Here is a 72,089-nt window from a genome sequence, read left to right as displayed (position 1 = left end):
TCTTTTCAAAAGTTATTGAACTGGATGCTCTGCCACTGGAGAACCCCGTAGAATAGAGTGATGATGGAAATTGAACATCTAGAGTAAATAATAGCACATTAAAGACTTGTAGTATGTTCTTTAGGGTCAAATAAATATTTAGCAACTTGTTTTGTAGTGGTGTGTGCCTCTTTTCAAAAGTTATTGAACTGGATGCTCTGCCACTGGAGAACGCATAGAATAGAGTGATGATGGAAATTGAACATCTAGAGTAAATAATAGCACATTAAAGACTTGTAGTATGTTCTTTAGGGTCAAAAAAAATATTTAGCAACTTGTTTTGGAGTGGTGTGTGCCTCTTTTCAAAAGTTATTGAACTGGATGCTCTGCCAATGGAGAACCCCATAGAATAGAGTGATGATGGAAATTGAACATCTAGAGTAAATAATAGCACCTCCACTCTCTAGAGTAATAATAGCACATTAAAGACTTGTAGTATGTTCTTTAGGGTCAAATAAATATTTAGCAACTTGTTTTGGAGTGGTGTGTGCCTCTTTTCAAAAGTTATTGAACTGGATGCTCTGCCAATGGAGAACCCCATAGAATAGAGTGATGATGGAAAGTGAACATCTAGAGTAAATAATAGCACATTAAAGACTTGTAGTATGTTCTTTAGGGTCAAATAAATATTTAGCAACTTGTTCTGGAGTGGTGTGTGCCTCTTTTCAAAAGTTATTGAACTGGATGCTCTGCCAATGGAGAACCCCATAGAATAGAGTGATGATGGAAATTGAACATCTAGAGTAAATAATAGCACATTAAAGACTTGTAGTATGTTCTTTTATGTTCTTTAGGGTCAAATAAATATTTAGCAACTTGTTTTGGAGTGGTGTGTGCCTCTTTTCAAAAGTTATTGAACTGGATGCTCTGCCAATGGAGAACCCCATAGAATAGAGTGATGATGGAAATTGAACATCTAGAGTAAATAATAGCACATTAAAGACTTGTAGTATGTTCTTTAGGGTCAAATAAATATTTAGCAACTTGTTTTGGAGTGGTGTGTGCCTCTTTTCAAAAGTTATTGAACTGGATGCTCTGCCAATGGAGAACCCCATAGAATAGAGTGATGATGGAAATTGAACATCTAGAGTAAATAATAGCACATTAAAGACTTGTAGTATGTTCTTTAGGGTCAAATAAATATTTAGCAACTTGTTTTGGAGTGGTGTGTGCCTCTTTTCAAAAGTTATTGAACTGGATGCTCTGCCAATGGAGAACCCCATAGAATAGAGTGATGATGGAAATTGAACATCTAGAGTAAATAATAGCACATTAAAGACTTGTAGTATGTTCTTTAGGGTCAAATAAATATTTAGCAACTTGTTTTGGAGTGGTGTGTGCCTCTTTTCAAAAGTTATTGAACTGGATGCTCTGCCACTGGAGAACCCCATAGAATAGAGTGATGATGGAAATTGAACATCTAGAGTAAATAATAGCACATTAAAGACTTGTAGTATGTTCTTTAGGGTCAAATAAATATTTAGCAACTTGTTTTGTAGTGGTGTGTGCCTCTTTTCAAAAGTTATTGAACTGGATGCTCTGCCACTGGAGAACGCCATAGAATAGAGTGATGATGGAAATTGAACATCTAGAGTAAATAATAGCACATTAAAGACTTGTAGTATGTTCTTTAGGGTCAAATAAATATTTAGCAACTTGTTTTGGAGTGGTGTGTGCCTCTTTTCAAAAGTTATTGAACTGGATGCTCTGCCAATGGAGAACCCCATAGAATAGAGTGATGATGGAAAGTGAACATCTAGAGTAAATAATAGCACATTAAAGACTTGTAGTATGTTCTTTAGGGTCAAATAAATATTTAGCAACTTGTTTTGGAGTGGTGTGTGCCTCTTTTCAAAAGTTATTGAACTGGATGCTCTGCCAATGGAGAACCCCATAGAATAGAGTGATGATGGAAATTGAACATCTAGAGTAAATAATAGCACATTAAAGACTTGTAGTATGTTCTTTAGGGTCAAATAAATATTTAGCAACTTGTTTTGGAGTGGTGTGTGCCTCTTTTCAAAAGTTATTGAACTGGATGCTCTGCCAATGGAGAACCCCATAGAATAGAGTGATGATGGAAATTGAACATCTAGAGTAAATAATAGCACATTAAAGACTTGTAGTATGTTCTTTAGGGTCAAATAAATATTTAGCAACTTGTTTTGGAGTGGTGTGTGCCTCTTTTCAAAAGTTATTGAACTGGATGCTCTGCCAATGGAGAACCCCATAGAATAGAGTGATGATGGAAATTGAACATCTAGAGTAAATAATAGCACATTAAAGACTTGTAGTATGTTCTTTAGGGTCAAATAAATATTTAGCAACTTGTTTTGGAGTGGTGTGTGCCTCTTTTCAAAAGTTATTGAACTGGATGCTCTGCCAATGGAGAACCCCATAGAATAGAGTGATGATGGAAATTGAACATCTAGAGTAAATAATAGCACATTAAAGACTTGTAGTATGTTCTTTAGGGTCAAATAAATATTTAGCAACTTGTTTTGGAGTGGTGTGTGCCTCTTTTCAAAAGTTATTGAACTGGATGCTCTGCCAATGGAGAACCCCATAGAATAGAGTGATGATGGAAATTGAACATCTAGAGTAAATAATAGCACATTAAAGACTTGTAGTATGTTCTTTAGGGTCAAATAAATATTTAGCAACTTGTTTTGGAGTGGTGTGTGCCTCTTTTCAAAAGTTATTGAACTGGATGCTCTGCCAATGGAGAACCCCATAGAATAGAGTGATGATGGAAATTGAACATCTAGAGTAAATAATAGCACATTAAAGACTTGTAGTATGTTCTTTAGGGTCAAATAAATATTTAGCAACTTGTTTTGGAGTGGTGTGTGCCTCTTTTCAAAAGTTATTGAACTGGATGCTCTGCCAATGGAGAACCCCATAGAATAGAGTGATGATGGAAATTGAACATCTAGAGTAAATAATAGCACATTAAAGACTTGTAGTATGTTCTTTAGGGTCAAATAAATATTTAGCAACTTGTTTTGGAGTGGTGTGTGCCTCTTTTCAAAAGTTATTGAACTGGATGCTCTGCCAATGGAGAACCCCATAGAATAGAGTGATGATGGAAATTGAACATCTAGAGTAAATAATAGCACATTAAAGACTTGTAGTATGTTCTTTAGGGTCAAATAAATATTTAGCAACTTGTTTTGGAGTGGTGTGTGCCTCTTTTCAAAAGTTATTGAACTGGATGCTCTGCCAATGGAGAACCCCATAGAATAGAGTGATGATGGAAATTGAACATCTAGAGTAAATAATAGCACATTAAAGACTTGTAGTATGTTCTTTAGGGTCAAATAAATATTTAGCAACTTGTTTTGGAGTGGTGTGTGCCTCTTTTCAAAAGTTATTGAACTGGATGCTCTGCCAATGGAGAACCCCATAGAATAGAGTGATGATGGAAATTGAACATCTAGAGTAAATAATAGCACATTAAAGACTTGTAGTATGTTCTTTAGGGTCAAATAAATATTTAGCAACTTGTTTTGGAGTGGTGTGTGCCTCTTTTCAAAAGTTATTGAACTGGATGCTCTGCCAATGGAGAACCCCATAGAATAGAGTGATGATGGAAATTGAACATCTAGAGTAAATAATAGCACATTAAAGACTTGTAGTATGTTCTTTAGGGTCAAATAAATATTTAGCAACTTGTTTTGGAGTGGTGTGTGCCTCTTTTCAAAAGTTATTGAACTGGATGCTCTGCCAATGGAGAACCCCATAGAATAGAGTGATGATGGAAATTGAACATCTAGAGTAAATAATAGCACATTAAAGACTTGTAGTATGTTCTTTAGGGTCAAATAAATATTTAGCAACTTGTTTTGGAGTGGTGTGTGCCTCTTTTCAAAAGTTATTGAACTGGATGCTCTGCCAATGGAGAACCCCATAGAATAGAGTGATGATGGAAATTGAACATCTAGAGTAAATAATAGCACATTAAAGACTTGTAGTATGTTCTTTAGGGTCAAATAAATATTTAGCAACTTGTTTATGAGTGGTGTGTGCCTCTTTTCAAAAGTTATTGAACTGGATGCTCTGCCAATGGAGAACCCCATAGAATAGAGTGATGATGGAAATTGAACATCTAGAGTAAATAATAGCACATTAAAGACTTGTAGTATGTTCTTTAGGGTCAAATAAATATTTAGCAACTTGTTTTGGAGTGGTGTGTGCCTCTTTTCAAAAGTTATTGAACTGGATGCTCTGCCAATGGAGAACCCCATAGAATAGAGTGATGATGGAAATTGAACATCTAGAGTAAATAATAGCACATTAAAGACTTTTGTATGTTCTTTAGGTCAATAAATATTTAGCAAACTTGTTTGGAGTGGTGTGTGCCTCTTTTCAAAAGTTATCCCCCATAGAATAGAGTGATGATGTGAAAGTGAACATCTAGAGTAAATAATAGTAGCACAGTAAAGACTTGGTAGTAATGTTCTTTAGGGTCAAATAAATATTGAGCAACTTGTTTTGGAGTGGGGTGTGACTCTTATCAAAAGTTATTGAACTGGATAGCTCTGCCAATGGAGGAACCCCATAGAATAGAGTGATGATGGAAAGGTGAACATCTAGAGTAAATAAATAGGCAACATTAAAGACTTGTAGTATGTTCTTTAGGGTCAAATAAAGGTATTTAGGCAACTTGTTCTGGACGATGGTGTTGCCTCGTTTCAAAAAAGTTTATTGAACTGGATTGGTTCTTGCCAATGGAGAACCCCAGTAGAACCTAGAGGATGATGGAAATTGAACATCTAGAGGTAAATATAGCACATTAAAGACTTGTAGTATGTTCTTTAGGGGTCAAATAAATATTTAGCAACTTGTTTGGAGTGGTGTGTGCCTCTTTTCAAAAGTTATTGAACTGGATGCTCTGCCAATGGAGAACCCCATAGAATAGAGTGAAGATGGAAATTGAACATCTAGAGTAAATTATAGCACATTAAAGACTTGTAGTATGTTCTTTAGGGTCAAATAAATATTTAGCAACTTGTTTTGGAGTGGTGTGTGCCTCTTTTCAAAAGTTATTGAACTGGATGCTCTGCCACTGGAGAACCCCATAGAATAGAGTGATGATGGAAAGTGAACATCTACAGTAAATAATAGCACATTAAAGACTTGTAGTATGTTCTTTAGGGTCAAATAAATATTTAGCAACTTGTTTTGGAGTGGTTTGTGCCTCTTTTCAAAAGTTATTGAACTGGATGCTCTGCCACTGGAGAACCCCATAGAATAGAGTGATGATGGAAATTGAACATCTAGAGTAAATTATAGCACATTAAAGACTTGTAGTATGTTCTTTAGGGTCAAATAAATATTTAGCAACTTGTTTTGGAGTGGTGTGTGCCTCATTTCAAAAGTTATTGAACTGGATGCTCTGCCAATGGAGAACCCCATAGAATAGAGTGATGATGGAAATTGAACATCTAGAGTAAATAATAGCACATTAAAGACTTGTAGTATGTTCTTTAGGGTCAAATAAATATTTAGCAACTTGTTTTGGAGTGGTGTGTGCCTCTTTTCAAAAGTTATTGAACTGGATGCTCTGCCAATGGAGAACCCCATAGAATAGAGTGATTATGGAAAGTGAACATCTAGAGTAAATAATAGCACATTAAAGACTTGTAGTATGTTCTTTAGGGTCAAATAAATATTTAGCAACTTGTTTTGGAGTGGTGTGTGCCTCTTTTCAAAAGTTATTGAACTGGATGCTCTGCCAATGGAGAACCCCATAGAATAGAGTGATGATGGAAATTGAACATCTAGAGTAAATAATAGCACATTAAAGACTTGTAGTATGTTCTTTAGGGTCAAATAAATATTTAGCAACTTGTTTTGGAGTGGTGTGTGCCTCTTTTTAAAAGTTATTGAACTGGATGCTCTGCCAATGGAGAACCCCATAGAATAGAGTGATGATGGAAATTGAACATCTAGAGTAAATAATAGCACATTAAAGACTTGTAGTATGTTCTTTAGGGTCAAATAAATATTTAGCAACTTGTTTTGGAGTGGTGTGTGCCTCTTTTCAAAAGTTATTGAACTGGATGCTCTGCCAATGGAGAACCCCATAGAATAGAGTGATTATGGAAAGTGAACATCTAGAGTAAATAATAGCACATTAAAGACTTGTAGTATGTTCTTTAGGGTCAAATAAATATTTAGCAACTTGTTTTGGAGTGGTGTGTGCCTCTTTTCAAAAGTTATTGAACTGGATGCTCTGCCAATGGAGAACCCCATAGAATAGAGTGATGATGGAAATTGAACATCTAGAGTAAATTATAGCACATTAAAGACTTGTAGTATGTTCTTTAGGGTCAAATAAATATTTAGCAACTTGTTTGGAGTGGTGTGTGCCTCTTTTCAAAAGTTATTGAACTGGATGCTCTGCCAATGGAGAACCCCATAGAATAGAGTGATGATGGAAATTGAAAATCTAGAGTAAATAATAGCACATTAAAGACTTGTAGTATGTTCTTTAGGGTCAAATAAATATTTAGCAACTTGTTTTGGAGTGGTGTGTGCCTCTTTTCAAAAGTTATTGAACTGGATGCTCTGCCAATGGAGAACCCCATAGAATAGAGTGATGATGGAAATTGAACATCTAGAGTAAATAATAGCACATTAAAGACTTGTAGTATGTTCTTTAGGGTCAAATAAATATTTAGCAACTTGTTTTGGAGTGGTTTGTGCCTCTTTTCAAAAGTTATTGAACTGGATGCTCTGCCAATGGAGAACCCCATAGAATAGAGTGATGATGGAAATTGAACATCTACAGTAAATAATAGCACATTAAAGACTTGTAGTATGTTCTTTAGGGTCAAATAAATATTTAGCAACTTGTTTTGGAGTGGTGTGTGCCTCTTTTCAAAAGTTATTGAACTGGATGCTCTGCCACTGGAGAACCCCATAGAATAGAGTGATGATGGAAATTGAACATCTAGAGTAAATTATAGCACATTAAAGACTTGTAGTATGTTCTTTAGGGTCAAATAAATATTTAGCAACTTGTTTTGGAGTGGTGTGTGCCTCTTTTCAAAAGTTATTGAACTGGATGCTCTGCCAATGGAGAACCCCATAGAATAGAGTGATGATGGAAATTGAACATCTAGAGTAAATAATAGCACATTAAAGACTTGTAGTATGTTCTTTAGGGTCAAATAAATATTTAGCAACTTGTTTTGGAGTGGTGTGTGCCTCTTTTCAAAAGTTATTGAACTGGATGCTCTGCCAATGGAGAACCCCATAGAATAGAGTGATGATGGAAAGTGAACATCTAGAGTAAATAATAGCACATTAAAGACTTGTAGTATGTTCTTTAGGGTCAAATAAATATTTAGCAACTTGTTTTGGAGTGGTGTGTGCCTCTTTTCAAAAGTTATTGAACTGGATGCTCTGCCAATGGAGAACCCCATAGAATAGAGTGATGATGGAAATTGAACATCTAGAGTAAATAATAGCACATTAAAGACTTGTAGTATGTTCTTTAGGGTCAAATAAATATTTAGCAACTTGTTTTGGAGTGGTGTGTGCCTCTTTTCAAAAGTTATTGAACTGGATGCTCTGCCAATGGAGAACCCCATAGAATAGAGTGATGATGGAAAGTGAACATCTAGAGTAAATAATAGCACATTAAAGACTTGTAGTATGTTCTTTAGGGTCAAATAAATATTTAGCAACTTGTTTTGGAGTGGTGTGTGCCTCTTTTCAAAAGTTATTGAACTGGATGCTCTGCCAATGGAGAACCCCATAGAATAGAGTGATGATGGAAATTGAACATCTAGAGTAAATTATAGCACATTAAAGACTTGTAGTATGTTCTTTAGGGTCAAATAAATATTTAGCAACTTGTTTTGGGAGTGGTGTGTGCCTCTTTTCAAAAGTTATTGAACTGGATGCTCTGCCAATGGAGAACCCCATAGAATAGAGTGATGATGGAAATTGAACATCTAGAGTAAATAATAGCACATTAAAGACTTGTAGTATGTTCTTTAGGGTCAAATAAATATTTAGCAACTTGTTTTGGAGTGGTGTGTGCCTCTTTTCAAAAGTTATTGAACTGGATGCTCTGCCAATGGAGAACCCCATAGAATAGAGTGATGATGGAAATTGAACATCTAGAGTAAATAATAGCACATTAAAGACTTGTAGTATGTTCTTTAGGGTCAAATAAATATTTAGCAACTTGTTTTGGAGTGGTGTGTGCCTCTTTTCAAAAGTTATTGAACTGGATGCTCTGCCAATGGAGAACCCCATAGAATAGAGTGATGATGGAAAGTGAACATCTAGAGTAAATAATAGCACATTAAAGACTTGTAGTATGTTCTTTAGGGTCAAATAAATATTTAGCAACTTGTTCTGGAGTGGTGTGTGACTCTTTTCAAAAGTTATTGAACTGGATGCTCTGCCAATGGAGAACCCCATAGAATAGAGTGATGATGGAAATTGAACATCTAGAGTAAATAATAGCACATTAAAGACTTGTAGTATGTTCTTTAGGGTCAAATAAATATTTAGCAACTTGTTTTGGAGTGGTGTGTGCCTCTTTTCAAAAGTTATTGAACTGGATGCTCTGCCACTGGAGAACCCCATAGAATAGAGTGATGATGGAAATTGAACATCTAGAGTAAATTATAGCACATTAAAGACTTGTAGTATGTTCTTTAGGGTCAAATAAATATTTAGCAACTTGTTTTGGAGTGGTGTGTGCCTCTTTTCAAAAGTTATTGAACTGGATGCTCTGCCAATGGAGAACCCCATAGAATAGAGTGATGATGGAAAGTGAACATCTACAGTAAATAATAGCACATTAAAGACTTGTAGTATGTTCTTTAGGGTCAAATAAATATTCTTTTCAAAAGTTATTGAACTGGATGCTCTGCCAATGGAGAACCCCATAGAATAGAGTGATGATGGAAATTGAACATCTAGAGTAAATTAAAGCACATTAAAGACTTGTAGTATGTTCTTTAGGGTCAAATAAATATTTAGCAACTTGTTTTGGAGTGGTGTGTGCCTCTTTTCAAAAGTTATTGAACTGGATGCTCTGCCAATGGAGAACCCCATAGAATAGAGTGATGATGGAAAGTGAACATCTACAGTAAATAATAGCACATTAAAGACTTGTAGTATGTTCTTTAGGGTCAAATAAATATTTAGCAACTTGTTCTGGAGTGGTGTGTGACTCTTTTCAAAAGTTATTGAACTGGATGCTCTGCCAATGGAGAACCCCATAGAATAGAGTGATGATGGAAATTGAACATCTAGAGTAAATAATAGCACATTAAAGACTTGTAGTATGTTCTTTAGGGTCAAATAAATATTTAGCAACTTGTTTTGGAGTGGTGTGTGCCTCTTTTCAAAAGTTATTGAACTGGATGCTCTGCCAATGGAGAACCCCATAGAATAGAGTGATGATGGAAATTGAACATCTAGAGTAAATAATAGCACATTAAAGACTTGTAGTATGTTCTTTAGGGTCAAATAAATATTTAGCAACTTGTTTTGGAGTGGTGTGTGCCTCTTTTCAAAAGTTATTGAACTGGATGCTCTGCCAATGGAGAACCCCATAGAATAGAGTGATGATGGAAAGTGAACATCTACAGTAAATAATAGCACATTAAAGACTTGTAGTATGTTCTTTAGGGTCAAATAAATATTTAGCAACTTGTTCTGGAGTGGTGTGTGACTCTTATCAAAAGTTATTGAACTGGATGCTCTGCCAATGGAGAACCCCATAGAATAGAGTGATGATGGAAAGTGAACATCTACAGTAAATAATAGCACATTAAAGACTTGTAGTATGTTCTTTAGGGTCAAATAAATATTTAGCAACTTGTTCTGGAGTGGTGTGTGCCTCTTTTCAAAAGTTATTGAACTGGATTCTCTGCCAATGGAGAACCCCATAGAATAGAGTGATGATGGAAATTGAACATCTAGAGTAAATAATAGCACATTAAAGACTTGTAGTATGTTCTTTAGGGTCAAATAAATATTTAGCAACTTGTTTTGGAGTGGTGTGTGCCTCTTTTCAAAAGTTATTGAACTGGATGCTCTGCCAATGGAGAACCCCATAGAATAGAGTGATGATGGAAATTGAACATCTAGAGTAAATTATAGCACATTAAAGACTTGTAGTATGTTCTTTAGGGTCAAATAAATATTTAGCAACTTGTTTTGGAGTGGTGTGTGCCTCTTTTCAAAAGTTATTGAACTGGATGCTCTGCCAATGGAGAACCCCATAGAATAGAGTGATGATGGAAATTGAACATCTAGAGTAAATAATAGCACATTAAAGACTTGTAGTATGTTCTTTAGGGTCAAATAAATATTTAGCAACTTGTTTTGGAGTGGTGTGTGCCTCTTTTCAAAAGTTATTGAACTGGATGCTCTGCCAATGGAGAACCCCATAGAATAGAGTGATTATGGAAAGTGAACATCTAGAGTAAATAATAGCACATTAAAGACTTGTAGTATGTTCTTTAGGGTCAAATAAATATTTAGCAACTTGTTTTGGAGTGGTGTGTGCCTCTTTTCAAAAGTTATTGAACTGGATGCTCTGCCAATGGAGAACCCCATAGAATAGAGTGATGATGGAAATTGAACATCTAGAGTAAATAATAGCACATTAAAGACTTGTAGTATGTTCTTTAGGGTCAAATAAATATTTAGCAACTTGTTCTGGAGTGGTGTGTGACTCTTTTCAAAAGTTATTGAACTGGATGCTCTGCCAATGGAGAACCCCATAGAATAGAGTGATGATGGAAATTGAACATCTAGAGTAAATAATAGCACATTAAAGACTTGTAGTATGTTCTTTAGGGTCAAATAAATATTTAGCAACTTGTTTTGGAGTGGTGTGTGCCTCTTTTCAAAAGTTATTGAACTGGATGCTCTGCCAATGGAGAACCCCATAGAATAGAGTGATGATGGAAATTGAACATCTAGAGTAAATTATAGCACATTAAAGACTTGTAGTATGTTCTTTAGGGTCAGATAAATATTTAGCAACTTGTTTTGGAGTGGTGTGTGCCTCTTTTCAAAAGTTATTGAACTGGATGCTCTGCCAATGGAGAACCCCATAGAATAGAGTGAAGATGGAAATTGAACATCTAGAGTAAATAATAGCACATTAAAGACTTGTAGTATGTTCTTTAGGGTCAAATAAATATTTAGCAACTTGTTCTGGAGTGGTGTGTGCCTCTTTTCAAAAGTTATTGAACTGGATGCTCTGCCAATGGAGAACCCCATAGAATAGAGTGATGATGGAAAGTGAACATCTAGAGTAAATAATAGCACATTAAAGACTTGTAGTATGTTCTTTAGGGTCAAATAAATATTTAGCAACTTGTTTTGGAGTGGTGTGTGCCTCTTTTCAAAAGTTATTGAACTGGATGCTCTGCCAATGGAGAACCCCATAGAATAGAGTGATGATGGAAATTGAACATCTAGAGTAAATAATAGCACATTAAAGACTTGTAGTATGTTCTTTAGGGTCAAATAAATATTTAGCAACTTGTTTTGGAGTGGTGTGTGCCTCTTTTCAAAAGTTATTGAACTGGATGCTCTGCCAATGGAGAACCCCATAGAATAGAGTGATGATGGAAATTGAACATCTAGAGTAAATAATAGCACATTAAAGACTTGTAGTATGTTCTTTAGGGTCAAATAAATATTTAGCAACTTGTTTTGGAGTGGTGTGTGCCTCTTTTCAAAAGTTATTGAACTGGATGCTCTGCCACTGGAGAACCCCATAGAATAGAGTGATGATGGAAAGTGAACATCTACAGTAAATAATAGCACATTAAAGACTTGTAGTATGTTCTTTAGGGTCAAATAAATATTTAGCAACTTGTTTTGGAGTGGTGTGTGCCTCTTTTCAAAAGTTATTGAACTGGATGCTCTGCCAATGGAGAACCCCATAGAATAGAGTGATGATGGAAATTGAACATCTAGAGTAAATAATAGCACATTAAAGACTTGTAGTATGTTCTTTAGGGTCAAATAAATATTTAGCAACTTGTTCTGGAGTGGTGTGTGCCTCTTATCAAAAGTTATTGAACTGGATGCTCTGCCAATGGAGAACCCCATAGAATAGAGTGATGATGGAAATTGAACATCTAGAGTAAATAATAGCACATTAAAGACTTGTAGTATGTTCTTTAGGGTCAAATAAATATTTAGCAACTTGTTTTGGAGTGGTGTGTGCCTCTTTTCAAAAGTTATTGAACTGGATGCTCTGCCAATGGAGAACCCCATAGAATAGAGTGATGATGGAAATTGAACATCTAGAGTAAATAATAGCACATTAAAGACTTGTAGTATGTTCTTTAGGGTCAAATAAATATTTAGCAACTTGTTTTGGAGTGGTGTGTGCCTCTTTTCAAAAGTTATTGAACTGGATGCTCTGCCAATGGAGAACCCCATAGAATAGAGTGATGATGGAAAGTGAACATCTACAGTAAATAATAGCACATTAAAGACTTGTAGTATGTTCTTTAGGGTCAAATAAATATTTAGCAACTTGTTTTGTAGTGGTGTGTGCCTCTTTTCAAAAGTTATTGAACTGGATGCTCTGCCACTGGAGAACGCCATAGAATAGAGTGATGATGGAAATTGAACATCTAGAGTAAATAATAGCACATTAAAGACTTGTAGTATGTTCTTTAGGGTCAAATAAATATTTAGCAACTTGTTTTGGAGTGGTTTGTGCCTCTTTTCAAAAGTTATTGAACTGGATGCTCTGCCAATGGAGAACCCCATAGAATAGAGTGATGATGGAAATTGAACATCTAGAGTAAATAATAGCACATTAAAGACTTGTAGTATGTTCTTTAGGGTCAAATAAATATTTAGCAACTTGTTCTGGAGTGGTGTGTGACTCTTATCAAAAGTTATTGAACTGGATGCTCTGCCAATGGAGAACCCCATAGAATAGAGTGATGATGGAAATTGAACATCTAGAGTAAATAATAGCACATTAAAGACTTGTAGTATTTTCTTTAGGGTCAAATAAATATTTAGCAACTTGTTCTGGAGTGGTGTGTGACTCTTATCAAAAGTTATTGAACTGGATGCTCTGCCAATGGAGAACCCCATAGAATAGAGTGATGATGGAAATTGAACATCTAGAGTAAATAATAGCACATTAAAGACTTGTAGTATGTTCTTTATGGTCAAATAAATATTTAGCAACTTGTTTTGGAGTGGTGTGTGCCTCTTTTCAAAAGTTATTGAACTGGATGCTCTGCCAATGGAGAACCCCATAGAATAGAGTGATGATGGAAATTGAACATCTAGAGTAAATTATAGCACATTAAAGACTTGTAGTATGTTCTTTAGGGTCAAATAAATATTTAGCAACTTGTTTTGGAGTGGTGTGTGCCTCTTTTCAAAAGTTATTGAACTGGATGCTCTGCCATTGGAGAACCCCATAGAATAGAGTGATGATGGAAATTGAACATCTAGAGTAAATAATAGCACATTAAAGACTTGTAGTATGTTCTTTAGGGTCAAATAAATATTTAGCAACTTGTTTTGGAGTGGTGTGTGCCTCTTTTCAAAAGTTATTGAACTGAATGCTCTGCCACTGGAGAACGCCATAGAATAGAGTGATGATGGAAAGTGAACATCTAGAGTAAATAATAGCACATTACAGACTTGTAGTATGTTCTTTATGGTCAAATAAATATTTAGCAACTTGTTTTGGAGTGGTGTGTGCCTCTTTTCAAAAGTTATTGAACTGGATGCTCTGCCAATGGAGAACCCCATAGAATAGAGTAATGATGGAAATTGAACATCTAGAGTAAATAATAGCACATTAAAGACTTGTAGTATGTTCTTTAGGGTCAAATAAATATTTAGCAACTTGTTCTGGAGTGGTGTGTGACTCTTTTCAAAAGTTATTGAACTGGATGCTCTGCCAATGGAGAACCCCATAGAATAGAGTAATGATGGAAATTGAACATCTAGAGTAAATAATAGCACATTAAAGACTTGTAGTATGTTCTTTAGGGTCAAATAAATATTTAGCAACTTGTTCTGGAGTGGTGTGTGACTCTTATCAAAAGTTATTGAACTGGATGCTCTGCCAATGGAGAACCCCATAGAATAGAGTAATGATGGAAATTGAACATGTAGAGTAAATAATAGCACATTAAAGACTTGTAGTATGTTCTTTAGGGTCAAATAAATATTTAGCAACTTGTTTTGGAGTGGTGTGTGCCTCTTTTCAAAAGTTATTGAACTGGATGCTCTGCCAATGGAGAACCCCATAGAATAGAGTGATGATGGAAATTGAACATCTAGAGTAAATAATAGCACATTAAAGACTTGTAGTATGTTCTTTAGGGTCAAATAAATATTTAGCAACTTGTTTTGGAGTGGTGTGTGCCTCTTTTCAAAAGTTATTGAACTGGATGCTCTGCCACTGGAGAACCCCATAGAATAGAGTGATGATGGAAATTTTAATTACTCTTTAATGTGCTATTATTTACTGTAGTTGTTCGATTTCCATCATCACTCTATTCTATGGGGTTCTCCAGTGGCAGAGCATCCAGTTCAATAACTTTTGAAAAGAGGCACACACCACTCCAAAACAAGTTGCTAAATATTTATTTGACGCTAAATAACATACTACAAGTCTTTAATGTGCTATTATTTACTCTAGATGTTATGTGCTATTATTCACTCTAGATGTTCAATTTCCATCATCACTCTATTCTATGGGGTTCTCCAGTGGCAGAGCATCCAGTTCAATAACTTTTGAAAAGAAGCACACACCACTCCAAAACAAGTTGCTAAATATTTATTTGACCCTAAAGAACATACTACAAGTCTTTAATGTGCTATTATTTACTCTAGATGTTATGTGCTATTATTTACTGTAGATGTTCAATTTCCATCATCACTCTATTCTATGGGGTTCTCCAGTGGCAGAGCATCCAGTTCAATAACTTTTGAAAAGAGGCACACACCACTCCAAAACAAGTTGCTAAATATTTATTTGACCCTAAAGAACATACTACAAGTCTTTAATGTGCTATTATTTACTCTAGATGTTCAATTTCCATCATCACTCTATTCTATGGGGTTCTCCAGTGGCAGAGCATCCAGTTCAATAACTTTTGAAAAGAGGCACAAACCACTCCAAAACAAGTTGCTAAATATTTATTTGACCCTAAAGAACATACTACAAGTCTTTAATGTGCTATTATTTACTCTAGATGTTCAATTTCCATCATCACTCTATTCTATGGGGTTCTCCAGTGGCAGAGCATCCAGTTCAATAACTTTTGAAAAGAGGCACAAACCACTCCAGAACAAGTTGCTAAATATTTATTTGACCCTAAAGAACATACTACAAGTCTTTAATGTGCTATTATTTACTCTAGATGTTATGTGCTATTATTTACTCTAGATGTTCAATTTCCATCATCACTCTATTCTATGGGGTTCTCCAGTGGCAGAGCATCCAGTTCAATAACTTTTGAAAAGAGGCACACACCACTCCAAAACAAGTTGCTAAATATTTATTTGACCCTAAAGAAAATACTACAAGTCTTTAATGTGCTATTATTTACTCTAGATGTTCAATTTCCATCATCACTCTATTCTATGGGGTTCTCCATTGGCAGAGCATCCAGTTCAATAACGTTTGAAAAGAGGACCACTCCAAAACAAGTTGCTAAATATTTATTTGACCCTAAAGAACATACTACAAGTCTTTAATGTGCTATTATTTACTCTAGATGTTCAATTTCCATCATCACTCTATTCTATGGGGTTCTCCAGTGGCAGAGCATCCAGTTCAATAACTTTTGAAAACAGGCACAAACCACTCCAAAACACGTTGCTAAATATTTATTTGGTCCTAAAGAACATTCTACAAGTCTTTAATGTGCTATTATTTACTCTAGATGTTATGTGCTATTATTTACTCTAGATGTTCAATTTCCATGATCACTCTATTCTATGGGGCTCTCCAGTGTCCACGGTGAAAAAAAGGTTGGGGACCGGAGATGTAGAATATAAAACATTAAATCCTATTGGACTTATGTGGACACCGTGCCGACAACGGCACACCACCGCTAGGTGGCGAGGCTGCATCAAATTCGTTGTAACTTTTAAGCATTAAATCCTCTAAATACACGGTTATATTACATATTGTTTGAAAGCTTAGACTCTCATGATTTTATTAAGCCCACACACAGAGCATAATATGATTTATAGCAGTCATAGTGATTTAACCATTTGATAGCCACCTGAACTAGGCGGCGCTAGTTCGTTTTGTTTACTTACCTTTAAACGCTTCCCTTTCTTCACATTGTCACTAATGTTAATGTATTTTCCAAAACAAATGCTTGTAAAAAATCCCCAAGAGTCCAAGGAACTGGAATGTGTAAGCCTTTTAATCCAAAACGCCTTAATCCAAAACGCTCGCCTCACAAATATAACGTTTAACGATTCAAATGTAACCCTCGTACTACTTTTATTAGGAATATGTGCATATAAAAGCTTATTTTTTAATAACTTCCCTATTCAGATATTTGTGGCTGAAAAGGTTTGTTTATAATAAGGTTTAAGTACACTATTCATTAAACTGATGTGTTTAAAGAGATTTACATTTTTTTTATGTGATCTGAAAATGAGTGTGTATCCCTTTAATTCGTCAGTGGCGGCGAAAGAGTTGAGAAACTGTGTGTATACACTAAAGTTTGGCTTAAGTGCACTTGGAAGACATGTGCTGGTTACTATCTAGTTTGTTATTTTTTCTGTGATTGGATGTTTATTATTTTATACCCACCCATGCATATGAGAGTGCAATGTGTTTGGTTGGTAATGTGTCAATCAAAAAAAGAGAGAGATTGAGACGAGTCGCGTTCGAGAGAGTGGCGGAAGCAGACACGCTCGTGCAAAACGCTCGTGCTAAATGCGTGTTATATGGATTTGTTTTCTTTATAAACAGTGTTTTAGTTTGTTTATGCTTTAATGTTAACCAGGAGATGTGTTAACGGACCGTGATTTCGTCTTATTGACTGTCGGTGAGACCCTTTTTTTTTTTGAGAAGAAACTGCCCGGTTGTGTGGAATTGGAGTGCCTCTACATAACGTTACTGGAACGATATACTGCATTCAGCGTATCACTGTGGTATTGCGCTATTTAATACTTTGAGTTGGACACTTCGGGAGATCAGTTTGAGTTACAGTAGCGAAAAGCACTCGGTGGCAAAGACGTGCGTTCATCAAAACTGTTTGTTTTGCCTTGGTTCGCGAGAAACGTACCACTATTCGCCGAGGATCGTGTGTGATGTCTCCGCTTAGAGTGTGAGTGGTCACTGGGAGCACAGGTACCTGTTATTTGTGTTGGTTTTGGCTCATTTGAGTGAAGAGGCCCGTTGTAATTGTTTCAAAGGCCACAACGCACGCAAGCAACGACACAGGCCTGCATGGGGGGGGGGGGGGTGGTGAGTGAGTGTTTGCTTGTGTGAGTGAGTGTGTGTGTGTGTGTGTGGGGGGGGGGGGGGGGGTGGGTTGGGTGAGTGAGTGTTTGCTTGTGTGAGTGGGCCCACTAAAATTTATGTTGAATTTACACTGTGGTACTATTGGTGTTGGTTTAGAGTGTACAGTTGCTCCGTTACTAAACTAGTTAACAGTAAGAGTGCTTAAGTATTTTCTTGAGTGCATATTCATTGCTGGGTTTTTTTTGTGTATTCAAAGTGAAGTATTTGAACTGTTTACATTGTTTATTCAGTAAGTGGACAATAATTCATTTTGTTAAAACCTATTGACTATTGTTATTCATACCTATATATTGTTATAACTATTTCACTTACACTTACTTACTTAAACATATAAATATAGATATTCTATAATTCATATCACAATATATTTTATATAGAAAAATAAATACAAAAACTGTTTCATGAATGTTTTTCTTTATTGTGTATTTAAGAGTCCAGGTATCAGAGTACTTTTAATTTCTTTAGTCGAGAGACCCCAAGTTATTGAACCCGTCGCCCCACCCTAAAGAGCTTAGACTTGACCCGACTAAGTAGGGCAGGGGGTGCTACACAAACAAGCCCTCTCATGAGCCAATCGGTGCCTGTGGTGCAGAGATAGGCAGCTAAGAAGCCAATGATGTCTCTCCATCCTATGTGGGACACCCTCCCTTTGATTGACAATTGCTCCCTCCAGTAGCGATTTCATGATCCGGGACCAGTGGGGAATGCGCATATTCTTTTTTCTTTTTTTTTTTCAAATTTATTGCGCAATTCTCGGACTTTTCACACTCTCACGCCTCAGGGTGTCAGGTTACAGGCCTTTTTTCACAGCAGGCTTCTAGGCAGAGGGGTTCTCTTTGTTATAGGACTTTTTAACTAAGCATGCAGTCTTTTTATACAAAGTTATACAGTAAACAAGAAAAACATGAACGGACGGACATATCCGTAGAAAAATATTTATATAAATTCCATTTTTGAGTCATTCATTCATTTTCTACCGCTTTATCCCGAACTTCTCGGGTCACGGGGAGCCTGTGCCTATCTCAGGCGTCATCGGGCATCAAGGCAGGATAGACCCTGGACGGAGTGCCAACCCATCGCAGGGCACACACACACACACACACTCTCATTCACTCACACACACAATTTTCCAGAGATGCCAATTAACCTACCATGCATGTCTTTGGACTGGGGGAGGAAACCGGAGTACCCGGAGGAAACCCCCGAGGCACGGGGAGAACATGCAAACTCCGCACACACAAGGCGGAGGCGGGAATCGAACCCCGACCCTGGAGGTGTGAGGCGAACGTGCTACCCACTAAGCCACCGTGCCCCCCTCCCATTTTTGAGTCTTTTGACTTAATTTTTTTTTGAAAGCCAACATGTGGCTATGACCCTCAGTTGTTGTTTACCTCCCATCATTAAATACAGCAATGTGTTTAATCAGTTTATCAGGTAAACAACTCAGATGGAAATCAAAACCTTACTGTGTTAGTAAGGCCTAGAATCACCCTGACAGTTGTATCAGAAACTAGAGACTCTCTTCTTTCCAATGAGAGCAGGCTCACCTCTGTGTGTCAAAGTATCTGGGAGCTGTACCACCTTTTAACGTGGGTAGGTCATGTAGGCGAAAATCATGAAAATAGGGGGCGATCACATAAGTGGTTTTAGAGGCTTAACACAAACACATAAGTTCAAGGAACCATTATGTAAAAAATGTATTCAGATTTTATAATTTTTATTTTTAGACATTTTTAGGCACAAATCTTAGGCCGTTATAGCCACAGAATAGTTCAATACAGAGGATGTGTAAACTAAAAGCAAATCATATCTTAATGTGTTGTATATCTTACCCCACTAGATGGCAGCAGATTCCCTCAAATTGAATGAAAACACGACACAGTCACAGGACAGAGTGGAAGATTGTGAGAAATGTTTTCACTATTAGGTCACCAGATTCGTCACAGAGCCACCAAACTGGTTCTGCTGGTGTGTTTCCTCTAAACAATGCAGCCTGTATCAAAGCTTTAAAATATACACCAAATAACAAGAAGCAAGGATACGATTTCCTCCAAAACACTTTGGCAAACGAAAAACTAAACTGAACAGCAGCATTGACTATGATGTGTATTTTTTCCATTTTTTGAGTCCCTTACAGCAGGAAACTGGTCAAAACTTATTTGTTTAAACACACCAATAAAGCTTTCTGATCCGAATGAAGAAAAAGGACAAGAGTATGTTTTTTGTTTTGTTTTTATTTAAAAATGAACAAAAAATTAAATTTAAAAAATGTTAAAAATGTAAAATATTAAACAGATAGAAAGGAGAGACAACTGCTTCAGCAACCAACAGCTCCTCTCCCCCCGAGTTCATGGGGATTGTTACTTGTGGGATTCCCCCAGTGCCTTCCTGCTTAAACCTAGTCTAATTCTATGTTAAGCCCAAGCTCAAAGTTAATTATTTGATTATTTTAGGTTGTCAAATTAAAAAGTAGTTTTCTGTCACATCCCTACATTTCTACCTCTATAGTAACATTGTGATATCCACAAATAGACAACATACCAGACAGACAGACAGACAGACAGACAGACAGCTTATTACAATCTGATATGAAACAGAATCCCACTAGAACTGAAGTGTCGACCTGGTGAACACACGACACAGAGCAGGACAACAAGATTCATCATCATTACTTTCATGACCACAAAGAACAACTTTAACACGGTTTATGGGTGAATGTATTGTCATTTCTCCATTGATATTACATTCCTTTATATTTTCTGCCTGTATTTTACCAAAGTGAGATTGTTAATCTGCCAAAATTAAACACACACACACACACACACACGCACGCACACACACAAGTCTGGAGATCACTTCATTTCTTTGCTCTACTAATAACCTATAAAACATTGGGGGCGGGGCCTCCAGAAGGGACGAGCCTGCAGTGGGTCCTTGAGTCTTACTTTGGTGTGAGCAGAACAAATTCTAATTCAGTGTAGCATTTATCATACTACATCATCACTCTATTCTATGGGGTTCTCCAGTGGCAGAGCATCCAGTTCAATAACTTTTGAAAAGAGGCACACACCACTCCAAAACAAGTTGCTAAATATTTATTTGACCCTAAAGAACACACTACAAGTCTTTAATGTGCTATTATTTACTCTAGATGTTCAATTTCCATCATCACTCTATTCTATGGGGTTCTCCAGTGGCAGAGCATCCAGTTCAATAACTTTTGAAAAGAGGCACAAACCACTCCAAAACAAGTTGCTAAATATTTATTTGACCCTAAAGAACATACTACAAGTCTTTAATGTGCTATAATTTACTCTAGATGTTATGTGCTATTATTTACTCTAGATGTTCAATTTCCATCATCACTCTATTCTATGGGGTGCTTGTTGTGGTCAACATGTAACATTAACACAACCCCATGCCACAATCTAAAGAATCGGTTATGGTTAGGTTAAGGGCTGTTATAGAGGTTCTAGAAAGTCGAGATCGGTTATGGTTAGGTTACGGTTGTGGTCAACCTGTAACATCCACCTACCATTATGCAACAATCAAGAAAAGTCGGTTATGGTTAGGTTAAAGGCTGTTGTACACACTACTGCACCCTGGTTCACTCCTTTTCTCAGGCAATTAAAAGCAAAAGTACGACAGCTTGAGAGACTTTTCAGAAGAACTGGCCTTACTGTCCACAAGGAAATGTACTCAGAACATATGTCTCACTATAACGACACTATTGCTAAAGCTAAATCTACATACTATTCTGGCTTAATCGGTTCTAATGAAGGGAATTCAAGGCTTCTTTTCTCCTTATTGAAAAATTTTACAGCAGCCCCCGACTCACTTCCCTCTCATTTGTACTCATCTGATTTCTGCAATACTTTAGCATCATTCTTTACCTCAAAAATTGAAGGCATTCATCGTCAACTTATGGCCACTCCTGTTTCTACTCCATGTGTCTCAGTTCTACCTGTTCCTACACAACTGTTCTCTGAGTTTATTCTGCCCTCAATTGATGATATTTTAAAACTTATTCATCAATCTAAATCTTCAACCTGTGTTCTTGATCCTTTACCAACTGTCCTTGTTAAGGCTACTGCTTCCTCTCTGTCCCAGTTTATTATGGATATTATTTATTCTTCCCTTACCACTGGGGCTGTTCCTTCTCTTTTCAAAACAGCTGCTGTAACTCCAATTCTAAAGAAACCAGGTTTGGACACCAACAACCTTAATCATTTTCGTCCTATTTCTAATCTTCCTTTTATTTCAAAAATTTTGGAAAAAGTTGTTGCTGCTCAACTTCATATCCACTTGTCTGGCAATAATCTATATGAACAATTCCAATCTGGTTTTCGCCCATTTCATAGCACTGAAACAGCTCTATTAAAAGTCACAAATGATTTGCTTATAGCAGCTGATTCTGGTTTACTATCCATCCTCCTTCTCCTTGATCTGAGTGCAGCTTTTGATACAATTTCCCACGATATTCTTTTAGACAGGCTTTCCACTATTGGCATCACCAACACGCCTCTGAAATGGTTTCATTCATATCTCTCTGATCGCACACAGTTTGTTCAACTAAAATCATTCACCTCTTCTGTAGTTTCCGTTACCTCTGGTGTTCCCCAGGGCTCTGTTCTTGGCCCTTTGTTATTTATTACTTACCTTTTACCCCTTGGACATATTTTTCATAAACATCAGGTTAAGTTTCATTGCTATGCGGATGACACCCAGCTCTACCTTTCCACAAAACCACATTCCAAACTCCCTCCATCTGCTCTTTCTGATTGTCTCATTGACATAAAATCATGGTTTTCAGCGAATTTTCTTAAACTAAATAGTAATAAAACAGAATTTCTCATTATAGGCACAAAAACTGTGCTTAACAAATTTTCGAATTTTCTTATTTCCATTGATGAATCTCTCACAGCTCCCTCATCTCAGGTTAAGAGTCTTGGTGTCATCTTTGATAGTACCCTTTCTTTTACCTCACATGTAAATAATGTTACTCGGGCTGCATACTTTCACCTTCGAAATATCAATAGGCTTCGTTCCTTTCTCACCACTCAATCTACCACCACTCTTATTCACAGTCTAGTAACCTCCCGGCTTGACTACTGTAATTCTCTTCTTATTGGGCTTCCTCACAAAACCCTTCATAAGCTGCAACTCGTTCAAAACTCTTCTGCCCGTATTATCACTCGTACTCCCTCTATCCATCATATTACACCTGTTCTGGAACAGCTACACTGGCTTCCCATTCATTTTCGTATCAAGTATAAAATTCTTCTTCTAACATTTAAAGCTATCCACAATCTTGCACCTTCATATCTCCTTGATCTTCTTCATACTCCAAAACCTACTCGCACTCTTAGGTCTTCTTCTTCCACTCATTTCATTGTTCCCTCTGTCCGTCTTGTAACGATGGGGAACAGAGCTTTCAGTTCCTCTGCACCTCAGCTCTGGAACTCACTTCCATCTGAGCTCCGTAATATTGATTCTCTTTCATCATTTAAATCTCAGCTTAAAACTCATCTGTTTAGTTTAGCATATTCTAGATCATGATTTGGTATGTTGGTCCAATTTTTATTTCTATGTAAGTATTTTATAACTTTATTTTCTGTTGTTTTTCTTCTTTTGTACGGTGACCTTGAGTGTTAGAAAGGCGCCTTTAAATAAAATGTATTATTATTATTATTATTATTATTATTATTATTATTATTAGATGTTCAATTTCCATCATCACTCTATTCTATGGGGTTCTCCAGTGGCAGAGCATCCAGTTCAATAACTTTTGAAAAGAGGCACACACCACTCCAAAACAAGTTGCTAAATATTTATTTGACCCTAAAGAACATACTACAAGTCTTTAATGTGCTATTATTTACTCTAGATGTTCAATTTCCATCATCACTCTATTCTATGGGGTTCTCCAGTGGCAGAGCATCCAGTTCAATAACTTTTGAAAAGAGGCACACACCACTCCAAAACAAGTTGCTAAATATTTATTTGACCCTTAAAAAGAATTGCAATAGTTAGGTGAATTGATTTTTTCCCTCAGCCCTACTGGTCAGCTTCTTTCTCCACTATCATCACTAATGTCAGCTTTGAAGCCTAAACACTTTTTACCACAGAGCACAAACTCCCTCAGCCATCGTCACATAATATCTCTGGTAGTGATGCTCTTGGTCACTGTGTCTGTTTAATCCACATGGTTTAAACAGACACAGTGACCAAGGTTTATTTATCTACTGTAATATACTTCATTGTGATTTATATTATCTCGTCCATGGTGGATTCTTGTCACATGTCCAGTATTCCTGGGATAGACTCCAGATCCACAGGAACCCTGTGGTTGAACATGAAATGAGGTACACAGATGTACAGAGTTAAGAGCCAGTCTAGGGTTAGATTTCACAGAGTAATCAGTTCAGGATTCAAGTATAGTTCATCACTTGGTATATTTAATAGGACCAGAAATGACAGACACACAGAAAGGTTCCAACAAAAGAGTGTTGGTATATTGTTAAACACTGCTATGAGGATTGAGCTGAGCCTTTAATCTTTATTGTACTGGTTATCAGGAATATAGAATAGTATCATCAGTGTATAAAGATTTCTTTATTATAAAAATGACACAACCCACACTACAGAAAACACTCGCATGCAGAAGAATAGTAAATATATAATTTATAAGACTTTTAACACTGTAAACATTGCTGGACATTTTAACAGGTTATTTTGGGATGTTTACTTGTTTTAGACTTTTTGTCATGTGATACACACTGGATCTCAATCTTGACAACACACACTACTTATTTTATACAAAAGTCCTATGAAATCAATTACAGACTGTTATTATTTAATATAAAATTATGTCTAAGCGACTGCTTGGGAATCTCAGGTGCTGCGAGCTTTTCACAAAGACATTCATTTACTTTACTGTTTGAATTCTGTAACATCATCATTTTATTATTCAGTGGCAGCAGTCAGGACAGTGAAGTGAAGCTCTCCTCCATTTCACTTTGTTTTTTCTTTTTAAAACTACCTGACAGCAGATTAAAGCAGTCTAGAGGCTCGTGTAGAGGAAACTAGAGGAAAATATCATGAGTGTTTTTATATAATTATTATGTGCTTTTACAGTAAATTCTGTGAGAAAGAACAAGAGGTCCTTATACTAACTGTTATGTTTGTACAGGCTAGAAAGATGGGAACTTTAGGGGTGTGTGTGTGTGTGTGTGTGTGTGTGTGTGTGTGTGTGTGTGTGTGTGTGTGTGTGTGCGCGCGCGCGCAGGTGCTCGATAAGAACTTGAAAATGGAATGTGGCCTTGGTGAGGTGATAACTCAGAGGCATCTTCAGTAACCAGGGAGGATGCATGAACACACACACACACACACACACACACACCTGGGGTACAAATAAGAGCGCTGAAACACTAGAATTTGCCTCTACACAGTGAAGTTTTAGCTCTCCTTTTTGTCAGTTTAGTAAATGTACATGACCCAACAGATAAAAAAGAAAAGAAAGAATTATTTAATCCTTTAAAAATAATTTTAAAGAAGCATAAAGAAATAATAATGATGGGACTTGCAGTGGCTGTTTACCGTAAACTCCATGTGGCAGATGGGATGGTTATTAAATCAGATACAGAGAGAAAAGAACTAAAGGATCTAATGAGTGAAAACATTAGAAATGAATGGAAAATTAAATGAATGAGGAAGATAATGTTAGATTTTTAATTAAATATTGTAGAAAGAAAGAAAGAAAGAAAGAAAGAAAGAAAGAAAGAAAGAAAGAAAGAAAAGAGAAATAACAAGTAAAAGTACATTTTAAAAAAAATTTAAAGTGTGAAGTTGTAGCTGAGAGGATAAAAGGATGTGATCAGTCACAGTTATTGTTATGGATCTTCTACATCTGAATATGAATGATTCAGCTCCCAAACTGCTGGAAATGTGGGACGTGTTCTAACGCTTCACCACCATAACTGCTTTATCCTGGAAAAAAGGTCTGAGGAGAGACTCCTGTCATACACCAGACCTGGTGAGTGTCTTATTAATGCTGAAAAACACAACAGGACAGAATTACAGACATATTTAAACACATTACTTATGAACAACAGAAACATAAATACACACATTAGATGTGACATTTTACAGCACACAGTGAATATTACACAATATCATACAGTAAAGAGACAGTAAGTCAGTAACTCACTGTAGTGTCTCCAGTTTACAGTGTGGATCCTTCAGTAGATCAGAGAGCAGCTTCACTCCTGATTCTCCTGGATTATTATAGTTCAGATCCAGTTCTCTCAGGTGTGATGAGGAGTTTGACCTCAGAGCTGAAGCCAGAGCAGCACAACCTTCATCTGTAATACTGCAGAGCTCCATCCTGCAAGAAAGAAAACCTTCTCACACTTAACACACTCAGGTTTAGTATTGAAAACATGAAGTACACAAAATCTTTATATACAGTACATTTACTCTCCATCTCACACACACAACAATGACAATATATCAGATCACTACAGTTACAGTTACCACAGAGGAGACCTGGATGTTGTAGTGTTTATTAATACTGTGTGTGTGTGTGTGTGTGTGTGTGTGTGTGTGTGTGTGTGTGTGTGTGTGTGTGTGTGTGTGTGTGTGTGTGTGTGTGTGTGTGTGTGTGTGTGTGTGTGTGTGTGTGTGTGTGTGTGTGTGTGTGTACCTCAGTATCTCCAGTGTACAGTGTGGATCCTTCAGCCCATCAGAGAGCAGCTTCACTCCTGAATCCTGCAGTTTATTGTGACTCAGGTCCAGATTTCTCAGTCTGGAGGAGTTTGAGCTGAGAACTGAGGACAGAACTCTACAGCTTTCCTCTGTCAGATTACAGTCACACAGCCTGGAATAGAAATGATGAAATATCAGAACACTGATCTCAAACACACAAACACAGCCATAATCCAGCTAAAGTTGAAGCTGTAACAGAAATGTCAGTGTGTTTGTGTCACACACACAAATCAGAGGACAGGACACCACAGAACTAACTATTACAACCCACCAATACTGAGACCATCATCAACTGAAACATCTGTAGAACTTATTCATTCTGTAACGTTACTGATGATCTGAATCCCTTGTGACTTTGTCATAATAAATCAGATATCACAATAAAACAGCCTTGTGTTGTGTTCCATAAATATTAATGTAATAATTCTCATTAACAACAAGAAGGTTGTTCACACTGGACATCACATCGTGACAGAAAATGTATATACGTTTTAATCAGTTACATCAGTTTAATGTTTTAATAAAACAATCGTTTGATCAATTAAGGTTTGTGGATGATGGATGGATGGATGGATGGATGATTGATTGATTGGATGGACTAATGCATAGATTGATGGTTGGATGAGTTTACTTTTTAGAATATAAAGAGAGAGCGATGGAAGCACAAGTGTTAAAGTTTTTATAGGAGATTTTCCAGGACATTGATTGCCTCATTAACACCATTAATTCAGGCTGTTGAGAGTTCCACATAGATTACATCTATATAGGACAGAGTCCATGCTCTAATACACAGAGAGAGAGAGAGAGAGAGAGAGAGAGAGAGAGAGAGAGAGAGAGAGAATTAAAATGCTGGTGATCAGGGTTGTAAGATGAATGTTGGAGCAAACAGTAACTGAATCCAGATTAGTGTTAATTTCGTCACTTATTTTTAATTTAGTCTTAGTCTTGGGCCAAATGTCCTTGTTAGTTTTAGTCATATTTAATCATTCACATCTTTTTTTGTTAGTCAAGTTTTAGTCGACTAAAAGTCTCGTCATTTTAGTCTAGTTTTAGTCAAAAAATTTGTCTTTTTTTAAAATAACACATTAATGCTGAATAATGAAAAGCCTAAGATCAAAACTGTAGGTGTACAGTGTTATTTATGTATATTATATTTATATATAAAGTAAATTATCAACTTAATACAAGTTATACATGGTATTGCACACAACATTATAGATGATATTTGGAGCATTATTACATGTAATTATTAAACTTGATTACTTACATATACATTTACTTTTAAGCCTAATTATTAATGTTGATTATGATGTGATTGTGACAGGGGAAGAGGTTTCAGGTTGGGGGGAAAGAGTTTTTTCTGTCACAAGTTTGGAATAAGAAACAATATCAAGGCTATAAAACTTGTCAAAACTCCGAATCACAAAAGTATCGAAGTTGAGAACACGTTTAAACAGTACACACACTCGGACTTTAAACAGTACACACACTCGGACTTTAAACAGTACACACACTCGGACTTTAAACAGTACACACACTCGGACTTGATGCACATCACATGTTTTACTTTACTGATACTGCTTTTAATCGTAATGTAAAGACCGGTCATCGGGACATCAGCTGTCATGTACAATAAAAGCGCAGCGACAGGAAATAGCATTTAAAACAAAAAGCCGCCTAGAAGCACTATTTTCTTTAGCGGAAGCAATACAATTGTTCAGCAGTGTCGTGTTGCAGCCACAGCCGTATGAGACCTGTAAGGGGCAACAGCGCGAAGCCGCAAACTCGTTCTGAATATTTTAAAGGCGTAACAGCTGATGAACAAACAGAGACAATTGTAGACGAAAATGAAGAGAGATTTTATCTTAGTTTTTATTTTATACAAAACATTTTCCTCTCGTCTTTTTTCATCAACAATAATCCATGTTAATTTAGTCTTAGTCAGCGTTTTAGACAGTGGTGCAGTCTCGTCATCGTCTCGTCTTAGTCATGAAAAAAAAAGGTTGTTGAACATATTTGGTCTCGTCTGACGAAATTAACACTAATCCAGATCATGCTCTAAATCTGGATCATCTCACCACCATAAACAAATTAATAAAAATGTAAAAAATACACGTGTAGATTTCCGTAAGGAGTTCCACATGATGTCTAATCTTATTTCCTCAAGGTTTTGTAGTTTAACAGATTTATCTTTACAGATTAACAGCAACTTTGTGGAGGACTGAATGTTATTATAGCGGGCATCACCAAATGGCGGACTGCGGTCCGGATCCGGACCGAGTGACGGGTCTGTCCGGACCCATTAAAATTCTAATATCATATTAAGCATCTCCTTATTATAATCTAATATTATAAGATTATATAAGATCTTTGATATTAATAAAAAGATAAATATTTCGTTCATGTGCAGTTAATCTAGTTATTACGACAGGAGCGTCATCAAAAGCCAAGCCAATCAAATCGATTGTTTCTGTTCCATACTCCAGAGCAGAAGGTGGCAGTAATGCACCTAATTACGCTGGTTGCCAGCTGCTATTAAAAACCAAGAAGAAGAGATGGATTGTTTACCTTTCAGCAACAGAGAATAACGAGTGTAAGAGAGAGAGAGGAGATGAGAGAAAATGGCTTGTTCAAACATGAGAAAAGTCGATGGTGAAAACCAGACTTTTAAAGATGACCGGACATGTAAAGATGAATGGACATGTAAAGATGAATGGACATTTAAAGATGAATGGACATGTAAAGATGAATGGACATTTAAAGATGAATGGACATGTAAAGATGAATGGACATGTAAAGATGAATGGACATTTAAAGATGAATGGACATGTAAAGATGAATGGACATTTAAAGATGAATGGACATGTAAAGATGAATGGACAGACCAGTACATGTTTATTCTGCCTGCAACCAGTTCTAAACCTTTGTGTCTCATGCTGTGAAAAGGCGGGTGTTGAATTCTTTGTAGTAGGTGGGAGGAGCTTTGTCTCCATCAGCTGTGTTAAAGTGTTAATTAGTGGCTCTTTGTTCAGTGTGACATCCAACAGCTCATGGGGAGATTCACAGTTGATTAGGGTGACCAGACGTCCTCCTTTGCCTGGACATGTCCTTTTTTGAAACCTAAAAATGTGTCCAGGTGGAATTTCTAAATCGTCTGGGATTTTGTTATTCTAGCCTCAAACGTGTTTATCTCTCTTACATTCACATACTAGTCACACACACACACACACACACCCCCCACACACACACACACACATTTCGCTTTGTATTGAGTTGAAGTGTGGGGTGTAGAGCTACCGTCATTGGTCGATAGTATTCTCTGTACACATTTAATTGGTCAGTCACCTCAAGTGTGAACTTCCTTGTTCACCCCTGGCAAAGCGCATGGCTACCCGGCATCTTCAGCCATGTCGAAACGCAAGTGTAAGTTCACTGACGAATTAAAACAAAAATTTCCATGTTTTTGTGTCGGTCGAGATCAATATGAAGCTGAGTGCAAAGCAGGCACTTACGTGTCGGTGAACGACCCAGAGGCACACATATGTTCAGCAAAGCTTCGAAAGGCAGCGAGGGGCGAGAGCTTATCAGCTAAAGTGACAGAGTTTTTCTTAAGTAAAAAGGAAAGTGCAGCTGTCACTGCTGCTGAGGCTGCCGATGCTCTCCACACGTTAAGCACCACGAAAGCTACAGGTCATTGGACTACACATCTGGCTTGTTAAAAAAGGTTTTCACAGATTCTAAAACAGCTCAAAAATTCTCAAGCGCTGGAACAAAGACAGAGGCAATTGTAAATACTGTGATAGCCCCACATTCTGTTGAAGATATCCCCTACTGTGGCGTGTGTACTGATGGCAGCAATCATGGAGCAGTAAAGATATTCCCTCTGCTCATTCAGTATTGTGATTGGAAAAACGGCGGCGTGCAAAGTAAATTACTTGAAATTAAAAACACCCCAAATGAATCAGCTATTTCACAGTACATAAAGGACACACTGGAAAAGAAAGGGATATTTTCTAAATGCATTGCATTTACTGGTGACAACTGCAACACAGATTTTGGAGGAATCCAGCGTAATGAGATTGGGAAGAATGTTTTTGCAAATTTAAAGAAGTCCCTGCAGAACACAGCTCTTATTGGTGTCGGCTGCCAGCACATATTCTGAACAATTGTGTTCACCACGGAGCAGACACACTGGATGTTGACATTCAGCATGGAAAGTGTTCTTTTTGTCACAGGAAAAACCACCAATGCACATCAGGAAGTTTTTTGAAGATGAGTTGAATGAGATTTACCTCTGGTAAATGCATTCACTCATGTGTGTATTTCAGTCGAAAATTCAAGAGATGGAGAGAGAGAACAACTCAGTTGTGGAAGTAAAGAGGAGTCTATTCAGTGTCCATAGCATGCTTCATGAACGCAAGATGAACAACTTCATGCCTCTTAAAGTCAAAAGTATGCTGGCACAAAATCAGAAGGATGGGTTAGGGTCAAAGGTGTGAGCATTTCAGTGCTCAAGTACAGGGCCTGTACAGTACATGTTAGGACTATCTAGAGAGATGGATGGCACCCATGGAGGAGTTTTCCACTTTTATGTGGATGGATCTGAGTGAGATTCCTGACTGGAATGACGTAGAGGTCTGTATCAGGCACCTAGCTGACTTCAGTGATCTACAAGCACACCAGAGGTGGACCAAAGTCTTTGAAAGATCCAAAAGTGTTGATTCATTCAGAGCTGCTTAAGATGGCACAGTTTTTTTTGCCGTACCTGCTCACAATGCAAATGTTGAGCGTATCTTTTCACTGATGCAAGCCCAGTGGACCAGGGAGAGGAATCGCTTGTCTGTTGATTCACTGAAGGGGATTCTGTGCACTCAGTACAATTACAAGCACATGACCTGCAAAGACTTCCATTCTTACTTAATGAGTAATCGTAGACTGTTGGGAAAGATTCAGTTTTCTGAAAAATATGCCCCACGTGAGGAGGACTGAAAAGTATCATCCATTGTTCCACTTTTCAGCTTTAAAAATGTCTTATTTTGGGCAATTGGGTTTTATTTTTTTACCATTGTTGTGACTAAACTTTACATTGTGTACAAATGTATAATTTGTTTTTGCACATTTAAAACTTTCAAGTGTTCAAAATAGCCTTTTGAGGCAGTGTTTTTCTGTTAGTGTTGGACCAGCCAATAGAGCTCATTATCATACAGTCACCATGTCTGACACATTTGTATGAATTCCACAAACACCCACCCCCCACCCCCCGCGCTGAAGTGTCCACTTTTTCACACACCCACTGGTCACCCTAGGGTTGATGAGTGCTTGAACTTGTAAGTTTATATTATATTCATTTCTGTACTTCTTTATATATATATATTTAAGTTATGTAATGCTTGTAATGTTTTGTTTGATTTAGACACCACACAGCTCTGGTCTCATGACTGCCTGATAATAAAATCTTAAGGAACTGGATTATTTAGAGCTTCTGTGTTTTAATGATCACACCATCCTGGTAGCACTTTGCCTGAACTAGCCTCTATCCTTATCAGTAACTTATAGTGGTGTTAATAAAAAGTGGCAACGTTAAGCATCACTATTGCCCCTTTACCACCGAGGCAGTTTGAGTGCAGGTTCGGAGCCTAATTTAGAACCAGTTCTTTCTGTTTCGACCGCAAAAGCACCGGCTCTGATCCAGGAAAAGTGGTTCTTAAGTAGCACCAAAACGTTGCTGGTCTAGACTTAAGAACCGCTTGCGTCAGGAGCTGTGGGCGGGGCTGTGGGCGGGGTTACTGTTAGCGCATTTGATAATATACCTTAAGTATACTAATGTTTAATACATTTTTACTTTACCGCAATATGATACATTATGGGGGTCACAGTGGCTTAGTGGTTAACACGTTCGCCTCACACCTCCAGGGTCGGGGTTCGATTCCCGCCTCCGCCTTGAGTGTGTGGAGTTTGCATGTTCTCCCCGTGCCTCGGGGGTTTCCTCCGGGTACTCCGGTTTCCTCCCCCGGTCCAAAGACATGCATGGTAGGTTGATTGGCATCTCTGGAAAATTGTCTGTAGTGTGTGTGTGTGAGTGAATGAGAGTGTGTGTGCCCTGTGATGGGTTGGCACTCCGTCCAGGGTGTATCCTGCCTCGATGCCCGATGACGCCTGAGATAGGCACAGGCTCCCCGTGACCCGAGAAGTTCGGATAAGCGGTAGAAGATGAATGAATGAATGAATGATACATTATCAGCACACATAGTAGGTAGCTACATGCTAAGGCTATTTTTTTTTCTGTGTTAACAATAAAATAATGTTAAGTACTTTATCGATTACAACCTCCGTTTATACAGATTACATGGAGCTGCACGTACACGTTTTATTCGCCGCGTTTGGGTGTTAATGTAGGTTCACAAAGCCATGAGCATTAACAGTAAAGCAACAGAAAGCACCCGGTTCTTTCCAATGGAAAAGAGGCAAATATGACACCAAACACGGGTCGTTTGAGGAAATGTACCCACAGAAGTCAGCAGTGAGGGCACCAATGAGCATCTCCACATGAGCATGAGACTGGCACTAACCCCATTTAAGCCAAGATTCAACCTGCTGGCAGGACAGTTACATGTCCATGTCTCTCAGTAGGAACAGAAGATGGAAAGGGAGTAAGGAGAGGTGGAAAGGAGAGAGGGAAAAGGGAGCTGCTCAAAGCTCTGCACTTTTCTGTTATTCAGTAAATTCTGCCCTGTTCTATTTTACCTGAAATGTCCTTTAGCCTAAAGTTCCTGTGTTATTAATGTAGTTAATGTTTAAAAAAGCGGCAGCTCAAAAGTCTTCTGTTTCATTTTGTTCTTAAAGATTAAAAGCACTTTTATTTTATTCAGAAGATTCTGAATGTTTGACATGAAATCTAGGCCTAAGTTCAGGGCCTGGATCTGGCTGGTCTAAAGTTCAGTATGGACCAAGTTTTGTAAAAGGCTGCAGCTCCACATACAAAGCATTGTTAGTGGTCCATGGTTAGCTTGGCGGTCGAAGCTCTGCTCTGATGAAGAGTTAAAGGTACAAAAGGGGTCACTGTCTGTGACTCAGTGTGGCAGGACAGAGTAGGAACATATTATACCTTTATCTTGTACTGTGGACATGGGCTGGGAGAAGACCAAGCATCACTTCACCATGTAGTTACTGTATCAGGGGTGAAACAGACTGCTCTTGTGTGCATACAGTGGACTTTCCTCAGAAAGAAATGACTTTCTCACATAAACAGCCATTTAAAGAAGAATGAAACGTCCATTGCATGTTTTCTGTTTGTGATTTCCAGTCAAATGCTTATGGAACTTTTAAATCACATAAAAACAACCAACATTCACTAAGTTACCTTAATCTTGGCCTAGTAACCATCTCTGAACAATTACAGGAGCCTGAAGATGCTGACAGTGGTGACGTCAGTAATAATTTAGTACATGATGACTGCAGTGAAATGGATGAAGACTTGCCTGATTTGGTTGTTCAGAATTGAGGTGCAATGTTATTAAAACTAGAACATCTTGTACATGAACCTTCTTCAGCTATTGATGATGTTTTTAGGTGAACTGCATTACTATGTAAAGTCTGTCAGTTCCTCTCACAGCATGTGTTTAAGGAACATAATATCAATGTTGATGAACCTATGAATGAAGTCACAACTCCCATCATTACAGCTACACTGCATTCAGCCATAGGCAGAGGGGGTCCTTTATGTTGCCCATAAGTACAAGCAGCTTTACCAGGACAAGTTTAGTGTTGTGGAATACTGAATAATGTCATGATGAAAAACAGACCAGCACATTTCAGTATGTTCCAATATTAAAATATCTGCAGCAGGTCTTTGTTAAGAAAGAAGTTGTTGACAAAGTTGTTGTTACCCATGAAATGATGACATTAACTTACATCTGGATTTTGTCTTTTATTCCTCATGCAGAACTCACAATGTACACATTTGGTCCTTGTTACTGTAGTTTAATTTTATTATTTTTGCACATTTATGTTTGTGTGTGTGTATGTGTGTGTGTGTGTGTGTGTGTGTGTATGTATGTGTGTGTGTGTATGTATGTGTTTGTATGTATGTATGTGTGTGTATGTATGTATGTGTGTGTGCATGTGTGCGTGTGTCTGTGTGTGTATGTGTGTGTATGTATGTATGTGTGTGTGTGTATGTATGTATGTGTGTGTGTGTATGTGTGTGTGTGTATGTGTGTGTGTGTATGTGTGTATTTTTCTGTGTGTGTGTGTGTGTATGTATGTATTTATGTGTGTATGTGTGTGTGTATGTGTGTGTGTGTATGTGTGTGTGTGTGTGTGTGTGTGTGTGGTCTGTGTGTGTGTGTGTGTGTGTGTGTGTGTGTGTGTGTGTGTGTGTGTGTGTGTGTGTGTGTGTGTGTGTGTGTACCTCAGTATCTCCAGTGTACAGTGTGGATCCTTCAGCCCATCAGAGAGCAGCTTCACTCCTGAATCCTGCAGTTTATTGTGACTCAGGTTCAGTTCTCTCAGACTGGAGGAGTTTGAGCTGAGAACTGAGGACAGAACTCTACAGCTTTCCTCTGTCAGATTACACTCCCACAGACTGGAAGAGAAATGATGAAGTGTTTGATTTATTTGTCTGATAGTGAGTTGAGGTGTTTCCATCAGTGAGAAATAAAGTGTGGACCTGAACACAAGGTTCTAATATCAGGATAAAAATCTAACATGAACATCTGTGTATAAAGTTGGACTGCTCTTGGACAGATCCATGTGTCTCAGCTCATATGAGACTGAGATGTATTTAACTTTCTGAAACAGGATAATGTGCTGACTCAGATTTCTGTTCACTGAAGTCCCTCCTGTGTAAAACATGTGTAATGACGAGGAGGCATACTGCTGGGGATCCATTTGCAGCAGAGTTTATTAAATATAAACACAGGTCGGAGTCAAACAGGCAGGGGTCAGAACCAGCAAAACACAATATCAGACAGTGAGCAGAATCCGAATCGGGGACAGGCAAAAGGTCGGGGCAGGCGGCAAACAATCAGAAAGTCAGGAAGAGAGAGCAGAAGTAATACCCGGAAAACAGAACACAGGAAACGCTCAGAATGACTGTAGTAACACAAGTCGAGACCTCGCACCGTTATGGAGTAGAAGCGTGGTATTTATTTGAATGGGTAAAGAGAAACAGGTGGTGGTGTAATCAGGAGGCGAGGTGGCTGATGGGGAGTGTTGTGCGGAAGCGCGCTAGTACTCCGGAGACGCGGTGGTTCGTTGCTCATGACAATGTGACTGCTTCAGCTGCTTTTCACTGACTGCAGTAGAGAGTGTGTGTGTGTGTGTGTGTGTGTGTGTGTGTGTGTGTGTGTGTGTGTGTGTGTGTGTGTGTGTGTGTGTGTGTGTGAAGGAACAATGTCATTGGTTGGACCTGTAGAAGGAATTCAGCTCTTACTGAAGGAGAGCAGTACTGATTCTGTACAAACTGGGACATGTGGTTCAGTCTGAACTGAAGGATATGATGGAACGAGACAGATCATTCGTTCAGTTCAGATGTGAGTCTCCAACAAGAGGAGAAGGGGGCGGAGTCATGCTATGGAGAGACTGTAGCACTTTGGAGAAGTTTTATATCTGTTTATCTGGACATTCATCTACAATAGAAATGAGCAGCTCGAGTTCTGGAGTTGGAGCTTTGGGGAAAAACAGCATCATATAATACCATTTGTGTACAAGTCCAAGTTTATCAGAGCTTTTTATTTCTTAATCATCTTAATGTTCTATTTTCTGTCTGATTGTTCATGACTTTTACATTTAGCTATTTTTATCATATTATATAAATATTCTATTGTAAAGCAGGTCTGAATTTTGTGTTTACAGGTTCTATAGAAATAAAGCTATGATGATTAAATATGTTCATCAATTTCATGTAATAATTATAAACTGTGTGTGTGTGTGTGTGTGTGTGTGCGTGCTTGTGTGTGTGCGTGTGTGTGTATGTGTGTGTGTGTGTGTGTGCGTGCTTGTGTGTGTGTGTGTGTATGTGTGTGTGTGTGTGTGTGTGTGTGTGTGTGTGTGTGTGTGTGTGTGTGTGTGTGTGTGTACCTCAGTATCTCCAGTGTACAGTGTGGATCCTTCAGCCCATCAGAGAGCAGCTTCACTCCTGAATCCTGCAGTTTATTGTGACTCAGGTCCAGTTCTCTCAGACTGGAGGAGTTTGAGCTGAGAACTGAGGACAGAACTCTACAGCTTTTCCCTGTCAGATTACACTTCCACAGACTGGAAGAGAAATGATGAAGTGTTTGATTTATAGTAAAATGAGGAGTTAACATCCTCACATCAGTACAACTGTCTCTGGCTCTGAAGTCATATGGAAGTCCCATTGACGCGTCACTCTTCATGGACACACAGCTGGGTTCTGGTGAGTCTGATCTCTTTCCCTCCATCATTCTAGAACAGAAATATCAGCAATAATTAATACTCAGCACTGTTAAACAATGTGTTCATCATTAAACACCAATAATTCCATCTTTTTCATTCAGATCCAGTCTGTACACTTATTCAAACAGGAGACAGGCTTCATAAGTCAGGAATTACACTGATATCAGGAGTCCCAATCACAGCTAACTGACTCAGCTGGGTCTTAAAGCCTGTAGAGTTCACTGACACAAAGCTCTGCTGCTCTTATGCTCCACATTACACCGTCCTTTTTACTCTTCTCTCAGTCAATGATTTGTCTAAACTGTTCTTAGATCAGATCAGCAGAAGTGGGAAGTAACGGAGTAAAAATACTTCGTTACTGTACTTAAGTACATTTTTCTGGTATCAGTTTTTACTCCACTATTTATTTTTCGGACAACTTTTGACTTTTCCTCATTACATTTTTACACAAATATCTGTACTTTTTACTTCTTACATTTCCCAAACGGACTCGTTACTTTTAGTATTATTCCTTCTCATTGGACGCTGTTTCCAGCCTATCATCCTATCATTGTGCGGCTTTTTCCCCATGTGACTGGTGTACTGTATTATTTACTGGCTATCAGACATAGACTAAGGATAGCGGAGCTAACAATGAGCAGCGCCTACAAAAGGAATGGCTAATGTTCATTCAGAGGGAGTCACCGATGTTAAAGTAACTAACAACGAGGACATTCCTGAACACACATGGCCATATATGAGGGAGATGTTTGTAATAATCGGCGTCACAAAGGATTCCTGGCGAATGCGTTGTGAATTGTGTCACCCAGGGGGGGGTTCTAGCCCTTTATTAGGGGGGCTTCAGCCCCCTGTCTGTAATCTCAGCCACTCTAAAACTATAAGGAGCATTTTTACTTTCATAAATAAACAATAAAAATGACATTAAAATGCAGGACGTGTCGTCGATGGGAAAGGAAATTATTTATCAGTTTGATCCAAGAGCGATTTTATTTACTTTGCTTTTACACGCGTGTGTTGTAGTGTTTCACACGTGCGTCTTCAGCTGTCTGCTTTATTAGAACGGAGAAGCACAGGTACGCGCAGCGTGCACGCGCAGTCAGAGCTGGAGGCGTTTATCTATAACGTTAATCGGCGGAAAGACGCAAAGACGGATAAATAATAATAAATAATTATTAGAGTAAACAATCACTACTTACCTTATAGCCTACTGTATGTAACACTGCTACAATGGGGTGTGTGTGTGTGTGTGTGTATGTGTGTGTATGTGTGTACACACACATATATACACATATATATTACCTTACCTTATAGCCTACTGTATGTAACACTGCTACAATGGGGTGTGTGTGTGTGTGTGTGTGTGTATGTGTGTGTACACACACACATATATACACATATATATTACCTTACCTTATAGCCTACTGTATGTAACACTGCTACAATGGGGTGTGTGTGTGTGTGTGTGTGTGTGTATGTGTGTGTACACACACATATATATACACATATATATTACCTTAACTTATAGCCTACTGTATGTAACACTGCTACAATGGTGTGACTATACATCTTCATTTAAACATTTAAATTGTATTGGTTTATTAAATATGATACACAAATTTGAGAGGAACATAATGTGAAAGTTAGAATAGTTGAGGTGCCAAAAACCGTTCAATCTTTTATTTATTCCTGTCCAGCAATATTTTTGCCACATTAAATAAGTATGTAAGAAAGTCACATAAACCAAAAAAAAGCAACGTTTGACTTTGAGGCTGAACGTGTGTGTAATAGTACACTGCCAAGCTAACTGGTGACATCCTTCCAGGACTGGTGGCACTCTGAAATGGGAACAGACATATGCACTGAATAGAGATGGTAAAAGTGGGTGGGTCCAATGTTATTGGTCTTAAAAAGTGGGTGTGTCCTGTCCCACCCACACATAATGGTTCTGACGCACATGACTACAAATATTACACCAAATTGTTTTCATTTATCCACAATTTGTAACATTTCCTCTTTTCGTCTATTAGTCTTTTTGGCCTTATTATTTGTCTCTTAGGACGTTTTGTTTGTCCTACAGCATCCTGTCTATTTACAGTTACAGACTCTTTAGTATTGCTTTGCATTTCTAATTGTTCATCTTGCTTTGCAATTTCCACATCATTTGTCTCACTCTCATTGATTTTTATTTCTCTCTGAGGCACTTTTAGCAAATGTCTTGTGTTTGTCCTCATTATTAGTGATGGCCGGTTCGTGAACGAATCGTTCTTTTGAACCGGTTCTTTTTAGTGAACTGGATGAACCGGTTCACCAAATCGGACTGATTCGTTCTAAACAGTTCGCGTCTTGAGTCAGCGCTGATCCACAAGTTACTAAAGTTACTCACTTTCGGTCATGTCTGACACTGACAGCCCCTCCGACATTAAATAAACTAATATCCCTAATAAACTAATATGAGACATGTTGTGCTGAGAGAACTGTGAGCTCGAGCTGTTGATACTGCGCATGCTTGAATAACTGAACCGATACAGCGAATCATCAGTACACTGAACTGAGAACTGTTTCTTTCGGACGCGTCCGAGACATACTGAGAACGGATAAGCTGTTGTTACTGCACATGCGTGAACCTTCAGACCAAATGAAACATATTGGGTTATGCATAGTAACTAGTCATAGTGTCGGAACTCAGAGCCGGTCTCCAAGTCGACACATCACAGGGTGATCTCTTCTCTTAGGCATTTAGTTAAATTTCACTGTTAACTCTATAATTACTACAAAAATACTGAGAAAACTCCTCAGACCTGGATGAGAATGAGCAAACTTCTTTATTATGGTCAATCAGCCAACAAATTATAATTTGCCAAATTCAAAGTAACAAATTGCCAAATTCAAAGTAACAAATGAAAACCCCCAAAAAGAGCATGTCATGCAAAATCAATCAAGAAAAACAAGAACTCTCGCGACGTCCTTGCAAAAATAAAAACCACCCACCTTGACCCGCGGACACGGGCATGCGCCCGCGTGCGCGCGCACGCGCCCCCACACGCACACACACACCTTCGCCCCCGAAGAACCAAAAAAAACTTCAGATATCTTCTCAATATATACCCTGGCGCTCCTAGGAGCCCAGGTGCCATATCACCTTATTTACCGGAATCATCTCCTATGTTTTCTAAATACACTGACCCAATTTCCCCTTATTTCCCATTACCTTTCACCCATATGCTCATTTATGGATTTTCCTTCCCTTATTTTTCATGACCTCAGACTAAACACCTGGGCCTTCTTCAGTCTGCACAACAAGTTTATGAGCACCATATGCCCATTTATGGATTTTCCTCCCCTTATTTTTCAGGGACTAGGTCTGTGGACCACTGTTTTTTTTCTTTCTACATAACATGTTATTGCTATGGACCAAGGTCTGAGAACCATGGTGTTTTGCATTTTCCATAACAATTTATGAGCTAAGGTCTGGGAACAATGGTCTTTTCCCTTCTACATAACAAGTTGTTATTACAAATGTGCTTTATACTTGCGCCTAAATGGGCCTAATACTTTACTTTGGTTATAGTATTGTAAGGAATAATATTTCAATTATTTCTACTAAGATTTTTTTCCAACAATAGGCTATTAAACATTTTTATTAAAAAAAAAAATCATACAACTGTTCACTCAATATATGTCTGTCGGAACTTAGAGCCACATCGCAGGGTGACCTACACACTTAGACTTTTGGTTAACAAAAACTGTTTTAGTTAGACGTAACTGATAACTTTATAATTACTACAAACAAAACACTGAGAAAACTCCTCAGACCTGGATGAGAATGAGCAAACTTCTTCATTGTGGTCAATCAGCCAACAATCTTCTAAGAGAAATTGCCAAGTTGAAAGTAACAAATGAAAAACCCAAAAAGAGCATCATCATGCAATCAAAAACAAAAACTCTCAAGACTTTCTTGCAAAGTAAAGTTTTTACCCCCCCCCCCCACACACACACACACACACAGACCCCTCAGAAAATCTCCTCAATATATACCCTGTTAATTTTTCTATTGACTGTTGTGCAGGTTAGTCTGTATTTTTATATGCCGTTTTTGTAAGTTGATGAAGATTAGTTTATTAACTTTATGTCTTTAAGACACGTAAAACATCCACGTTTGTACATAAATGCCTGTACTGCGTGTTTTAGTTGCAAAACTTAAATGTAAGAAACGTATTCAACTAAAGTTATGATTACAAAGAACTTTTCAAATGTGTTAAATTGATTGTATTAATATCTGCCAGCAGCGGGATGATGGAATTTGCGTCATTACGTCATTGTGAATGACGTCATTACGTCAGGACGTAAAAGAACTGGTGAACTGGATTTTTGAACTGGTTCATTCTGTCCGAAAGAACCGGTTCGCGGAAAAGAACCGAACTTCCCATCACTACTTCCAACAAGCAATGAAATGCTCACTCAGGACTGCAGGCTTTTTATACAAATAGCTCCGCCCCTTATCCTTCAAATTCAAAAAATTGAAAAATGCAGTGTGCTGATTGGTCCTCTTTGAAAGCAGAGAAAAAAATAGCCTTTAAACAAAGAGGAGCAGAGAGGAGAGGGGGAATTTTTCCTTTTTTAGAAGCTTATTTTTTTTAAATGCATTTCCTTTCCAGATTCAACAGTACATTTTTTATCTGCAACATGAATTAAGATTTATGGTTTAATATACTTGTTATATTTATTTATTACCTAAAATAAGGTATTTATTTATTAAATTGTTTTTTATGACCATGTCTGCAAAATGAATTAAGACTTTATGACGCTATTTATCTCTCATATGTTGATATTTTTAATGTGCTTACTGTTCCTTGACGGTGCTGATGGTTACTACAACAAGAAGAGACCAATGGAAGTTACATGATGGCCCATGGTGGCACTGGCTGGATTAGGTTTAGGAGTTGGGTATAGGATTTGGAGTTAGGATTAGGGTTAGGTTTAGGGGTTAGGGTTAGAAGTTGGGGTTAGTGGTTATGATTAGGGTTAGGTTTAGGGGTTAGGATTAGTGTGGAGTTAACCTTTTTCCTCGGTCCAAACCATGGTTGAGATCAATGTTTGGCACGGGCCTGCCTTCGGTCCATCAGTAACAAACCCTTTTAATTTCTCGTTGAGGCCCCATGGGTGCCATGAGCTTAGTTTAAGTATCCAGTCCTCTTCAGGCAGTCCGAGTCCAGGCCTTGTTGTATTGAAGGACCATGATCCTTAGTGCTTCCAGGCCATAGACTATAAAGTGTCGGACGTTATATCGGTGTTGGGTCAGTCTAACTGCCAGATTATTACCCATTTCTCTGACATATTGTAAATTGCATTTGTTACAGTAAAGTAAATAAATGCAATTTGAGACTTGTTGGGGTAGAGGTGGCCAGATTGTATCTGTGTATTTGGATTTTTGGTTAGCAATATAATGTTTGGGCTGAAATTCCGACATAGTTGCTTATTGGGTTTATGCTTTTTTACAGAGGCTAATTTGCTCTTAATCATTAAATATTTTAGATTTTTATTCCTTTTGTAGGACGTGATGACCCTGTGTTTGTCCAGACCTACCTGTTGTGTCATGAATCTGGTAAAATTTGCTTTGACTCTCCTGTTTAGTATTATACTGCAGCTTGAGACGGTGCCAAACAAAGGGACGAGTTGTTCACTCCCTGCCAGGTATTCCGTTGTTCTGCTCATTTCCTTTCAGGAAGTTTTTTAGGCAACTTAAAAAAGACTCTGGAATATCTCCGTTTCCTAAGTGTCTTGAATAGGATTTTGGTTCCTTTCCAGAAGCCTTCCAGGTTGCAGCTGATCTGATGAAATCTCAACAACTGTGACTTCAGGACCCCTTTAAAGGTATGCTTTGGATGAAAGCTACCTTTATGCAAGAGTGCATGAGTGTCAGTGTCTTTAAAGCAAACTTTAATTTGCAGTTTATGGGTCTCTGTAAAGTCTTCTCCCTTATATGTGACTTTGTCTAGAAAATGTACCTCCGACCGGTGAGGTGTGTATTTAACTTTAATGGACTCTTGAAAGCAGTTAAGTTGATTTATAATTTTTCTCAAATTCTTTTTCTGCCAGACACCCCAAATGTCATCCAGGACCCCTTCCTCCCATTTGGCCATGAAAATGTTGGCATAGGACGGAGAAAACCCATTTTCCAATGACCGTTCCCTTGATCTGGAAAAAATATTCCGTATTAAATTCAATTCATTCATTCATTCAATTAAAATCATTCTTTTTTTGGATTAATCTCTAACAAATCTAAATGTTTGTCTGGTCTTTCCTTGTCTGGGTATCTGTTAAACCTCTCCCTAATTTCTAGTAAGCCTGCCGGTGTGTCTATGTTGGTGTATAAACTATCTATGTCAATTGTAAATAGGAGTTAGTTTTTGGGTAGCTAAAGTTTTCAATTTTTTTCAATAAAGTCGTAGGTGTCTTTGATATAACTGGGGTGCTGGGTGCTTATGGGGTTAAGGAAATGCTCAATGTATTCCGCTGTGGCATAAGTGTCACTGCCACAGTCGGAGACAATGGGGCGGCCTGGGGGCATTTCAAATGGGTTACTCCATGTTTTGGGGTCCTTATGAATTTTTGTGAGGAGGTAAAAGTCTGTTGCGTGAATTATCTGGTCCCAGTAAATAGGTCAGTTGTTATCCCATTATGGATCCTTCTTCTTTAAGTTTTAAGTGCTTAATCTTAGGGACCATTTTCGAATTCAGGGGTTTCGAATTTAAAGCCAAGATTAGTTATCAGGGATCTAACATGCGATGCCAAGGGACAGAGGTCAACAGGGGGAGACTTGCAGGAGCCAGAAGAAACCCTCTTTTTGCTCTTCAGGTAATAGCAATGGAAGGAGACCCCATGGTGTCTAATGATGGATCCCAGGGGAAGCAAATAAAATGAAAAGAATAATGGCCGAAGAACCGAGTCCAGTGGAACCCCATAGGACAATGGAGCTGTGAAAGATTAAATTTCATTTTGTCTCGCACTATTGCACTAGGTTGCACTCAATATGGCTAGGACTTAAGTCCTTAGCTCTTTGTTGTTTTCCAACCTCAAAAACAAATGGCAATGCAGTTCCCCATGCACTGCTAAGGGAAATAATTGCTAAATGGGTTTTTCCATAGTAAATCTGTAGTGATAATGGTACACCCATTGTTAACCAGGCAGTAGGTGAAAAACTGGGCATGGATTTGATTCTAGCAGAGGAGCAGTGGTGAGATAAAATAGCGCTTTGAAATGTAAATTGTCACCATTGTGGCAAAATGGGTCTGTTGCAAAAGCACTTGAGCATTTAAGCCCATTTGAAATAATGTTTGGCAAACCCACTAATACTGTCCAAAGCCACAACTAAGGATAACCACCTCAGAGTTTGAAGTTACCTTAAGATGTCTGTTATTGTGCAAATTTGTCTTCTGCTTTATTTGGGCTACAGAAACAGGTGAAGGAGGCACTGATGCACGTGATGCAGCTGCTCAGGATGCTCTCAATGGTCCCTCTGTAGAACATGGTCAGGATGGGGGGAGGGAGATGTGCCTTTCTCAGCCTTCGTAGGAAGTGGCTTTCTTGGTGATGGACGCTGCTGGGCTTTCTTGGTGATGGAGCTGGTGTTGAGTGACCAGGTAAGGTTCTCTGCTAGATGAACACCAAGAAATTTGGTGCTCTTGACGATCTCTACAGATGATCCGTCGATGTTCAGCGGAGAGTGGTCGCTCTGTGCTCCCCTTGAAGTCCACAAACATCTCTTTAGTTTTATCCACATTCAGAGAAAGGTTGTTGGCTTTACACCAAGCAGTTAGTTGTTGACTCTTCGTTCTTGTTGATGAGACCCACCACGGACGTGTCATCGGCAAACTTGATAATATGATTCGATCTGTACATTGCTGCACAGTCATGAGTCAGCAGAGTGAACAGCAGTGGACTGAGCACACAGCCCTGAGGAGCTCCAGTGTTCAGTGTGGTGGTGCTGGAGATGCAGTTCCCGATCCGGACTGACTGAGGTCTCCCAGTCAGGAAGTCCAGGATCCAGTTGCAGAGGGAGGTGTTTAGTCCCAGCAGGCTCAGCTTCCCAATCAGGTGCTGAGGGATGATTGTGTTGAATGCTGAACTAAAGTCTATGAACAGCATTTGTACATACTGTAAGTGTCTTTATTGTCCAGGTGGGTGAGGGCTAAGTGGAGGGCTGTGGCAATGGCATCATCCGTGGAGCGGTTTGGACGATACGTGAACTGTAGGGGGTCCGGTGAGGGTGGTAGCTGGGTCTTGATGTGCCTCATGACGAGCTTCTCGAAGCACTTCATAACTATGGGTGTGAGTGCAACGGGATGATAGTCATTGAGACAGGACACTGTAGACTTCTTTGGGACAGGAACGATGGTGGTAGTTTTGAGGCATGTAGGAGCAACGGTGCTGCTCAAGGAAATGTTGAAGATGTCTGTAAAGATATCCACTAGCTGTTCTGCACATTCTCTGAGCACCCTGCCAGGAATGTTGTCTGGTCCAGCAGCCTTCTGTGGGTTAACTATGCATAGAGATCTCCTCACATCGGCCATGGATAGACAGAGTACCTGGTCGTCCTTGGTGTTACGTTGTTCTGTACCTCAAACCGAGCGTAGAAATCGTTCAGCGCATCTGGGAGGGAGGCGTCGCTATCACAAGCAAGTGAAGCTGTCTTGTAGATAGTGATCGCCTGTATGCCCTGCCACATGCTCCAGGTGTCTCCGATGTCCTGGAAGTGGCTGTGGATTGTCTGGGCATGTGCATGCTTTGCCTCTCTGATGGCTCAGGACAGTTTGGCCCTGCTGTTCTTAGGGCCACCCTGTCCCCTGTTCTGAAGGCTAGGTCTCTAGTCCTCAGCAGAGCACGCACGTTAGCAGTCATCCACGGCTTCTGGTTGGAGCATGTAGTGATGGTCTTGGAGACGGTCACATCATCAATGCACTTGCCGATGTAACTGGTCACTGTTGACGTGTACTCCTCCAAGTTGATGGAGTCACCATTGGTTGCAGCCTCCCTGAAGATATTCCAGTCAGTGCACTCAAAGCAGCCCTGAAGAGCAGAAGTGGCTCCTGCTGGCCAGGTTTTCACCTGCTTCAGAACCGGTTTTGAGCATCTGACGAGTGGTCTGTATGCTGGAATTAGCATAACAGTGATGTGGTCTGAGTAGCCGAGGTGGGGGCGGGTCGCCGCACGGTACGTGCCGGGAATGTTTGTGTAAACAAGATCCAGCGTGTTTTCACCTCTTGTAGCAAAGTCCACATGTTGATGGAATTTAAGGAGCACTGACTTAAGATTTGCATGGTTGTAATCTCTGGCTATGATAAACAGTCCATCGGGGTGAACATTCTGCAGATCACTAATAGCTCCGTATAGCTCACTTAGAGACACTTTAGCATTAGCGCTAGGAGGAAGGTAAACTCCGACAACGAAAACAGTAGTAAATTCCCCTGGTAAATAAAATGGTCTGCATCTAACAGTCACAAACTCCACTGACGATGAGCAGTAAGTAGAAATAAGCACAGAGTTCTTGCACCATTCCATGTTGATATAAACACACACACCACCACCGTGAGTCTTACCGCAAAGAGCTGAATGGCGTCGTCCGGAACTCTGTCGCTGAACCACGTCTCCGTGGAAACAAGCACGCAGCAGTTTCTAATCTCTCTCCGTGTAGAGCGTTCAAGTCAGATGTAGTCCAGTTAATTGTCCAGGGAGCAAACGTTGGCTAGTAGAATGGACGGGAGAGCCGGCCAGCTAGGGTTTGTTTTTAGCCTAGCACGGACACCCACCCTCTTACCGCGCTTCCGCTTCCTCGCGCACCGCTTTCGGCGTCCCCTATAATGTCTCCGGTATCAGGCGACACCAGGGACCGGAGGCCTGGTCATACTTAAAAAGTGTGATGCAAAAATGGTGCATACATATTTTAAGTTTATCCAACACATCATCTTTACCAGTGATATTACATAGTCACTGTTTGATAGACACCTGTCACAAAATGTACATGCAAATGTACATGTACAGCACAGTCAGTGCACAGTGCCACTTTATACACTATTTACACTATTTACACACCATACTGCACCTAGTCACTTTAAGGACAATCATTAAAAACCATACACATTTATTTATACTTATGTATATGTACATACATTATTTCATATTCTCCACATATTTCATATTTTTATATAATTTTATATAGTTTTTCTTATATAGTTTATACTTTCTTATTATTTTATTCTCATTTTATTTTTTTATTTTTTGTACTTTTTTTGATATTCTTTATTCTTATACTGGACAGTTGCATAAAGCATTTCACTGCATATCGTACCCTGTATGTGTGTGTATGTGACAAATAAAATTTGATTTGATTTGATTAAGTACATAGCAAACTGTTTACTGCATATGATATAGTTCAGTATCTAAGTTCTTTCAGTGTATATTGTGCAATTCATAAACCATCCAAAAGAGGACATGAAAAATGTTTGTTCTTATCACTTTAACATTACATAATTTCTACCAATTATAATTGTCTAGAACTGTATATTAATTACATACCTTACATACACTGTATATTTCTTGGTTACTCTTGTACATATAATGTACATGATGCGTAAATCTGCACAACATAACTGTATATAATTTTTGTTTTTTTACATTCTGTCTATACAGCTGCACATATTCCTATTTTGCACAGACTACCTGCCATAAATGTGTTTATTGTCATACATATACTGATATATTTTTCTTCTCTTGTTCATTTGCACATTTTTTTCTACTATTTGCACTTCTGGTAGATGCTGAACAGCATTTCTTTGCTATGTACCTGTACTATGCAATGACAAATTTGCACTTATCTATTTATCTATCTATCTTGCCAATCTAATTAAAAAAAATGGCTAAATAAGCTAAATAAATGTTTTCTTCATCTTTTCCTTTTGGTTCAGCATTGCGGATCAGCTGTTGCCGTTTTTCCATTAAATTGTCCCACGATAATTGCGGATTTTTGCGCACAAAGTACTAGTGCTCACGTAAATGTATAGAATGTTAATTTTCTGTCTGTGGTTATGTCGGTGCCCCTGGAGCATTAATATGGTTAATTCTACAATGATATCAAAAATAAATACTATGTTTGTTTGTTTTAAAAACATATTTCGCTGCTTTAAATTTCATGCTGCAGTTTAATTGTGGAGGAAAAAAACTTTTACTTTCTTCTTTACTGCTGAGTGTTTTGGGGAACGTTTTCACCTGCAGTCAGATTAAAAGCCTCCTTTTCAGTAACATCGTCCTCGACAGATTCCTGATGTGAATTGGGGGAGGTGGTCTTAGGTCACATGACTTCAAACCATCCTTGTGGACCCTTTGTTGTTGGCTTTTTGGCAGGGTTTTAGTAATCGACTGGAACGCTTTGTCTTTTGTCGTATGGTATTTTAGAGCGTCAGTAAACGCCACATCCAGCGGAATAAACACAAAGCTTTGGTGATCGGAGGCAGGAGAGAGATCACAGTGGAGATGCAGACAAAGACAAGACAGAAAGGAAGGAACGATTAGTTCGGCTTATAGACACGACAAGGACCAAAGGAAGTGTTCTGGACGACTTACAGCAAACTGAGTGGGAACTATATGTAAAATGCACGTTTTTTCTGATCTGTTGTGATTTATACGGTTTTGCTTCTGCATTTTCTGGAACTATCCGACACCCGAAACACGGGTTTAACAAGAAACATCGAATTGTGGTAGCTGTGCACATTTGCGACAGATTTTTTTCCCTCTGTATTTGCATCGTAATTTTAAAAGATTGCTAAAACGAACAGAAGTGCACTCGGGAAACACTGTGTCATGATGATCTTAGACTATCAGCTGATGAGGATCGGAACACCACGATGCCGCCATCTCCACTGCGCTCTCTTCTGCCTCCTGACCGTCGCCGCTGCGCTCGGAGTTCAGTCTCCTCAAGGCAGCGACTGTGCGCCTGACAAAGGGAAACAATGTCCAGGTTAGACTTGTGTTTTCACTGCAATATTACACCATTTAACTTAACCTACTTTTCTGCTTTGCTGTCCGGGTATGGGGTTTGTCGAGGCACAATTTAAAAGACATCCTGAGCCCCACCCTTCATGCTGCTAAAATGACCTAAAGGTTTCTGCATCCCGGATTTGTGACCATACAATAAACTGGGAAACGTTTCCATTTAAAACGGAGATACAGACTAAATACCAGCATGAGTTAAATTACACGGATGAATTAATGGGCAAGGAAATATTCCAAGGCTCCTCGTGGTTCCTGGGCCACATCACAGCAAAGAAATGATTGGTCGGCTCTGCAATTAGATAAAAAATCCCCATATTGTGTTGTGTAGCTGATTATTTCGGAGTGAATGCGTTCTTCAGGACTGGTTCATGGTGCCATGATCCTGGAGAATCAATCAGAACAGTCAAACCAAGAGTATTCCAAGATTAATAAACAGACGGGCCTTGTGAATGATATTATGATGTCAATTTTAGTCACATTCTAGTATAGATAAAGCTTTTGTTTATGCCTTACACATTTACTAAGCATAGAAATAACTCAGTGATAATATTAGACATTTTGAATGATTTTGAAAGGAAATATTTTCGACTGGCTGTAATTTTGGAAGAGGGAAGGACTTTTGCATTACATTCAGCATTTTGGTGCTTAGCCAGCAGAATAATGACCACAAAACCATATTACACAAAATAAGAACTAACACACTGGTGAATAATAATAATAATAATAATAATAATAATAATAATAATAATAATAATAATAATAGAGACCCTCCAGCAAATTCACATACAAATACATGAAAGAACACTTTAAAGCAATGTTCCAGTGCTACTGAGAGTTATCTTATAAAGATATAATAGAATAGTAATTCACAATCATTTCAATTCAGATCCATTGGATTGATTTGGCAGGAGTTTTGTATGTATAGCTCATATGTTAGTTTCGATATGTTACATGACATCACATTTTAGGCATTATCGACTTTTGGTTTATATTTGCATTTTAATAATCACTAGATTGGGTAAGAGCAACATGATAAAGTGTTCAAATTTTCAAAGGTAAAATGATTACACCAGTGGTGTCATTGTTATTTAGGCATCCTATTAAAAGTCGCTGTCAAAAAAAAGTCTGAGAGACACCAAAAGGCTATAATTAGCATCTACCAACGATACCTACAAAAGTATTGAAGTATAACTTCTACAAAAAGCTTTGCATAACAATTGACTAGAATATCTTGTGTTCAGCCATGTAAACAGCCAGGAAATACAGGGTATCACTTCATGAACATTGTGTGGTGATCATAAGATGCAGAAAATATATTAAGACACAGGTAAGATTGCACTACACTGCTTCTGCCCCCAGCCAGCTACTTTAAATAGTGAGTGTTGTGGCATTTCATCGGTTAAGGGCAAGATCAGCATTTATTCATGGATTTTGGTGGGCCAGGATACCATTAATATCATGACCTTAAACAAAATGAAGAGGCTCAGTGACCACATTTCCCCATGATTGTGAAATATCATCAATTAACATCAATAACATGAAAGGAATCTCACTTTTATATGTCAAAGTACACAGTTGTGAAGGAAGACTTTATAAAGACTAACTTTTGTTTGGCTAAAACACTGAATCTCTCTCTCTCTCTCTCTCTCTCTCTCTCTCTCTCTCTCTCTCTCTCTCTCTCTCTCTCTCTCTCTCTCTCTCTTAAAGCATTTTCACCCTGAATATGCATCTGGATAGGACTGCCCAAACTAAATAACTACAGTATCACACGTTTGTTCCCTATCATTCATATCCTTCCTTAAACAGGATAAACCAATAGTAAGGGCTACAGATGTAAATGTAGACAGCTAAATGTTTGAGACTACAACTAGATTAGCGGCCAGTTACAGTATGAATGTCTTGATGGACATAATAAGGTGTTCGATCACCATTTGCATTCAACACGGCTTCCAACATTCTTAGAATAGATTCATACAACTTCTGAATATATTCTAGTGGAACTTTGTTCCCTTCATTTAGCAGAATATGCTCTCGTTTCAGAGAGGTTGGATCAGGGAACCAGTTTCTCACTCTTCTCCAAACTTTTACACATTGGTTTGATAATATTTGAGTCCTGTGATTGAGCCGGCCAGGGCAGTTAATAAAACAGCTTGAGATGCCATGTTTCAGGGTTTTCAGCACAATACAGAGGCAAAAATGAGTAATTATCATGATTAACTTTATATCTGAATGCCAATTCACTGGTTCTTCCCTTCCATTGGAATCCATTGGCTTTTCCCTTATAATTTATTTTTTTTGATTGATTTTCAGCTTCCTTCATGTGAAATATCTGCTCAGACACCAGTTTGCCTTTCTTTTTAGCTGAAAACTAAGTTAATAGTTAATAATCAATGAATAAAATACTTTCATTTTATATCTATTTTTAAATACTTAATATTTTTAATATACCTTGATGGCTGTCAATATATATTTTACAGATCATTAAGGTTTATGTAAAAAACTAGGCTTACTGGCTAAAATGTTCTGCTGGTTTTACAAAAGTCTCAGAAAGCCTGATTTTCTTAGCACTTGTGTGTATTTGTTGACTTAACGTGACTCTTTACGTGTGTTTCTAATCACAACACTACAAAAAAGTTCACAATGCACACACAGCTGGAGCACAATATGAATGTAAAGACCTGAGAGTTATTTGATTCACGAATAAAATAATTAACCATGTATAATATTAATAAGACTAGGTGAGTGCTAAATCTTTTGTCAACTGAGGCATTTGTTAACAGCTTAAGGTTATTCACAGACATAATTTCTCTTGTCATCGTGCAATGATTAGCTTTATTTTTGTTTGGTTATTGTTTAGTAATATTTCTACAATTTCTTTATTAATATTTTTTAAATGAATGCCAATGACATAAAATGACTTCTGACAGCGCTATTATTAGTCACTGACCTAGAGAATTAACATGATGGTTTTATGTTGTGTTTTTTGTCCCCAAAGACAGCGATTACAAAGCACTTGTTTAAGTCACTCTGATAACGCCGTCTGGTAAATTATGTAAAAATATTAAACATAAGCAATTTAAACTCGATAGTATATTCCATAAAAATCCATACAAACTATGTTTTGAAGTGTATTAAGTTGTAGTTAGTAGTTAGTACATTAGTTAGTCTTCTTTTGTTCAAATATATACACTCAGGAATATTTGTACTTTATAAATATAAATATTCATAAGTAAAGTACCAAGAATTAATATTAAATTTGGTTTGACTAAATTAAATATAAACCTGTCTGATTGCTTAATTTGTATACTTACATAAATATTACATTATTAAAGCAGTACAACAGTTTCCTTTATAAAATAATCAAAATCTACAGAAAAACTAATAATGAATAATACTTTATTGTAAATGAGAATAATATAAAATGACCATCTCTTGTTTTAAGTGTGTAAAATCTACAGTAAGAAATTCTATTGTCCCAGATGTAATGTCTTACTTTAGTTTTTTTGGTCCATTGTGCGTCTTTAGAAGAGTCGTCCTTGTGCAGGCAGTAAACATAATGACCTCCAATACATTGTGAATGGACTTGCATTTAATACAGCTAAGACAAAAAAGTCTATCTACTGTGTATAATGCGAGTCAGAGCTGGGTGTAAAGATTATTTATAGCTTAAGAAGTTTTATACTTCTGTGACCAAAGTGCAGATGCTTGTACAGGTTACTTCTTTCAGCATCTCCACTAGGGGGCAATGTTGCATGTCCAAACCATAATGCGCAGGAAATGTCCGTTAAAAAGTCTCAAAAGCAAAGAAATAAATGGGAATTAAAAAAAAGGCTGAGCTTTTGTGTCCAGGCACAAGTTTGTGTAATCAACTGTAAATTAAGTAAATTCTCACAAAGTATTGTGTTGCCAGATTTAGTGACACAACCCTATCCCCCCACCCACACACACACACCCACGCACACATACACATACACAAACATACATACACCAAAACACACACACACACACACACACACACACACACACACACACACACACACACACACACACACACACACACAAACATACATACACCAAAACACACACACACACACACACACACACACACACACACACACACACACACACACACACACACACACACACACACATTAACTACTAGGCAATCACATCCCCTAACACTTTTTTTTTCATTTCATTATAAAAATCTCTGAATTTGCATTTTTAATTAGCAAGAGATGCGATGTGAGACAGCGATGAGTTTATTCTAACTTCGGATAGCGCAATCCCTCCAAACTGGACTGAGTGTGTGTAATAGGCATATGGCTGCTGCTATCTCTCTGTATTTCACTATTATAATGTTTATGGACACTTTCCATAGTCTATGTGATATATTTCACTTATATTTCGTCTTGCTTATCTTACTAATCTGCACTAAAAAAGCACAAGGTGAAGCAGCCGGTTCCTTTGTCACCGAAGGGGTCCAAAGGTTCCACTCAAACAGGAGGTAATAAATAACCATGAATCAGTGTGCAAGCAGCCAAGTGAATGGTACATTTATGCTACGCTATTGAATTTATATTTGTGCATATGACTGTGAAAGAGTAATTGCGTCACCAGCCACAAACCTCACCTCACGCCGTGTTATAGGACCATTTGGAGATTATCACACTTCTTGCGTCGGTCAGCTTTGTTGTTGGTCAGCAAACATTTGAAGACTTCAGCAGGAAGGAATTAGCGTTAAGTCTATATTGAGCTCAGAAATGATGCTGACCTGTTAGTTTCTCAGGAGCTCTTGGTCACACAATTTCACTACAAACGGTTGTAGAAATGACATTATTTACATTTACATTAATGTCTGTCCAGTTTCACCCAATTTTGGATGAGGGTCACTTCTGAGTCTGGTTCATTTCAAGGTTTCTCCCTCGTATCATCTCAGGGTTTTTCCTTGCCACTGTCACCTCTGGTTCTTTTAAGGATTTGCTAAGCAGGTTCATGTAAACGTATCTTGAACCTAATAAAGAATGATATAATTATATATTTTATCAAAATTGGGTGAATAGTGTAAGAACTGTACTTTCAAAATACTGGTAGACAGCTTAAATAATAATGACTTTGACAATGTCCAAATATTTATGGACCTTTCTGTATGTTATGATGCTGAAAAAACTGTTTTGTACTGTTCTGTAACTGTGTTGTGCTGTAACATTTAAACATATTTAAATCATTGTACTGTAAACATGCACAGTTCTGTTTTTAGAATATTGAAGTTTCGCTAACTAACAACCAGACTGGTGAAATCCGCAGCCTTGAGATTTAAGACTGATTGGCTTTTTAAGCCCAGTTTTCTATGAGGGTATGATTGGTTTAGTAAAAATCAATCACTGTGGTCAGATTTCAAACAAATACTCCAGCAGGTAGCCAATAGACCTCTCATAGTAATGTTTTGAAGGGGAGTCAAAGAGTGTATCACATTTACCTGAAATTAATTGTAAAAATAAAAAATAACATTCCATTTCTTGCAAAATAGAACTTTTTAATTTAATTGCTAATGTTCACACAGAAGAGATGCATGTGACCGTACCTGCACGTACGTACCATCTGTGGTACAGAGTAAGCCAACCATTCAGCTGCAAATATTAAGCCTAGCTTTTTTGAATAATCAAAACTTTGAAAACTTTACAGTGACACTGAGATGCTCTGACATCTTTGAGACAAGATAACTAATACTTTCTGTAGTGTGAACGGATGAAACCACAAATTCTATTAAAGTTGTAAATATTTACCAAGCAGATTGATTTAATTAATGGTTGTTTACATGGGTTTTTACATTCCTTTAAATAATGGTTACTAACATTTTCATCTTCATTTTATTGTTAAGGAAAATGTTTTACACGAGTCGTTAAACCCACAGAACATCTTTGGGAGAAACTGCCTCCTTGTCTGACATCGTTGCCTGGCATTACTAAGGTTTTTGGGATTGAATGGACAAATCCACAGTGACTGTCCAACAGAGAAAAGACTTTTCAAAACAGTTTAGGTTATTATAATCATAAAGTAGGGAATAAATCTGGAATTATTATTATTATTATGTTCAGAAAGCACAGTCAGATGCCCCAAGCTTTTGTCTATAGACGGTATTATAACCGTACTGATGAAAGGCGGTTATGGTGTTGCAATCCATGTGAGCATGCATGAAGGCTTTTAAAGGCATATAAGATATTCTTAAATTATATTATATATATTCGAAAAGATAGATAACCAATTTGCGCACTCCAGGACCTGAGCTTGGTAACCTTAATGAAGAATACATGATCACAAATCACACGGTTACTGATACTGATGTGTGTTTGAATGTTTGGCTGTTTTACACCAGATTTGTCGGAGAAGAAGAGTGATTTGCGAGTGTGTGACAAATCGTCATGTCGCTATGATGGAACCTGCAGCGCTGACCATAAGTGTGTGTGCCGCTTTCAGGTAAAAAATAAATCATGCATTTTCTATATCACATTTACACTTATTGTTCTTTATTTAATAGTGACTTTAAACATGTAAATTTTTCTGACAGTGTCATGAAAAATACGTCCCTGTGTGTGGCTCTAACGGGGACACGTATCAGAACGAGTGCTACTTAAGGCAAGCAGCCTGCACTCAGCAACGTCTTGTTTCTCTGGCAGCTCCTGGACCCTGCGATCCAGGTGAGTCCTAAATACTGCGGTGCCATAACATTAGTGCTAATATTCACTTTGAGTCTGTGTGTATTTGTGCACTCTAACTGGAGAGATTTCCTTTTGAGATTGATAATTCTGAATTTTTCTTGATAGAAATATTCTCAGGTATCATAAAATGTGAATTATCATGCAGAACTGTGACCCACCACGTGGAGCTGATTGACCAAGCTATAGCCAGCAAATTAAACACAAAGGTGGAGTTCTTTAAGTTTTATTCCCAGTGTGTGTGAACAGACCTTCAGCGTCATGAACATCAACAAAGCCGTCACGGATCCAAGTTAACTAACCAACACCTCGGATCTATCCTGAGAATTCCACAACAAAACCGACTCCAGACTTTGATGCACTACCAAAAAAAGGAGCTCAACAACATGTTCTCACAGAAACAGAACGTGTTAATGAATTAAATCTGGAAAACAATTAGTACAATGAATTCTGCACACTGATGTTTCGGTGCCTGTTAAAGGCCAAATCTGTTCATGTAATGGTTTTTACATTTCATTTATTAGAGTTCACACAAACACACGATGCTTCTATTCTGAACCCGGCCCCTGCCCAGGGTGTATCAGGGTGTATCAGGTGTATCAGGGTGTATCAGGGTGTATCAGGTGTATCAGGGTGTATCAGGTGTATCAGGGTGTATCAGGTGTATCAGGTGTATCAGGGTGTATCAGGTGTATCAGGGTGTATCAGGTGTATCAGGTGTATCAGGGTGTATCAGGTGTATCAGGGTGTATCAGGTGTATCAGGGTGTATCAGGGTGTATCAGGGTGTATCAGGTGTATCAGGGTGTATCAGGGTGTATCAGGTGTATAAGGGTGTATCAGGGTGTATCAGGTGTATCAGGGTGTATCAGGGTGTATCAGGTGCCTGGTCACGGTCTGTGGAGTGGGATAGTGATCCAATCATGAATGGTCATTCTGGAAGACTTTTGATATACTGTATGTTTAACATGGTAAAATAAGCACCTTATGTCTGTCCCATTTTATACACAATGTGGAATCCAGCCACATGACTGAAAAAGAAAGTACACCTTCTTTAATTCACTGATTTTCCATGTGAGGTATCAGTTTTTCATGTTGATGGTATACGACATGAATACAGTAATAACTTACATAACCAAAAACAGGTTGTAAATATAAACAACTGTTTACGTTGTTTTGTTAATAACCTGTTTATTAACCTTTACAAAGTAACAACAAGAACTTTTGAGCATTCAAATATAAATAAAACAATACACAATAAAATGTAAAGTGATTTTTCAAACACAATAAGAATCAATAATGAACATTTTTAACCAGTAACTAGTTCATTTAACCGACAGACAACAAACGAAATGCAGCAGCACAAAAGTATTAATGATATAAAGTAGAATTTAAACACTAACACTGGCTAACTTTATGAAAACATGAACTATGTCACAGGATGTGTCTCATTCTGCATTAGAGCTTCAATCCATCAATATAGCTCCTAGTTTCTAGTTCCACAATACATACCTATATATATATGATAGAATTTAATTAATAAAACATTTTAATAACCTTTTTCACCAAAAGATGACAGCTATAATTTGCTGTGATTTGTATTTCAATATCGTTTTGATTTTTTTAATATAAATAAATGAATGTGTTCATAAGTCTGCTATCAGTATCGTATGTATTTCCTGTAAAAGTTGCAACCTTCTTTTCTTACCGGAATTCTTACAGTCTATCGGAATTATGTAATATAAACTGTGTATGATGTTTCATTTATTTATTTGTTTTTGCTAAAAAGTGTTCATTTCCATTTTGTATGGAGACTTTTGAGAGTACATAAAAGTGCTAACGATAATTTGTTTTCTTTTGTTCTGCAGATAGCAGCTCAGGGTCTGGGGATGGAGGTGAGGAAACGAAAGAACTTTTATGACAACATCCAGTTTCATTGTGGTAATAGTAGGATGTGGTGTGGACTGAAATTTATATTAGGGTACAATTTAAAATGTTGTATTGGCAAATGACTTGTGCAATGCTAATTTTCTTCTTTTATCAGCTGGTTTGTGTTTCTCACATTATTGCTAACAAGAGATATGCATGCAAATAATAATAATTATTAATGACTCATTATAACACTGTCTGTTCTAATACTTTTGTTCTTATAACCAAGTTATTTAGAGAAAGCAGATAAATCTCCTGGGAAATGGAATTAAATGATGAAAGCACCAAACACTACAACAGCTAATATTGTTTTAGATGTGATGAACAGATTATTGATCACATCATAAACATAACGTGTTTAATTTGTGTCTAATTTCTTGTAGATGACGAAGGATCAGGAACAGATACAAACAAGAAACTCACTAAATGTAGCAACTGCAAATACGGTGCTGAATGTGATGAGGATTCAGAAGATGAAGACTCGTAAGTAATCAGAAGTGATTTAGAATCCAGTTGTTTTTAATATTTCTTGTTTTGTTTTATTAGTAACCTTCATGATGTTCTTCATAACATCAAATTACGGTACATTAACATGTTAGTTGGTGGAGTCAACATTTGTGCACAGAAGAATTTAGAGACTTATTGGTAAAATATAAATATATATATATATATATGTATGTATGTATGTATGATCACAGTTGCTTACAGCTTTGTTTGAAATTAGTGACTAATGGCTGACTGAGGACTTATGAATTAAATTAATAAAGATCACATCAACAAAGTTTGCTTATAAAGATGCAGGACAGGATCGGTTTCGAGATGTGATGGGTTGTGTGCTGATGCCTCTCTGATCTGAACCCATTAGACTTTGTGAGCCACAGATTGTCAGTAGCCTGAACTCTAACACAAGGTGCTCATCAGTACTATTGATGCCACTTGGGACACCTGCCAGGTCTTCTGGGTTACTTGTTAGTATCTGGCAGAAGCTTCAGTGAAAAACTAAAAAGAGTGCTTTCCTGATTCAGTTGTAACATATACATTAGATATCATGGCAGTTGCAGGAGCAAAAGCTCAGGGATTGGGGAGTTTGGAGAGGCCATGAAAGGGACATTTTGGTGAACAGAAGTACACAGTTGGCCATTTGTGCTAGAATTTGTGCTAACCGTAGACTCTTGGCTCTACCATTCATTCTTTTCTCAAAGTTTTCGCAAACTTCTTCTTCATTCCCAATAAGCATCGGCAGTTAGACGCCTCTGTGCCTCTGACTAAAGATCACAGCTCCAGTAGGAACTGAGATTGCATCATTTTTTTTTATTTTTAAGGTGATTCAATGACAATATTGGATCAGCCATCCAGCTCCATCCAGCTCCATCCAGCTCCATAACACATCATACTTACATAAACAACCTGAAAAGACAGCTACAACATGAAACTATAAAGGAACCTGTACGATAACACAATGTTTGAAGGGGAATGAAATTACAGCCATGGCCAAAGTTTTGAGAATGACACAAAGATTAATTTTCACAAAGTCTGCTGCCTCGGGTGATCGGATTTACATTTAATTGCATTTAATTGCGAAGTCCGTCTTTGCCATGAAAATGAACTTAATCCCAAAAAGAAAATCATTTCTACTGCATTTCAGCCCTGTCACAAAAGGAGCAGCCGACATCGTGTCAGTGATGCTCTTGTTACCCCAGGTGAGAGTGTTGATGAGGACACGGCTGGACATCACACTGTCATGCTGTTTAAGTTAGAATAACAGAATAGAAGATTTTAAAGGAGAGTGGTCCTGGTCTTCTTCTGTTAACCATGGTGACCTGTAAGGAGACATGTGCAGGCATCATTACAGGATGTTGCTGCTAGTAAAACTGCACTTAAATCAACCATTTATCGGATCAGCAAGAACTTCACGGAGAGAGGTTCAACTGTTGTGAGGAAGCACCAGGACCATCTCTTAAGGTCGGTTCAGCTGCAGGATCGGATCACCACCAGTGCAGAGCTTACTCAGGAATGGCAGCAGGCAGGTGTGAGTGCACAGTGAGGCTTTTGGAGGATGTCCTGGTGTCAAGAAGGGAAGCAAAGAGCATCTCTCCAGGAAAAACAACAGGGACAGACTGATATTCTGCAAAAGGTACAGGGATTGGACTGCTGGGGACTGGGACTAAGTCTTTTTCTCTGTTGTATACCGATCTGATTGGGGCATCCGTAAAAAGATGAAAAGGTGAGCGCTACCATCAGTCCTGTGACATACAGACGGTAAAGCATCCTAAGACCATTCATGTGTGGAGTTGCTTCTCAGCCAAAGGGGTGGGCAACTCACAATTTTCCCAAAGAACATGTTGAGGAACGGTACAGAAACATCCTCTGAGAGCAACTTCTCCCAACCATCCAAGACCAGTTTGGTGACTGTAGCTATCTCCACAACAACACAGACAAAGGTTGGATCTCTAACACAGGCGTTTAAGGCGTTCATGCCGTGAGAACTATATAAATACACAAAACACAAATGCTACTTAGGGCTGTTATTACACCCCAGTTTAGGAACAAATACCTTGTTGGCCACTAGTTATAAAAATAGGTCTTGAAGCTTTGAAAATCTCTTAATTGCATTTTAAGGTCATTTATCCTTTACTTTTAACAATCACAAAACTTGAATGCAACATAGCGGAGCCCCATAAGGCATTCTTTTGTTCTTGCGTCTAATAATTTTCTTTCAAATTTGTACTAAATCTTATTTCAATTCCAACTTCAACTAATTTAATACAAAAAATGTAAAGAAAACAAACAAAAGCAACATTTATGACAACAGCACTTACAGTGACAGGTAATGCCTTTTCTAGCACCTTGCCGTAAGGCAAAAGTGATAATTAAGTGGCATGGGATACAAAGCATTGAAATTTTGGGACCTTAATCCTATTGAGGAACCTGTGGTCAATCCTCAAGCGGTGGGTGGGCAAACAAAAACCCACAAATTCTGACAAACTGTAAGTATTGATTATGCAAGAATGACCTGCCATAAGTCAGGTTGTGGCCCAGAAGTTAATTGACAACAAGCATTTCATGTTAAGTATTTCTTTTTTTTGACAATTAACATTAAGTTCATGTAAAGTGTCGATATTTGCAGTGTTTACTCTTCTTTTTCAAGATCTCTGAAAAACAGAGTTATTCTTGAAACCTTTGGACATGGCTGTACATGCTGAGACACTGTTCAGTTTGGAACACATTCAACATTCAAACTGATGAAGAGGCCCCACCTCAAAACATGGGCCCTTCAGAAAGCCCCAACACAACAGCATTTCTCTGACTCTGAGCAGGCACAACCCAAGTATGTAGAGGCAGGGCAGGTGGAGCACGTATTCAATAACAGTATTATTATAACATATAACACATCCTGAGTCTGAGCTGTAATACGCCCTGTCTGCTTCCTGTCTGCTTCCTGTACAGTGAAGTTCCAAGTTGTCTCTGCCTGTTTGGACACTGTTCTGGTTGCTCAGCTTCATTTTCTTAAAGTTTGGTTTATTTATATGCACAGTCTTGGCGATGGCCAAATATTTATCAATGGACGATCTCCAAAACTGTTAGAGTCTCAAACAAGATTTTATTCCACATTATTATTGACGAACACTTTTTTTTTTATTGTTTGCCAGGTGTTCATGTAAAATTGACTGTAGTGGGCATAATGAGAATCCAGTGTGTGGTACAGATGGCAACTCCTACAACAACCCCTGCCTTGTACGAGAAGCTTCATGTCTGAAACAAGAGCAGATTGACGTTAAACATTTAGGGAGATGCCCAGGTAGGAGCATCGCTTTCTACATTTTTTTACTCGCCTGTGTCTACTCCAAATACAAAAATCAACTATTGAAATGTGTCAATAAACAAAACGATGGTAAAACTTAAACCAGAGACAGAAATGTGCAGCACTGTATTGTGTGTTAGTGTTGTGTACTGAGGATGCAACACTAAACGTTTGGTTTGTTTTACTTTCGTTTAATCTGATGGTTTGTTCGGCCATTCATTTCCCCTATACTAACATTTCTAATATTACATCATTCCCTTCTGATGCATAATATTCTTATACTTTAATGTAATCTATGTATAATACATTTTTATATCTCTAATAATGAAAAATGCTTTCATTAGTTATTTAAAAATGTTTTTTCTTGTTTTAGACAAGGGGAAAAAAAGTGATGATGGTCTGTCCTACAAGCCTGATCTTTTTGGTAAACACGGTCATTTTTATATATAATTATGATTGGTATAATTTAGTAAATTAGTCATTATCTTAAATGAACACTTATTTCAAATGTTAGACCCAGCAGACACAGGAGAAGGGAAAGGATATGGCTGGATGCCGATTCCCTGCACAGATGACAACTTTTGTGTTCACGGCCACTGTGAATTCAAATATGGACAATCCTCGTGCCGGTATGTGTTCAGGGTTTGGATTCAGTGGCTTCAAGCATATGGTGCTCATGTCTAAAGTAAATGATCTTTCTTTCATTTCAGGTGTGATTCTGGATACACAGGGCCACAGTGTGAGGAAGTTGCTGACTTTAACATACTGTATGTGGTGCCCAGTGGTCAGAAACTGCACTATGTGCTCATAGCTGCTATAATTGGAGCTGTGCAGATAGCCATTATTGTGGCCGTTGTCATGTGTATCACCAGGTTCGTGACCCCTGAAATATGCTAACGTTATTGCTGGAGATATTTAGCTTTTATCTGTTAAATATGGCACGCTTTTGCCTCCATAAACAAACCAGTGTTAAACAAAAGCAATGTTTCTCATTACAGAAAATGCCCTAAGAATAACCGAGGACGTCGGCAAAAGCAAAACCTGGGTCATTTCACTTCAGACACCTCATCCAGGATGATATAGCTTGTTTTATTTTTGCTTTTATACCTTTTGTACAATGTGGATTGCAATTAAGAATATGTTTGTTATTTTCTGTGTTTAACTGTGGACAATAGGTTTATCTTTAGTTTATTTATGGTGCCTTGTTCATTTTCTTCTGGACATTTAAGGAGCTTGTTGACGGTAAACGCTGCCAACAGAATGATGAAAGCCAGCTTTTCATTGTCTACCTTTTTTTTCTGTTACTTATTTTTTGTAAATGTCTGTGAAATGTTCTTGGTACAGTTGCTGTACACTTTGTTACTGAATGTGTTTACTTTAGTGAGTGCAGCTGAACACCAAATGGAGTTGGTTATGTATGTATGACAAAAACAACAGCAATTTTTTTAAATGAATTGCAGACAATGGAATGCAGAGTGTGTGGATAGTTAATGTTGAAATGTGTGTAGATTTTAATTTGTAATATTATTGGTGGTGTCCTTGATAAAGTTATCATTAATTTAATTCTAGACACTGCATATCGCATGAAACCGTGTCCAGTGATGTAGATTCAACATAATTAAATTAATTGTCTTCTGATTTGTCTGCTGTCAACTGCATCAACATATTTATTAATGATTTTCTTTATATTGTTATGTTTTGCTTCCAAATGATTAAGAAAGCTGACTTCTTAAGATAGATAATGGAGACAGGAAGCTCCTTCAAACATACCATGCACTTGCACAAGGGTTTGGTCTAGACCATGAATGAAACCTGCTGTACTTGCAGTACCTGCTGTGTACTTTGGAGCTTTGACTGTATAGTTGTATCACCTATTGTGATTTCTCTTACTTTATGTTAAAATGTAATGATTTTACATTATTGGAAGGATTTTAGCCATGGAGATTGATTCTGCTGACTTACAGTAATGTTTAATTCTTACTTTCTAAAGACTTCTATCTTCTCTCTATATAATATAAGATCTATCTAATATGTATGGTCTTATCTAGGGTTTCCCCATGAGACCCCCATTAAGGGTCACCGCAACTGACATACATTTATCTCATGTATACAACTTAACAGTTGAAGGTTAAGAACCTTACTCAACAGATTTGAACTCACAACAGAAGTCCGATGTCATTCTGTAACTGCATAACTTTCCATAACTCAAAAATCCCCATCCAGTGGGAATTGAACTCAGGTTGCAGTAGTTAGAGGGATCCTAGCCACTGATTTTACAGTAAAATCCTACATTTTTAATGGTTTTATTTGATTATATTTCCATTACAGTCTCAGGAACCGCCTTCAGTGCCACTACAAACACCATGGGGTTCACTCCTGGTCACTTTTCTGCACTTTTCTAATCCAAGCTAAATAGAATTCTAGAGCAAAGCTTGCTGAGAGTAATGAAAGTGTCATGTGGATGCTTTACGCAACTTAATGTAAAGAAAAGTGGCAATAATAATTACACTTATTAGTTTAGTTTGATTTATATATCTTTACCAACATCACTTCTAATGCTGAAGATCTTTAAATTTCCACTCATATTATTCTTCTCTAGCAATCTAGTATCAATCCACCACAGTACACATACGATGCTGATGGCATCAGGGTGCTTTCAGAGCTTATCAAAAAAGCTTTAAAGCTGCATTAAATTAATAAGGCATCCACTTATTCTCCTGAATAACTAAAGCAAGTAAACTGGAAACATGCAATTGACTTATGCACACAGCAAAATTAGCAATACTAACTACATGAATGCTAATTGGAAAATAGTATCCTTGTGTGTGCATAATTCAGTTTGTATATTTTAACTGATTTGATTTTAAATATAGATCTATCTATCTATCTATCTATCTATCTATCTATCTATCTATCTATCTATCTATCTATCTATCTATGTAGTTATGACATTTAATAGGACAATGTCCAGTTAAACGCATCAATTCTACATGTCATTAGGCACTTAATTATGTACACATTAGATAATGTCGTTTCCTTTTTAAAACTTTGTAACCGTGAGGTGACGTGTGCAGTCTTTAAATAAATTGTTGGGTAAATTGTCACAATTTTATGAAGAGCTGTGAGGCTGTTAAGAAAAGCAGTGCACTTTAGTGTGAAGATGTTTCTTCAGCAGGATTCACACTTCAGAACTGCCCCTGGCTCAGTGCACCCCAGTGGCACCATGTGTAGTGTAGGATGCACATGGGTAAAGTCAGGGCAATAAATATCACCGAGCAATGGATCACTTTTTATGGATCATTAAAACCCCAGGCATCATCTCATACTCGTGAAAGAGTGAAGACAATTAAAGAAGCATGGGAGAAGAAAGAACATATGTGGACATGGACACAAGAGGACAAGGACATGGACACATGTAAAAAGAAAGATGCAGCTAAAAGCAGCCAATGGACATCAGTGTTAAACATTACAAACACCACCGTTCACCTCAACATTATTTACACACCGAGGAAATGTTACACATGTTGTAATGTTTTATTTAAATCGATCCGACTTTGTCATAATAAATCATTCATTTTCTACCGCTTATCCGAACTACCAAATGAAATGAAAAGCACCCCTCCCCCCTTCACCCCCCTCCGGCTCACTAGTTGGTATCGCCCAAATAGCGCCTCGACACGTCACGCTTGACTCCCGGCGTGTGAGAGAACACGTGGCTTCGGACAGGAGACGTGATGTTCTATCGGTAATATGGTGTAATGTAACAAGTCAATTAGCTCAAGTCATGACTATTTATATAACTATTAAGTTAGTAAAACTTGTGTTATGTAAATCTTTATATTGTTTTTATTAACTATTATTAACAGTTCTGTGAATCTTTTTTACCCCTTTTTACACTCATTGTTTTCAGGGGACTGATTAAATACACCTGCAATAAATAAATAAATAAATAAATCCCGTCATCTTTTCCACACTGACAATAAAGATATTTACACGTTTTAATCATCGTGGTTTAAGCCTAAAATACAGGGATGCTTACTTATAATAGAAATAAATCTTGTTTCTATATAAATAAATGTTCAGGCTAGTCTCCTCAGTTTGGGGAAGTCCCATGTGGGTGTAATGTTCAGCTGTCATTGGATGTATGCCATAGTGTACATCATTAATCTATGTGTCTATTTAATTATAACTAGGTTCTGAAATAACAAATATAAATAAAATAATAAATAGAAAATTATGCCTGTAATTTAATTATTTCATTTGTTGTGACATTTATGCCACTTTACTTGATGGCAATCTGGGGAAGTCCCACATATGGGTGTAATGTCCAGAAGTCCACAAATACTTATGTATGTCGTACATTATTAATCTGACATATCATGACTGCTTAGATCATGCTGACATGATGATATGTCAGATTAATAATGTACTTTGTTTGACATACACTCCATGTACATATGTCTTTCTTCTTTAGCACTGTATTGCTTAAAGTGTGTTGCTTAAACTGACATCATGGACCGCTCTCCCCTACACGTCTTTAAATGTCAGAGTGTCACCTTACCAGAGAGATATATATATATAACTGTGGTGTTGGTTTGGTTCACTCCCTCCCTGTCACAGTTCAGGCTCTTTCTCAGTTGCTCTCTGTGTCTCTTTGGGGTTTAGAGTGGCCTGCCCTTTAAGCCCCTTGGATTTCTGTGGGGTGGGGCATTCATGATTTTCTTCCCAGTAGCCCAGTGAAGCTGTCTCTCACCCTAGTGTGTCTTGTAGTTTAGTTAAAACTAATGCTCTCTTACTCTAGGTTTGAGCCTAGCATCAATCTTTCTACCTGAATACCCGTAATCTTGAGCTCTACTCTTCAAGAAAGGAGCTCAGGCTTTTAGAACCTGGTAAGGTGGGCATGGCGGAAAAACTGGGACTTGTGGCAGATGAGCCCAATGCCTTGAATATTCTGTCTCTCCTGGAACGTGTGGCTGGGATCATTGACAATGTGCAGGCATGCCAGCAGCGCATGGAACAGAGACAGCTGGAGTTGGAGAACAATGTGAAAACCATCCAAGAAGATGTAGTAAAACTAACCAAGGAGCACACCACTACCAGTGGTACTGTGGACAAGCTACTGGAGAAAACACGAAAAGTTAGCTGTCACATTAAGGATGTGCGGGTCCGTATAGAAAAGCAAAATATACGTGTCAAGAAGGTAGAGGAAACACAGGCTGAGCTGCTAAACAAAAACAAGTTCCGTGTGGTTATATACCAGGTAAGAATTCTGCATAAGTGCTATGTCTGAACGGGGTAAAGACTTGTCCTAGCCCCGAAAACACTTCAGTCATGCACCATGTTAATATTCTAGTTAAGGTTCATCCCTTGTTCCTTAAAAAAAAGGACCAAATGAAGTAAAATATAGCAGATACCCTTAAGGTTAAATTCTCTTAACTTAATTATGTATCAAAAGACTATGAGCCAGTATTGTGCATGAGAAAAATTATATTGGACTGGGTGCAGTTAAATAGTATTAATAATGGTTTTAAACTATTAATGACCTTTTATTATTTCTTTTAGTATTTTTCCTGAACTATTTGACCATAAGTTTACTTTATGATGTGAAGGAATAAACAGTCAGACTTTACTGTCTTTGTAGCAATGTACCATTAAACATAAGGGACCATGTACCACAAAAAGACAACATTATGATGTTCCTAACTATTTTACTAATAGTAAAAGTAAAAAATAGTTTTTTACAGTAAATTTTGTTAATTTCCATAGTTGTAGTTTCTGTGTTTTTAGGTAGTGCTGCATGCAGACAAAAGCCGACATACTTGTACGAGGATATTCTGAGAAGTTACTCTGTGACATGTCCTAATATAGTGCTCTCAGCTGCGAGTCATTCTGGGTAACTGCAGTGAAACTAATTACTGATCATCACGAGCTTAATATCAAACATAATTCAAAGGCTGAAATTTTCAAATGTCAGACTATCATTAATCGCACAGGTTTCATGATTAATGATTAATAATCATTAAAGCCTCTAAAAACCTTACAAATTGGAACCTATTGGAGATGCATTTAGTAGTATATAAAATTCATCAGTTCGTGCTGCAGCAAGAAACAAATACTTATGCAATCACAAAAGGAGCTTTAATACGCAAAAAAATACAGAATACATTATAATGTGCATCTATAATCAAATGGATTTTTATTCCATTTAGAAAATTTTTTTTTACTATCGGTGATGACATCACCTTGAGTACAAGAGTGTTAAATGTTTAGCATAAATCCCAAATAATACTTGTGTTACTTCTCTTTATAAAGGAAGTACACCTATTTTGCATGGTTTAACATTTTTTACGGGTTTTTATTGTATTGTCCCATTTCCTCCCAATATACAAGAACATGATAAACTGTCTCCAGGACAGGCTCCGTATTCACAGTCGCTAAATGAACAGACAAACGAATGAATGAATGAATGAATGAATATATCCTCCACATCCAAGGCAGTCATAGCTCAATGGTTAAGGTGTTGGGCTACTGATCGGAAGGTTGTGGCCCTGGGCCCTTAACTCTCTCTATAAATAAGATAAATGTACATTGCTGTGGTTAAGGGTGTCTGTCAAATGCTTAATATTGAACAAATATTGCATGATTTCTATAAAAGAAAATAATAGTATGAAATTAGTTTCATTATTTATATATTATCAGTTATTTTTGTGTCTAACAACAACATAAAAAGTATCTGAATGGATTTATAGATTTTTTCATCTTTTTATTCAAATTTTTAGTTACACTAAAATAAATACACAAACTTTTCACAGGGTGATTCTGAGGTTCCAGCTGTATCAGGCCCAAAGGACGCATCTAAAGGAGCAGCAGGAGGTGAAGGATCTGCTGATCCAGATGTACCTGAGACCTTAATTCCTGACTCAGATGAAGAATACATGGTTGTGGAAGAGGCTGACTCTACAGCAGCCAGAATGAAGAAAACTGGCCTGAAGCGTATTGAGAGCTTGAAGAATACGTTTTCCCGTGAGAACATGACCAAGACCAAGGAGAATCTGGGAAGCAAAGTTAATAAGCTGGGTGAGCGCATTGTGACAGCTGAGCGTCGTGAGAAGATTCGCATGTCAGGTGAGCAGCTGAAACGATCTGGAGAGCGCCTCAAGGAAACCATAACCAAAAATGTGCCAGCAAAGTTGAATCTGAAGAAGGAGAGAACTGTGGCTGAGGGTCAGGAGGGGGCAGAGGGTACAACAGAGAGCGTAGTACCTATTCCACCACCCAAGGGACGTAAACCCAGTCCAGGTGCAACTTACACGGAGCCCACACGAAAGCAGGAAGGTGGGGAATTGGGCAAAGCAGAAGAGTCAAAAGTGCCAACGTTTGAAATGAAGGAGCTTTCATAAGCAGGAAGTCGGTGGAATAAAAAGGAATGTTTGCAGGTTTGGGTCACGTTTGAAAAATGTACAATTCCTGATCAGAAGGCTGATGAAAGACTTGTACATGGTATCCTGAGGGAATGAATAAGGGAAGTCACTTAGCATAAACTTTATGAATGAATTTAGCTATTTTTACACTTAGACTTGGACATATGTCAATAATAACATTTTAATAATAATAATAATAATAATAATAATAATAATAATAATAATAATAATAATAATAATAATGTATGTTTAATGATTAAGCTAAAAAAAAAGCCAGATGTAATTACCACACTGGGGTGTTGGATTATTCTTAACCTGCTCTAGTGTTAAAATGTTTGAGATTTGCATGCAGTTTGTGTTCACTGTATTGTACTTATGTGCATTGTACTTCTCTTTTACTAATCTCGATAATCTCACCAAGCCATTTGAAATAAACAACGTCAACTCAATCAGGTGCTTTCTAAGAAGTCTTCTAAAACAAGGACTATACAGTGATTCAAGTCTTCACAATGTACTGGACAACAAAAGTCAATAAAAATAAATGATAAATATATAAAGCAAACACACACACACACACACACACACACACACACACATTTATATGGACCTCAGAGCACGCTTTTATGCACGTTAAAATATACTTCTCTGCAAAAGGCTGTATATTAAGTTATACAAGTAAACACAATAATTTATTATCAAATGAATTATCATCATCATCACAAAATTATATTAGTCACAAAGTAAGGCCACCCCCTCATCGTCCATTGGTCTGGGTTCTGAATGGTTTGGAGAAGCTTGTTGGTTCTGAAACTATTTCAGCAGAAGTGATATAGCTGACATCATAAATAAATTTGGTTTACCAGATTTAAAAGCAACTTTCAGCTGTATTTCTATTTAACTGTTTGCACCTTATATATAATATAATATAATATAATATAATATAATATAATATAATATAATATATATAACTATAAATATAATATATATATATATATATATATATATATATATATATATATATATATATATATATATATATATAACTATAACAACCCTTTGTTCTATGTTTATGTTCTGTAAAGCTGCTTTGAGACCATTGTACAAAGCGCTATACAAATAAAGTTGACTTGAACACACATTTCTCTCTGTATAAGACATACATAAACAGAATATTGTGTTAGCTTGCTGTGCAGTTTGTCCCACCTTCCTCCATCTAGAACAACTCCATGGATGGTCCATCTGACTCCTGTCACATCCTCCCCATCATTCTTGTTACATTACTGCAAGCAAGAGCTCATAAAACAAGTAACACACACATATATATACACACCTCCAGTGATGTTCTGTATTCTGTGTCTCCTGGCACAAAAATCTGTTGCAATACTTCAGTGTTCTGCAAATGTATTATCTACAAATCAATACACATCTGATTTATTCATTTAACAAATCTGTGTGTGTGTGTGTGTGTGTGTGTGTGTGTGTGTGTACTCACCCCAATGAGTACAAAAACTGACAATACATGTACTATATATATGTCAGAATGTTTGAATGACAAGATTAATCGAGTCTAATTTGTTGCTGTCATTGTTAATAATGTTTTGTATTCTACATTAATATTAATTCTGATACAGGGTTAGAGTTAGGGTCTGTAGAGTTAGGGTCTGTAGGGTTAGGGTCTGTAGGGTCTGTAGGGTTAGGGTCTGTAGGCTTAGAGTTAGGGTCTGTAGGGTTAGGGTCTGTAGGCTTAGAGTTAGGGTCTGTAGGGTTAGGGTCTGTAGGGTCTGTAGGGTTAGGGTCTGTAGGGTCTGTAGGGTTAGGGTCTGTAGGGTCTGTAGGGTCTGTAGGGTTAGGGTCTGTAGGGTTAGAGTTAGGGTCTGTAGGGTTAGGGTCTGTAGGGTTAGGGTCTGTAGGGTCTGTAGGGTTAGGGTCTGTAGGGTTAGAGTCTGTAGGGTTAGGGTCTGTAGGGTCTGTAGGGTTAGAGTTAGGGTCTGTAGGGTTAGGGTCTGTAGGGTTAGAGTTAGGGTCTGTAGAGTTAGGGTCTGTAGGGTCTGTAGGGTTAGAGTTAGGGTCTGTAGGGTCTGTAGGGTTAGAGTTAGGGTCTGTAGGGTCTGTAGGGTTAGAGTTAGGGTCTGTAGGGTCTGTAGGGTTAGGGTCTGTAGGGTTAGAGTTAGGGTCTGTAGGGTTAGAGTTAGGGTCTGTAGGGTTAGAGTTAGGGTCTGTAGGGTTAGGGTCTGTAGGGTTAGAGTTAGGGTCTGTAGGGTCTGTAGGGTTAGGGTCTGTAGGGTTAGAGTTAGGGTCTGTAGGGTTAGGGTCTGTAGGGTTAGAGTTAGGGTCTGTAGGGTTAGGGTCTGTAGCTACAGAACTGCACCAAAGCATTCATTCATATTTGAACAGTAAAAGGTCAGAAGCAAGACAAATAGGCATATATATATATATATATACTTCTTAAATGTCATATTTGAATTAAAAAACATTTTTTTATTTACAATTAAAATTCCTTTATAACAATTATAATTAAAATAAACCTCATAGACATAAGTGTAAAGAGTAAATACTGTTGGATTAGTTTATCAGGGGGTCAATAAATAAAATAAACAGCAATAAAGGCAGTTGCTTGTAGGGTTAGGGTTAGGCTTAGGGTTAGTATGTAATGTCTGTTAAAAAGGTTGTTCATCTGTACTTCGATTTAAAGGTACAGGCTATTTTTTGGTATCTCAAGTATTAAGTGCTACATCACAAGGCAGAGCTTTCTTTTACAAAGCCTCGTAGTTATGGAACTTCCTAACAGATTGTAGTCAACATTCACTTTAAGAAGAGAAACAATCTGGTCTGAGTGCTAAACAATGCAATTATCAACAGATAAGGAGACAAACAACATTATGTAAAGAATCTCCCGTGACTCTGACTATAATAACGCTGTTGAAATGAATGAAAAGTACAATAAACAATAAAAAAGTAGATGATAGATAGATCATAGGTCGACATTGGGGGTAACCTACTGTAGTGCTATAAGGAAAAGCCACTGATAAATTACTCAAAGCTCTATAATTATATACAGACTAGAGCTTTTACAGGAAAGTCATTTGGCCCCTTGACCATATAATGTACCAGGCCCTTTGTCTCAGTGCATGAAACTCTAAATCAACTAAAACAACAAATATTAGTAAAAAATACTCAGAAGACCAAAAATCACTTGGTGACTGCCTTTGTGCAATAAATCAATGAAAGTTGTGTATTTGCTCACAACCCAACAATATGGAGTTTAATAGAAGTACAATAGTCACTTTGTAAATATAAATTACATGAAATTAACTAAACATATTTCGTCTAGCGGTCTGATGGCTTTCTGGTTACGATTCCATCTCACTTCTGTTACACTTTCAAGTTAAAACTTAATTCAAGAATTTTCACAAAATT

General features: G+C 37.7%; 2 protein-coding genes and 1 long non-coding RNA gene across 3 annotated transcripts; all 3 read left to right on the top strand.

The window, feature by feature from the left end:
* The first annotated feature begins 41,770 nt into the window (after positions 1 to 41,770).
* LOC113652829 lies at positions 41,771 to 44,026 on the top strand. Its single transcript, XR_003442960.2, has 3 exons — positions 41,771 to 42,451; positions 42,566 to 42,631; positions 42,857 to 44,026. It is a non-coding gene; the product is annotated as an uncharacterized LOC113652829 (long non-coding RNA).
* A 4,017-nt stretch (positions 44,027 to 48,043) lies between these two features.
* On the top strand, positions 48,044 to 62,889 carry tmeff1b (transmembrane protein with EGF-like and two follistatin-like domains 1b). The gene is made up of 10 exons (XM_027162086.2): positions 48,044 to 48,770; positions 55,182 to 55,282; positions 55,374 to 55,503; positions 57,389 to 57,415; positions 57,833 to 57,932; positions 61,100 to 61,248; positions 61,625 to 61,675; positions 61,766 to 61,880; positions 61,962 to 62,123; positions 62,250 to 62,889. The coding sequence occupies exons 1-10, from the start codon at positions 48,614 to 48,616 to the stop codon at positions 62,332 to 62,334; spliced, it is 1,077 nt and encodes a 358-aa protein (XP_027017887.1). The 5' UTR covers positions 48,044 to 48,613; the 3' UTR covers positions 62,335 to 62,889.
* A 2,954-nt stretch (positions 62,890 to 65,843) lies between these two features.
* Positions 65,844 to 69,121, top strand: cavin4b (caveolae associated protein 4b). Its single transcript, XM_027162091.2, has 2 exons — positions 65,844 to 66,511; positions 68,064 to 69,121. Exons 1-2 carry the CDS (start codon positions 66,152 to 66,154, stop codon positions 68,649 to 68,651), a joined length of 948 nt encoding a protein of 315 aa, XP_027017892.1. The 5' UTR covers positions 65,844 to 66,151; the 3' UTR covers positions 68,652 to 69,121.
* Positions 69,122 to 72,089: the final 2,968 nt, after the last annotated feature.

The sequence above is a fragment of the Tachysurus fulvidraco genome, chromosome 3 (genome assembly GCF_022655615.1).
Source record: "Tachysurus fulvidraco isolate hzauxx_2018 chromosome 3, HZAU_PFXX_2.0, whole genome shotgun sequence".
NCBI classification, from domain to species: Eukaryota; Metazoa; Chordata; class Actinopteri; order Siluriformes; family Bagridae; genus Tachysurus; species Tachysurus fulvidraco.
This window is presented reverse-complemented; position numbering and strand designations above follow the sequence as displayed.

Excerpts from the sequence above, each read along its gene's own strand:
- tmeff1b (XM_027162086.2), top strand. The coding sequence starts at position 48,614 with ATGATGATCTTAGACTATCAGCTGATGAGGATCGGAACACCACGATGC. Across the intron at positions 61,249-61,624 it reads ACATTTAGGGAGATGCCCAG|ACAAGGGGAAAAAAAGTGAT; the intron begins GTAGGAGCATCG and ends TTCTTGTTTTAG. Across the intron at positions 61,881-61,961 it reads TATGGACAATCCTCGTGCCG|GTGTGATTCTGGATACACAG; the intron begins GTATGTGTTCAG and ends CTTTCATTTCAG.
- cavin4b (XM_027162091.2), top strand. The coding sequence starts at position 66,152 with ATGGCGGAAAAACTGGGACTTGTGGCAGATGAGCCCAATGCCTTGAAT. Across the intron at positions 66,512-68,063 it reads TCCGTGTGGTTATATACCAG|GGTGATTCTGAGGTTCCAGC; the intron begins GTAAGAATTCTG and ends AACTTTTCACAG.